The sequence below is a fragment of the Vitis vinifera genome, chromosome 14 (assembly GCF_030704535.1).
Source record: "Vitis vinifera cultivar Pinot Noir 40024 chromosome 14, ASM3070453v1".
Taxonomy (NCBI): domain Eukaryota; kingdom Viridiplantae; phylum Streptophyta; class Magnoliopsida; order Vitales; family Vitaceae; genus Vitis; species Vitis vinifera.
The window spans coordinates 14,705,667-14,765,417 of record NC_081818.1 but is presented as its reverse complement, the minus strand read 5'-3'; the positions used below and the strand labels follow the sequence as shown (position 1 = coordinate 14,765,417).

Below are 59,751 nucleotides of genomic sequence, written 5' to 3'. Positions count from 1 at the left end.
CCCAACATATAATGCGTAGCTGTTTGTGTCCTCCCCCACCCCAAGCTTGGCCTCCATATGTACCATGTCCCTGATCCAGGCCACCGTATAAGCAGTCTGAGATATCTAGCAAGCTTGGCCTACTTATGTCCCATGTCCCTGATCCAGGCCTCAGCATGAGCAGTCTCAGATATCTAGCACATGCGGCTGGGCTATTGGAGAACATTATCTTCGACTTATGCACCCCTTCTACTAAGATCCTATGTTCAGGACTCTGGCTGAGTTTGATTCTGCCATGAGGATTTTAGACAACATGGCGTCCACTCCCTTGGTACATCTTGCAGCGTGAAGCACCATAACACACACTTTGCCATCCCCAAATTCAAACATGCCCAATGGTACCTGAGATTGATTCCACTATTTGATGCAAGTTTTCAAGGAAACCATAGTACCTGAAACCACTTTTCTAAAATTCCCAAACCATGGACAAGCTCTTTAAGCAACTCAACTAGTATGCAATGCTTGAGGAAGATCCCGAGAAACTTCTCAATGAATTATTGCTCTATCACAAGTTGCCTCCAAACCTAACAATCAGCCCAAAGGTAGTCTTTGATTCTATTAGACTAGGTGTTCTATTTTTTTCTTTTTTAAAGAATTATTTAATCAATTAGACATTTTAATTAATATATCAAGAAATTTAATAGCAACACATACACAATAGAAATTATAAAGTTACAATTCACTAGCTATGAAGAATTAAATACACAGATTTGTTGGAATTTTTGGATTACTACATTCCAAATCTTGGATCATTGGGGTGCATGCAAGATTGTCCTAGGGGATCTCTAGATTTATACAATGGAAGCATGAAAAAATTTGAACCTTAAATCTAGGTCCTTAAAAAACTTTACTTTTGATATGGATGTTCCCAAATCAATTCTAAATGGTGAAGAGTTAGTGTAGATCTCAAATGCCTCCCAATCTTCCCCTTGATGACTCTCTTCCCTAGATTGTGATACGTGAGAATAATGGAATCCTCCTCTTCGTGGGGATGGAGATTAGGGTTCCTTTCTCTAGAAAACTGAATGACAAAAGCTTGCAAGCCCTAAACCTTGTAGAGAGTTTATATAGGCCTTATGGGCTTAAGTGACTTGAGCCTATCAGGTTTGGGTCGCTTAATCTAGTCTACTAAGTCATAATTAAATAATTAGCTCTAATAGGTTCCAATTAATTAATTAGCCTAATTCAAAAAAATTATTCATAAACTCTTATGTAATCTTATGTATTTACTAAAACATCATTATGCACACGTGAATAAATAACCAAACTATCTCTCAAATAATGTGGCACCAAGGAATATGAGCTCGAGTGGGGACCATTAGGACTTATACGAAAGTACTAACTCTCTTATAGTCTAATTTTAAAGTTGACTCAACATTCTACTATAGAGAGTTAACTACATTCCAAAGTTGACTACATGCAAGCTCTCTATGAGCTGGTGTTTGTAATATAACAAGATGAATACTATTAACTTTTTAAGATTACCTACATAATCCTTTAGTCTCAAATCTATTATTATGTGATTAATTAATATGCTCTAGCTCTCCAAGGGCATATGTCAAATTCCATTTAAGGAATTACTGTGGTTATAGTTTTCATGATCACATGTCCTTAAAATTACCTAAGGGGACACATTGTCTCAAACATATGAGATATCATGGTGTTTATCTTAAGAATATATGTTGCCACATGCCTTGATCAATAGTAATCCAATTCATAAGGAATATATGTGTTGACTCTCTATTTTGTCTTCGTAGCACACGATTTTGATCATATTTGGTGTCCCTTGCTTCATTCCCTTGCAAAGTATGCACATAGGATCATCTTTGGCTTTTTTGTTCTTCACACTCCTTGGTGGTCTGCTTATTATTCAACTTTGGCATTGATTTTTGAGCCACTTTTGAAAACCTTATGGAGGGGTTTTTGGATCCATTGTGTGACTTTTGTGGCATCTTAGATTTCCCTAAATTTTTGGCATGGTTGGAGCTTCTTTTGGTAGGCTTTTAAAGTGCTAGCGGTACCGACTTTTAAAGTTTAATCGATTGAGTTGAGTTTTTTCCATTTTGCCTCATTTTGAAGCTCATCCCCCTCTCCCCCTTCCATTTTTTTTTGGGGTTCCTAGGGCTGGTTTAAGAGGGTTTTGTGACCTTTAACCCTAGGTTAATGTCTCTTTGGGTTTGGGTTTAGTTTAAGAGGATTGTAGATGTCTTTGAGCTTTATATGAGATGAGGAAAAGTGTTAAAATCTCTACCATTATAAAAAGAGGCCTTAGGAGCTCGATGTGGAAGGATTTTTCTTAGTGTTTTGGAGATGGGATACTCTACCAAAATCAAGAGAGGAGAAAGAAGAGCATTCTTAGAAAGATTCTTGCTTGGAAGCTTACTTGAAGAACAAGTTTTGTCACTTGTGAGGAGAAACTTTGTAAGTATGATTTATTTTCATTTATATTCTCTTCTTCTTCTCTTTTGATTCTTTGAGGATATATATTTGTTAGGTGTGGACATTAGAGGCCACACATTTTATTGTTGGTTATTCTATTCTTCATATATGAAATTTCTTCCTCTTTTCTTCATTTGATTCATGTTGACTATTTGATATGATGATTATTCTATTAGTTTTATTCTTAATCATTTGAAGTTTCTTTTCATTTGGTTTTTATTCTATTTTGGAAAATTTTACTCTTTTTGAGGCCCATTGATCAAATCATAAAATGAGGCTTATATGGATACTAAATCCTTGATATCTTTTTTTTCTCTTTTGGGGATTTCAATTTTTTTGTTACACTTTATGGATTTTTGAAAGCCTTTTTGATTGATTTTGGAATAAATTTTGAGAGCCACAAGTATTTATTTATTTGTCAAAGTGATTTTCTATAGAAAATCCCTTTTGAGGTCTCTTTTAGCCCTTTTGATTTTTGATTTTTTATTTTTCAAATATGATTGCAAAATCTATTTTCAAATCCTCTTTGGTTGAGATTTCAAGTACATTTAATAACCTTTTTTTTTTGTGGCCAAGGATCAAGTCTCTCATCATAGGCCTTGATCTTATCTTTATGCTTGATAGAATTGATGGTTTCTCTCATGATTTTTGTGGTTTTTGAAAAGTTTTTTTCAAACTGAGTTTTAGAGAACCATACTTAGCCCTTTTGAACCTCTCTTTATGGTCATTTGGGGTTTGAGATCATGGTCATTTTGTGGTCATTAATGATTATCATATTATTGATACATTTGCATGATTTCACATAGGAACATCCTTGTTTATAGGTGTTTCTTTGTATATTCAAAACTTTTTTTTTTTCTAAACTCAAGTGCTAATTTGGCCCTCTATGCCTCTTTTAAACTCAATTTCATACTCATTTGAGAGTTGAGAAGGATTGAGTGTCATGTGGATTGGTCAATGGCTCTTACCTTTAGCCTACATCACTCACTTTTCAAAGCTATGATTTTTAGATTTTCTTGATTTTAGAAACATGGAGAAATTTCACAAATCTTAATTTAATGAGATTATCTCCAACCTTCATAAGCTTCCTTTCATGATCATTAAAGGGTTGAGAATGCAAATTAGTCCATGGAAATTAATTTGGGCAATAACAAAGCCCACATTCTTAGATTGTCATAATTCACTCACTCGTTGACTTGTTTTTTACCCTTGAAATGTTTTTCTAAATTTTTTTAGGCTTAGATGATGTTTTGGACTTCTTAAATGTATCAAAGAATTTTTATTTTGTTGAATTCTCCAAGCTTGATGAATAAATTGGTTTTTTCAAGTGTCCAGATTCTGCCTTGTTTTTTATCCCTAAAATATTTTTTCAAATCAGTCATAGTGTGGACCCCGTACTTTGGCTCATGCGTTTCCCACTCGATGGCGAGCTCACTTTTTATTCGAAAAATGATTTTATTGATTAAGAAAATGATTTGGAGTCGCCACTTATTTTTGTTTTATTTTTAAAAGGGTAAACAAAATAAGAAAGAAAACCCTAAGCGTGACTCCTTATTTTGGAAAAGGTGGTCTGTGAAAAATCAGATCGGGCTCGAGGGTCAGGTTACTTATCAGGAAGGTACGGTATAAATCGTAGCACCCTCTAGGCTGCATCCATAACTTCATCTTTTCATTTTTGGCCTGAGGTAGAGCTTCCAGCTTGCATCACTTCAAACTAGTCTCCGCGAAATGACCATTACCATCCTCGGACATCGTCGGAATAGATGTCGCACGCTTGATTTCCTTGATGAGGCTTAGGTCACTTATCTGAGCGACTCCACCTTGGGCACGGATGCCAGCGGGAAACCCGACCAAGAGCCACGATGGCACAGTCCCGACTTCCCTTCAAAGGATTCGACCGACATAAAAAAGAGGAACCGAAAATGCAGGCGCCGTTACGGTGGTGGGGGATGGGTGATAGTCATGGAATTACGCTTGAGGTGTAGTGGTGAGTAGGCTTAAAGGATGGTTGATAAGACTGGTATTTGAAATGTAGTAAGGAAATGTGTTTTAATGGGTATGAGGTGTGGAGAGGCAGTGGGGTGATGGGTATGCCGGGTAAGGTGTTGAGATAGCGGGCACGACACGGGTTTGATATGGCCATGTATGGGTGGAAACGACTACGGGTTGATGGGACGAGCAGGGTGGCTTATTCCAATGATGGTGAGCATGAATGTGGGTATGAAGGGTGGTGAGGAGAGAGAAAAGGTGGCGAGAAGATGGGTATATCGCATGGATATGAGACATGGTCTTTGAAGTGAAAGTGAGATCCAATCCACTGTAATAGCATCAAATCCCAACTTAAAAGCAACCACCAGAAGCTGTTGCTTAGAAACGCGCGTAAAACCCACCAAATTCGCTAATCTCGGGCTTTAAATTTTCAACAGAAACTCAATTTGTCCTCAACCTCGGTGGTTAGAAAGGAAGATGAACCCCTATGGACCTCGCTTTGCGTACTCCATCCATGAACTCAGACATAAGAGTGGGTCTTAGTAGATTTTAGGTGAGTTTTAAAACAAAAATCAGGACGTGCATGCCGATCTTTCATACAAAATAACAAAACAGAGGGCACACAACGGGCTAGAAATCAAATACGAGTGGTAAAAGCGAACTTGAATTCGATGTTAAACAAACGAGAGATTTCAATGAACATATCCAAACATCCAAAGCAGAATCACATGATACTCAGGAAAACTTAATGGAAATGGCATGAACATGGAAAAACCGAAAGCTTATAGAAACAAATACCTGTATCTACTCCCCCCCCAACGTGATTGTTCTGTGCGTTATCTCCTATCCCAGAAAACCATTCCCCCCTTGCTCACCCTTCCTCCCAGATAAAAATATCTCCTTCTGGTTCCCCTCTGCTCCGCGGAAAATCAGCACCTGTTCCATTGTGCGTCCTCGGAGGATGGTGTCACCATGCAGCCAACCAGCATGGCTACAATCAACTGCCCCTCTCCACGTGCTCCATGCAGCTGCTCCTCCAAGAAGCCCGATCCCCCCACTCTTTCAAGGCACCAACACCTCTTCTGGGTGTTTCCAAAGTGGCGGGAAAAATTCTTAATGGCTAAAACAAACATAACATATGTAGGGGGAAAAAAGAAACGAGACCAAAAGAGGGGTCTACACATAGCTTGTGGGTTTTTATTTTTATTGTATTATAGACTTCTTAAATAAGGTTTTCATCTTTGGTTTCATTCAAAAATCATTTTCCAAGATTGAGAATTAATTCCATCTTTTTGTGTGTTGTTGTGTTAGCCTGAATATGGAGTTGTGAGATGTTCTTTGAAATCTAGGATAGTGGGTGCATGTTTAGGCCCCTTACAAAATTTTCATGTGTTCCAGACACTTTAAATATGTTGTAGAATTTTATTGTTTATTTTTTGGGTAATTTTATCTTACCTCTATGCTTGTCAAATAATTTAATCTTTGCATGACTAATTGTTGTTTTGTCATGTTATTGAGCAATGATATGTATGTTCAAATTTAGGATAGTTTGTGCTTGTTTAGGCACTTTGGGCTTTTGGATTGTACTCTAGACACTTTGAATATGTTGTACAATTTATTTATTTTTTTAATTTTTTTTAATTTTATCTCATCTCTAACTATTTTATTTGAATTTATTTTGTAAGGACTTCAGTTCTATCTTGTTTTTGTATCATGTGAATAAACTTGCTAATTCCCCATTTTGTATACTTTTGACCTTCTTAGACCCTTGATTTGTATTATATACATGTTGTACATATTGTATGAGTGTTTCCCTATAGCATGATCTTCTTTTTGTTATGTTATTTGGATTTGTTTTGTAATTGCATACTTATAGTCCTATTTTGACTCCATACGCATGATTAGTGTATATTATAGCTTAGTTTGCTCTTAGATTAACCATATTTGCTTTATTAATTTTATTTTTATATATATTGGGAGGCCTTTGTTTTGATACCAAACCTCTTATCTTGCTTGTGAACTAACCCTCCTTTCCTTATGTAAGCGTGTTGCCCTTACTTTGGGCATCATTGAGATATGCTTCCTTTCATATTTTTTTATTTGATTATTTTAATCTACATACTTTGAATGTTCTTTCTTTCTTGCTCTCCATCTGCTGGAAACCATGAATCTCTCTATTCCCTTACCTTTGATCGTATAGGTGCATGTAAAACTACCCTAGGCCTCTAAATCTTATGCAACGGAAGCAAAAAAAAACATATTTTTAACATTCTAAGATCAAGAATAAAAACATTAGAAAATTTTCCTTTGATTTGGATGATCCCAAATTAATTCCACTTGTTGATGATGAAAGCTGGGCAGTCTAGAGGTCTCATACACCCAAGATCTTTCGTCCAATGACTTAAACCATAATATAGACACTTTAAAGTGTGGGCTTTGGAAAGGAGGATTCCTAGGCTCACTCTTTTTCTCTTTCTGAAGGTGCAAGACAAATATCTCTCAAAAAGTGATGCAAACCCTAACCCTTAAGGGGGTATTTATAAGGTTCCTTTATTGGGCTTTAGTGACTTAAGCCCACCAAGGCTTAGGTCACTTAATCTAGTTGAAAGTGGGTCTTAATTAGTCCTAATTGATTAATTAGTCACATAAGACCATTTATTTAATCAATTATATTATTTCAAAGAACTTGTTCACAATCCCCTGTGTAACTTTGCATAATTACGAAAATGCATTTATGCATAAGAGTGAACTTAGAACCGGTCCAACCATAAAAAATTGTGTCATCATGGTATATGAACTTAGAGCAGGGACCATTGGGACTCATAGGAGTATTGGCTTTCTTAGAATCAACTTTGAAGTTAATTCAACATTCCACTAAAGAAAATCAACTGCACTCCAATACCTTATGTAAATTAACAACAAGATGAAGTTTGAGTCCATGACTTACTATCCACTACATGCAGAATCTCCATGAACTGGTGTTCGTAATCTAACAAGGTAATTGTTAGCCCAAGGGTTCTCCTAGTCGGGTTTTGATGATAACAAACCATGGTTAAGTGTTTAAGAATCTCAGGTATAAACTCGAAAATTCATCAAATGACCAAATGGATAAAAGATCGAGACGCTTGGAAGACTTGTGATCATAGGAAACTAATGTAAGATGAATGCATGAGTGCACTTAGGATTTTCACACGTTTCATGCATCTTTGAAAACTCGGTTTATTCTTTAAAACGTCAATTGCATTAAAACCTGAGTTTTTAACTAATGTACCTTAGCCAAAATGTTTTATAATTGGATTAATAATTTACCTAAAGACCTTGCCTAAGTGTTAGTAAAGAAAGGAATAAAAAAAAAAGGTTTTCGGGGCCAAAAAGGCTCAATCAGTCAAGGCTATGCCCAACCGGTTGAGGAACCGGTCGACCGGTTGTGGTTGTTCGATCAAGGATCGGTCGAGGAAGGTAAAAAACCTTCTCTCTCTCCCAGTAGCATTCTCTTCCTAGTCGAGGTGTTTCGCTTACCGGTCGAGGTCCGGTTGAGGCAACGGTAACCTGTCATGCATTAAATGCTCCAACGGCTAGTGAACCAGTCGACCCCTAGCTCGATCGAACGAGGTTACCTTTTGCTGTTTTTGACTCCCGAGCTTAGAAACCTATAAATTGAGAGCTCCACTTCATTTATTGAAAAGAGAACACTTGCATTCAAAGCCTACCTACCTGTTCTTGATCTAAAAGCTCTCATTTCCTTCATAGTGCATTAAAATCTCCACTTGCATATCCTTTAGTGCACTCTTGTATGTCATCCTGGCTTTGTCTTGTATTTAAGCCATCCTTAAGCTAGGTTGAGTGATTATATCTTGTAACAATCTGAGTGTTAAAGCCTTCAAGATGGTTGAATCTTGAAGGGGTTGTGTAAGAGCCCATTGGAGCTGGAATCCAAGTGTAAGAAGATTAAAAGCTTGGTTGAAGCTTTAAGTTAGTGGAACCCTCACTCGGTTAGGAGGTTGAGGAGAGTGGACGTAGGCAAGGAAGTGCCGAACCACTATAAACCCGAGTTTGAATTCTCTAAACTCTATCTCTTTACTTTGCTTATATTGTGTTTGAATTTGTTGTGATTGAAAAGATTTTAAAAACCCAATTCACCCCCCCTTTTGGGTGTTTTTCTAACTAAGCATAACATTTGTTTTCTCAATTGGTATAAGAGCTAGACCTCTTTTTTAAGACTTAATCATCTAAGAGGAAATGGCTATTCCATCAAGCTCATCCCAACCTGAAATTTTTTCAAAACATAGAGCTCCATTCTTTACAGGAACCGACTATGCCTATTGGAAAACTAGAATGACTTGGTATTTGCAATCTACTATTTAGATGTATGGGATGTCATTGAAGATGACCCAACTTTTCCCACTAAACTAGTGGATGGAGTTTTGGTTCCAAAACTCAAGCAAGAATGGAATGAGCTTGATAGAAGAAACTTTCAATTAAATGCTAAAGCCGTTTTTACTTTGCAATGTGTTATGGATAGAAATGAATATAATAGAATATGCCGATGCAAATCGGCTAAAGAAATTTGGAGGTTGCTTGAAATAACTCATAAAGGAACTAATCAAGTGAAAGAGTCAAAAATCAATTTACTTGTTCATAACTATGAATTTTTTTCAATGAAACAAACTGAGACCATTGTTGAGATGATTACTAGGTTCATCGACATTGTCAATGGTCTTGAAGCTTTGGGAAAAACCTACAAGGAATCCGAGAAGGTGATGAAGATATTGAGGTCTCTCCCATCAAAATGGCATACCAAGGTCACCGCAATTCAAGAAGCAAAAGACTTGACTAAGCTACCTATGGAAGAGCTCATAGGGTCATTAATGACATATGAGATCAATTTGACAAAGAAACTATAAGAGGGTGAAGACAAAAAGAAGAAGAGCATAGCCCTCAAAGCTATAACCAAGGAAGAAGAAGATGTTGAAGAAGAAAAGTCAAGTGATGAAGATGATGATCTAGCCCTCATCACAAGAAAGCTCAACAAATACATGAGAGGTGAAAGGTTTAAAGGAAGGAAATTCACTTCTAGAAGGGATCCTTCTAAAAAGGAATCTTCATCCCATGGTGACAAGGAGAAATGGGAAGAGAAAAGAGACTTGACATGCTTCAAGTGCAAAAAACCGGGACACATCAAATATGATTGTCCTCTCTACAAGAGTGAAGCCAAGAGAAGAATGAAGAAGGCAATGATGGCCACTTGGAGTGAAAGTGAAGAATCCTCCGAAGAAGAAAATGAGAAGGAAGTGGCAAACATGTGCTTCATGGAAATAGATGATCTAGATGAGGTAAACTCTAACTTTAGTGATGAAGATATGCATGATGTTTTTGAAGAATTATATGAGGATTTTGAAAAACTTAGTTTGAAAAATAATTCTCTTAAAAATAAAATTCAAGAACTTGAAAAGGAACTTGAAGAAGTGAAAGAAAAATTTTCAATTGTTGAAATATCTAAAACTCATCTTGAAAAAGAAAATGAGATTTTGAGAAGTGAAAATGAGATTTTGAAAAAGAAAAATGAATGGTTAACCTCTTCTCTTTCAATTTTCTCTTGTGGACAAAAATCTTTTGAAATGATCTTAGCTAGCCAAAAATGTGTCTTTGACAAACAAGGGTTAGGATTCAAATCATCAAAAAATCAGAAGTATTTTAAAAACTACTTTGTAAAATAATCCGCAAGTGCAAGTCCTTCCACCACTTACAACTTTTGTGGAAGAGGAGGGGACATTAGTAGTACATGTCCCTTAAGAAATGGTACTCAAAAGACTTCCAATGCTAAAGCTAAAAAGGTTTGGGTTGAGAAATCCAAGGTCACTAACCCTCAAGGACCCAAAAAGATATGAGTACCTAAATCAACTTAAATTTTATTTTGTAGGGATCAAAGAAGGATAAGTAGTTCTTGGATAGTGGATGCTCAAGACACATGACCGGGAATGAATCCAAGTTTGCTTTCCTTACAAAGAGAAATGGAGGATATGTTACCTTTGGAAACAATTCAAGAGGAAGGATCATTGGTTAAGGCAACATTGGTAATGGCACATCCTCTCTTATTGAAAGTGTTTTATTAGTTGATGGTTTACAACATAATCTTTTGAGCATAAGTCAACTTTGTGACAAAGGTTTTAAAGTGATTTTTGAAGCATCTCATTGCATCATCAAAGATATTCAAAATGATAAACCATCTTCATGGGCCATAGATGTGATAATGTTTATGCAATAAATATTTCAAAATATGATGGCCATGATAGATGCTTTTCAAGCATGCATGATCAAAGTTGGTTGTGGCATAGGAGGTTGGGATATGCTAACATGGACCTCATTTCCCAACTCAACAAAGATGAACTTGTTAGAGGCCTTCCCAAAATAAATTTTCAAAAAGACAAAGTTTGTGAAGCTTGTCAAATGGGAAAGCAAATAAAAAACTCTTTTAAAAACAAAAATTTCATTTCAAAAACTAGGCCTCTTGAATTGTTGCATATGGATTTATTTGGTCCCTCTAGGACACCAAGCCTTGGAGGAAAATCCTATGATTTTGTTATTGTAGATGACTTCTCTAAATACACTTGGGTCTTATTTTTAAGTCAAAAGAATGAAGCCTTTTATGAGTTTTCAAAGTTTTGTAACAAAGTTCAAAATGAAAAAGGTTTTACAATTACTTGTATAAGAAGTGATCATGTGAGAGAATTTGAAAATATTGATTTTGAAGACTATTGCAATGAGCATGTTATTAACCACAACTTTTCGGCTCCTAGAACTCCTCAACAAAATGGGGTAGTTGAAAGGAAAAATAGAACTCTTCAAGAAATGGCTAGAACCATGCTAAATGAAAACAATTTACCAAAATACTTTTAGGCCGAAGCGGTTAACACTTCTTGTTATGTTTTAAATAGAATTTTATTAAGGCCTATTATTAAGAAAACTCCCTATGAGCTTTGGAAAAACAAGAAACCCAACATTAGCTATTTTAAAGTCTTTAGGTGCAAATGCTTTATATTAAACACCAAAGACAATCTTGGAAAATTTGATGCAAAATCGAATGTTGGAATTTTTCTTGGTTACTCAACTTCAAGTAAAACCTTTAGAGTTTTTAACAAAAGAACCATGGTTGTTGAGGACTCCATCCATGTTATTTTTTATGAATCTAACAATTCTCTCCAAGAAAGAGAGCTTTGATGATGATTTAGGCTTGGAGACCTCCATGGGAAAATTACAAATTGAAGATAGAAGGCAAAAAGAAGAAGTTGTAGACGATCCCAAGAAAGAAGAATCATCTTTGGCACTACCTCCTCCTCAACAAGTGCAAGGTGAATCAAGTCAAAATCTCCTTAAAGATTGGAAGTTTGTCATCAACCACCCACGAGATCAAATTATAGGTAATCCATCTAGTGGGTAAGAACTAGATCATCCCTTAGAAATATTTGCAATAATCTTGCTTTTATCTCTCAAATTGAACCTAAAAATATAAAAGATGCTCTAGTTGATGAAAATTGGATGATTGCCATGCAAGAAGAGTTAAACCAATTTGAAAGAAGTGAAGTATGGGAATTAGTGCCAAGACCTTAAAATCAAAGTGTTATTGGAACTAGATGGGTCTTTAGAAAAAAAATGGATGAAAATGACATTATTATAAGGAACAAAGCAAGATTGGTAGCCCAAGGTTTTAATCAAGAAGAAGGGATAGATTATGAAGAAACCTTTGCTCCCGTAGCTAGATTGGAAGCCATTAGGATGCTACTTGCCTTTGCATGTTTTAAAGACTTTGTTTTATATCAAATGGATGTGAAAAGTGCCTTCTTAAATGGTTTTATAAATGAAGAGGTATATGTTGAACAACCACACGGTTTTCAAAGTTTTAACTTTCCTAATCATGTTTTTAGACTTAAAAAGGCACTTTATGGTTTAAAACAAGCACCTAGAGCATGGTATGAAAAATTGAGTAAATTTCTTTTGAAAAAGGGTTTTAAAATGGGAAAAATTGACACAACTCTTTTCATAAAAACCAAAGAAAATGACATGCTCTTAGTACAAATATACGTTGATAATATCATTTTTGTAGCTACTAATGTCTCTCTTTGTGAAGAATTCTCTAAATGCATGCATAGTGAGTTCGAAATGAGCATGATGGGAGAACTCAACTTCTTCCTTGGACTTCAAATCAAGCAACTAAAGAAAGGAACCTTCATCAATCAAGCAAAGTATATAAGAGATCTCCTCAAAAGGTTCAATATGGAGGAAGCCAAAACAATGAACACTCCAATGAGTTCATCCATCAAGCTTGACATGGATGAGAAAGGTAAGCCCGTCAACTCAACTATGTATAGAGGCATGATAGGTTCTTTGCTATATTTGACCGCTAGTAGACCCGATATCATGTATAGTGTATGCTTATGTGCTAGATTTCAATCTTGTCCTAAGGAATCTCATTTAAGTGCTGTAAAACGAATTCTTATATATTTAAAAGGGACTATGGACATAGGCCTATGGTATCCTAAGGGTGATAACTTTGAATTAATTGGATACTCGGATGCCGACTTTGCCGGTTGTAAAGTTGAAAGGAAAAGCACTAGTGGCACTTATCATTTCCTAGGACACTCACTTGTTTCATGGCATAGTAAGAAGCAAAATTCGGTAGCTTTGTCTACGGCGAAAGCCGAATACATAGCAGCCGATTTGTGTTTTGCACAAATCCTTTGGATGAAACAAACACTTAGTGATTTCAATTTGATTTTTTAGCATGTTCCTATAAAATGTGATAACACTAGTGCCATAAACATTTCAAAAAATCCGGTACAACACTCCAGGACTAAGCATATAGATATAAGACATCATTTTCTTAGAGACCATGCACAAAAGGGTGACATTACACTTGAATTTGTAAGCACAAAAGATTAACTTGCCGACATTTTTACAAAACCCCTAAGTGAAGAGCAATTTGTTGATATTAGAAGACAACTAGGGGTGATTTCTTTATGATCAAATGATTGCTTGATGAATTCTTTTTGATATTACTCTTGGATATATCTTATGATTGCGTGAAATTCATATCATATGCATCATGTAGAAATAATCCTAGGAAAGAGGTCAAATTTTGACCAAAAATCAAAATTCTCGTGGCATTGGACATCAAGAATTGGGGATTTCAGCTAAAAAGGGCAGGGGGAGGATCACGAGACAAGAAAATGTAACAAAATTTGGAAAAATTGATTGTTGACCATGAACGTTGACCGTTGACCAGGTGGTTGACTGGTTGAGGAGCCGGTCGATCGGTTCGTCGGGGCTGAGAATTTAAAAAGCCCCCTAGCGATTCATTTCTCACATTTTCTCCTCCATAGCTTGCCACCCCTTCACATACCTGCTTTTAGAGGCCATTTTGGGTTGGATTTTGGACTGATTGAAGGCTTGGACTTGTTTTTGGGACGGATTTGAGCTAGGGCTTTGATTTGAAACCCAAAGTTTCAGCTTTTGGGAGTGTCTTCTCTCTGTACCGCGCGCCTCAGGGTCTATTAAGCTTTATCTCCATGCGTCTAGGGCTTCGGGTTGGTGGTTGCTCCTTCCTATTTTCTTTCATTCTCGTTTTGGGCTTCTCCTTCTTCTTTCTGTTCCATTGGATGGCCCCAAGGTGAGAGACGGGCACTTTCAAGGCTCAAGGCAAGCGCCCTACTGAGCCATCTCAGCTTGAGCAGATGGAGGCTCACCGAAAGGCGAGGTATGACACGGCCCTCTTCAGTTCGGTTGAAGACTATCAGCGCTACAAGAAAAAATTTGCCCAGAGGAAAGTCGTCCCAAAGAGAAGTGTCAATTTTTCCCAACTTTAGCACTTCGGGTTTGAGGGGCTATTCGGACGGATGGGATGGCTGCCAGTTGTGATGATTTTTGAGTCGATTTTTTCGACTCTGGTGCGGGCTTTTTATTCCCGGGCGACCTACGGGCTTGGAGGACTCGTATTGTCCATTGTGAGGGGAGTTGAGATCAGATTGAGTCCTAAGAGTATCTTCCGCATTCTCGACATCCCTTCGGTTGGACTCTGGGTGTATGAGGCCAAGGCATGGCCCACTGTGCCAGGATTCGAGCCTAGAGAGGCTGTTCAGAGGTTGTGCAGACTTGCAAATGCCCAGGGGATGGGCAAACCATCGACACACAGCCTGACCGTGACCAGCCGAATTCTTCACCACATGACATGCTCCATTCTATTGCCACGTGGAGGACATCGAGATGAGGTCTCCTACCTTGAGGCATTCATTGTGGACTCGATCCTCATTGGGAGACGGATTCACGTGGGATATCTGATGATGATGCATATGATCTCCTGCATTGAGAGCACGACACGAGTACTCCCCTACGGTCGCTTCCTTACCCGAGTATTCAAGGATGCCGGCTTCGACTTGAGTAGAGAGACGGATTTTGAGGCTCCCACCAGCTATGACACGTATGATGAGCAGTCTTTGGGGCGCATGAAGTTCGAGAAGGCACCCGATGGCTCCTAGGTTAGGAAAGTCGAGCGACAGGACCGAGGATAGGATTAGATACATCCCGGAGTAAAAGAGGAGGCCGAGATCAGAGAGATGGAGGATGGGTTGGACCCTCAGAGGGACTTTGAGCAGAGAGGGCCCGAGCTTGACATTCCGCCTTCACCTCAGTCAAAGGGCATTCATGTTGAGGCTACCTTCTCAGAGCCTATGATGACTGAGTTGTCTTTCATAGTAGGCCCTTCATCTCAACCATCATTTACCGAGCTACCATGTTAGGCACCTCACGTTCCTGATCATGTGCCTTGAATGGATGTCTCCGCTCAGATCAGCTCTCTTGAGACTCGTATGGAGGAGCTTGCCTTAGTCCATGACTCTCGCTTCTACTCTATGGAGGAGCACCTAGATCAGTATTAGACTAAAGTCACTTATCGGTTTGATCACTTCCAGCAGCGATTTGAGCGCATAGAGGAGCGTATGGATTAGCAGCAGGCTACATTCGAGCATCTCCAGCAGCGCATTGATCATATTGAGAGTCGTCAGGCGAGTCAACATGAGGAGATGATGGCTTATCTTCGCTCTGTGTTTCCTCCTCCACCCCCTCAGCCTTGAGACTATCTAGACATCCCCCTTCGTTTATTTTTTATGTTGCCAAAGGGAGAGAAATTTATAGGATCTAGGAGACTCTCATGCATGTCATTGTCATCATAGTCATATCTATCTTGTTTGTACATATGAGGTTTCGTTTCCATATATATATGATATGATATTTTTATGATCCATTGTTCATTTTCGTGTTTTTACATTGCTTCCTATTAAAAATCTTTTGATTGATCCATGATTGGTTTGAGGGGGAGATTTTTTTCTCTCCTAGATAACCAAGGTTTGTCATCATAAAAAAGGGGGAGATTGTTAGCCCAAGGGTTCTCCTAATCGGGTTTTGATGATAACAAACCATGGTTAAGTGACTAATTGGTTTAAATGTTTAAGAATCTCAAGTATAAACTCGAAAATTCTTCAAATGACCAAATGGATAAAAGATCGAGACGCTTGGAAGACTTGTGATCATAGGAAACTAATGTAAGATGAATGTATGAGTGCACTTAGGATTTTCACACGTTTCATGCATCTTTGAAAACTCGGTTTATTCTTTAAAACATCGATTTTATTAAAACCCGAGTTTTTAACTAATGTACCTTAGGCAAAATGTTTTATAATTGGCTTAATAATTTACCTAAAGACCTTGCCTAAGTGTTAGAAAAGAAAGGAATAAAAAAATAGGTTTTCGGGGCCAAAAAGGCTCAACCGGTTGAGGCTATACCTAACCGGCTCAACCGGTTGAGGAACCGGTCGACCGGTTGTGGTCGTTCGGTCGAGGAAGGTAAAAAACCTTCTCTCTCTCCCAGTAGCCTTCTCTTCCCGGTTGAGGTGTTTCTCTTACCGGTCAAGGTCCGATCGAGGACCGGTCGAGGCAACGGTAACCTGTCATGCATTAAATGCTCTAACGGCTAGTGAACCGGTCGACCCCTAGCTCGACCGGACGAGGTTACCTTTTGTTGTTTTTGACTCCCGAGCTTAGAAACCTATAAATTGAGAGCTCCACTTCATTTATTGAAAAGAGAACACTTGCATTCAAAGCCTACCTACCTGTTCTTGATCTAAAAGCTCTCATTTCCTTCATAGTGCATTAAAATCTCCACTTGCATATCCTTTAATTCACTTTTGTGTGTCATCCTAGCTTTGTCTTGTATTTGAGCCATCCTTAAGCTAAGTTGAGTGATTATATCTTGTAACAATCTGAGTGTTAAAGCCTTCAAGAGGGTTGAATCTTGAAGGGGTTGTGTAAGAGCCCATTGGAGCCAGAATCTAAGTGTAAGAAGATTGAAAGCTTGGTTGAAGCTTCAAGTTAGTGGAACCCTCACTCGGTTAGGAGGTTGAGGAGAGTGGACGTAGGCAAGGAAGTGCCGAACCACTATAAACCCGAGTTTGAATTCTCTAAACTCTATCTCTTTACTTTGCTTATATTGTGTTTGAATTTGTTGAGATTGAAAAGATTTTAAAAACCCAATTCACCCCCCCTTTTGGGTGTTTTTCTTAACCAAGCATAGCATTTATTTTCTCAGTAATGTTATCACCTATCAAGATTACATCTTCAATCTTTGAGTAACAAATCTCACTTTTTGTGTGATCAATTGACATACTCTAACTCTAAAGAGCATATGTTAAATTTCCACAAGAGGAAATGTTATGACCATAGTCTTCTAGATCACTTTTTTTTTTTAATCACCTAAGGGGACACATTTTCTCAATCCCATGAGATATCATGGTGTCTCTATTGAGAATACATGTTGTCACCAACCTTCATCAATAGTGACCCAATCCATAGAGATATATGACCACCTTAGGATCTCAACCATAGGCTAAAGCCTCTTGTTGACGTTGACACAAGTTCAATATCTTCTTAAAATTGAGAGTCCATGTAGTATAGTAATTTGGTAAATCATAACAATTGATAACTTTACATCATGATTCACCGTAGGTCTTATCTAGTGTGTATCACATGCACTAGTGCACTCACCATGAGAAAATAATCTCAATGACCATGACAAGTCATCCCTCCAATTAGGAGGTAGTGCACTATAGTCTTAGATGGATTGCCCAAATCCATGAACCAATTGTAGACAACTCATCACTCTGTAAGAAACCCATGACTTGGATTTTCTATGCAACTCTTAATGTACCTAAGTCATGTACAATGCAAGTGATGTGAGACGTTTATGCTTAAATAACCAATTAATGCAAAAAGGGATAATGAGAAACCAAGAAACATAAATAAATAAATTCACAAATGAATCTCAATATGTTACATTATGTCATGCTTTTTAGGGATTAATCCCAACAAACTCCCACTAGCCTTAAAGCATGTTGGGAACACATCTCACATTTAAACTACCCATATGACCATCAAAGACTTTAGTAGACAAAGTCTTCATGAAGGGATGCATCGGGTTCTCTATAGAAGCAATCTTCTCCATAACCACATCTTCTCTCATTACTATCTCATGTATCAAGTGATACTTCCTCTCAATGTGCTTACCATTTAAGTGGTTTCTTGCTTTTTTAAATTATACCATTACCCCATTGTTATCACAAAACAGTACCAGGGGCGATATAGCCAAGAGCACAACCACAAGTCTTAACAAGAACTTCCAAAGCCAAACAACTTCCTTTGCTACTTCAAAAATAAGAAAATACTCAACTTCCATAGTGGAGTCACAAAAATACAAGATTGCTTCAAACTTCTTCATTTAATAGCCCCACCACCTAGAGTGAACACAAATTAGGAGGTAGACTTGCAAGAGTCTCTATTAAACTTAAAGTCCAAATTCATATACCCAAGGGGTAAACTAATCGCAATGATACACCAACCCTATAATCTTTTATTCTCTAAATATACTTGAGTATATGCTTGACCATCATCCAATGCTCCATGCCTGGATTAGACTGATCTACTCACTATCCATATAACAAAGCAAATATCTAGTCTAGTACATAACATCACATACATAAGGCTACCCACTATAGAAGTATAGGGTATTGCCTTCATGCAATCTTTCTCCCCGGTCGTCTTAGGACACTGATTCTAAGAAAAATGCACTCTATACTTGAAGAATAGCAAACGCCTCTTGGAGTCCTATATCGCATACTTGACCAAAAGCTTATCACTGTAGGTGACTTGAGACAACAATCTTCTTATTCTTACGATCTCGAAGGACCTTAATCCTAAGAATATATTACATCTCACCCAAATCTTTCATCAGGAATTAAGTAGATAACTAAATCTTGAGTGATAACAATAACTCTACATCATTCCAATGAGTAGAATGTCAACAATGTACAAGACTAAAAACACCACCATGCTTCTTTGTGTCTTCTTGTACACACAAGACTCATCTTCATTTTGATCGAAATTAGGAGTCTTGATAGCCCGATCAAAACACTTATTCCATGATTGAGATGTTTTCTTTAATCCATAAATGGATTAATGCAACTTGCACACAAGGTGCTCTTGGCCTTTTGCTATGAATTTGTCTGGTTGCATCACATAGATGCTCTCTTCAAGATCACCATTCAAGAATGTTGTCTTGACATCCATTTACCATATCTCATAATCAAGATGTGCCACACTGAACAGGAGTATTCTGATGGATTTGAGTATGACTACTGGTGAGAAGGTCTTTTTATAGTTGAAAGTAGGTTTCTGACTATAATCTTTCACTACCAACCTAGATTTATACGTCTCAACCGTTCCATCTACCCCCATTTTCCTCTTGTAAACCCACTTACACCTTATGAGTTTTATTCCTTCAAGTGCTTCTACAAGATCTTAGATTCTGTTAGAATACATAGATTCTAACTTTGCCTCTATAAATCCTTGCCAAAGAAGAGCTTCATCATTGCTCATTGTTTCATTGTAATATGTGAGATCGGTCTCATGTTCCTCTAGAATTACCTCGAAAGACTCTCCCAAATACATGAATTTGTTTGATTGTATAACAACCTTTCCACTACGACGAGGCACTAGGGTACTAGAACTAACTAGAATGGTAGGTGTAAGAACTTTTGGACCCATAGTCATCCAATTTATATCGTGTTTTGCTCTATTACTCATCATATAGTCATTTTCCAAAAATTTGGCATTTGTATTAAAAAAAATACCTTTTAGTCGATCTAACTTTAAAAGTAATGCCCTCTCATTCTTTTTGGATAGCCTACAAATTGACATATCTCATACCTTGTTTCAAATTTGTCAACCTTTGATTGTAGCACATGTGCAAACTAGATTGAGACCTTTCCACATTTATGTGGGAGTCAAATGTACTGAATTAAAAGGTACTATGTTGAGAAGGTAAGCTACGATATCTAAGGCATATCCCTAAAAGGATACATGAAGTGACAAGAAACTCATCATAGATCTCACCATGCCCATCAACGTTTGATTTCTTCTTTCCGCTACTCCATTTTTCTATGGAGTTCCACGTGTAATAAACTAGGATATAATCCCATGCTCCTTAAGGAAAAAATTGAAGTGAGTAGAGATGTACTCACCATCTCGATTAGATTGAAGTGCCTTGATACATTTACCCAATTGGTTTTCTTATTTCGCCTTAAATTCAATGAATTTGTCAAAAGCATCAAACTTTCTATGCATTAAGTAAACATATCCAAACTTGGAGTAATCATTTATGCCCTTAAACTTTCCCTTCTATTTGTTAGATTTTGTTGCGTTCTTCTTCTGGCTAGAAGAACTTGAAGTCATTGTCATATGAATACCTTTTTAGTCCTTGAGAATCCCCTCAATCGTCTAAAGTTCCCTCATTAGTTTAGTTAAGCCCATCACCATTTTATTCGTATTATAGTTGAGCTTGAATTGTTTGAAAGAATTTAATACGGTCTCTAAAACCAAATCAACTTGGGTTTCCCCATCGATCTCAGCTCCAAGAATCTTCATCTCATTAAAGAGTTCAATCATACAAATCATATAATCTTTAATGGGAGTTCATTTTGAAATTTTAGTATCCATAATAGCCTTAAAAGCAACTTGCTTAGCTGGCATGACCTTGCCACCAAATATCTCATGAAGATTGACAAAAATATCATAAGTTGTTGGCATAGACACGTGTTGATGTTAAAGCACGTTATCCAAAGTCCTAGTATGATAATTTTGGTCTTCTGATCCACCATTTGCTAATTATGATAATTGTCTTTCTTTTCTTGAGTTGAATGCTCATTAGGGGTAGAAGGAGCAATTTCCTGAGTCACTCTTTTTTACTTCTCTGAAGTGAGTAATATGCCCAGATTCCTTTTCCAGTCCACATAGTTTGGTTTAGTCAATTTATTAGTAGTGAGAATGAGATTAAACCATATAAGGCCATTTAATTAATCAATTAGCCCAAACTAAAGACCTTGTTCACTATCCCTTATGCAATCTTATGTAATTACCAAAGCACACTTATGCACAAGAATGAACCTACAGCCAATCCAATGCTCATAAATCGTGTCATCATGGTATATGAGCTTAGAGCGGGAACTATTAGGACCCATAAGAGTATTGTCTCCCTTAGAATCCAATTCTAAAGTTGATTCAACACTTCATTAAAGAAAATCAATTGCACTCCAATACTCTATATAAATAACAACGAGATGAAGCTTGAGTCCGTGACCTACTATCCATTGCATGCAGACTCCCCATGAACTAGTGTCTGTAATCTAACAAGGTATTGCTATCACCTATCAAGATTACCTCTCAAATCCTTGAGTTACAAATCCCACTTATTATGTGATCAGTTGACATATTCTAACTCTAAAGAACATATGTTAAATTCCACTAAAGGAATTATTGTGGCCATAGATTTTATGATTACATGTCCTTTGAATCACCCAATGGGACACACTATCTTAGTCCCATGAGATATCATAGTGCCCATATTGAGAATACATATTGCCACCAATTTCTATAAATAATGACCCAATATATAGGGATATATGATCACTTTAGGGTCTCACCCATAGGTCAAAGCTTCTTCTTGATTTTGACATAAACTCAATATCCTCTCAAGGTTGAGAGTCCATGTAATATAGTAGTTGGTGAATTATGACAATTGATAGCCTTGTGTCATAATTCACCGTGGGTCTTGCCTAATATGCATCACATACACTAGTGCACTCACCCATCCTGATGACCAGAACAAGTCATCCCTCAAATTAGGAGGTGGTGCACTACAGTCTCTATTGGATTGTCCAAATCCATGAACCAATTGTGGACAACTTATCTACTTATAAGGAACCAATGACTTGTGTCTTCTATCTAACTCCTAATGCACCAAGTTATATACAATGTAAGATAAATGAGTTAAATGCTCAAATCAATATCAATACATCAAAAAGATAGCAAGAGAACAGTTAAGTCTAATTTTATTACATCATGTCTTGCTTTTAGGGACTCAATCTCAACAATTAGCTAACACTAAACTTATGACTTGGATTTTTTGTGTGATTCTTAATGCACTCAAGTCATGTACAATGTAAGTGATGCAAACCTGAATAAATAAATAATGCATAAATGAGATAGTGAAAGGGTAAGCAAAATCATAATATAATTATTAATGAAATCTATTTATTGTTATATTATGTCATGCATTTAAGGGCTCCCAATAAGATTTACTTAACCATTAATATGTTTTGAGACTTACATCTCACTACCTACACTTAACCCCATGTCTGCAACATAGCACTATCATGCACTTTAGTGGACTCCTTAACACTTTGAGGTGATACGATTCTCTCTCATAAACTTAAGAATGAAAGCAAACACCTTTGAGAGTTTTGAGTAACGGAAAGTGTAATAACTTTTAGGCTTTTGCATAAATAGGAAATTAAAATTTTAAGGCACATATATAGAAGTAATACCCTTATGGACTCGAACTATTTCCAAACTCCCATTTTTCCAAAACGGGCTTGCCAAAATATGGCAAAATAATAATAATAATAATAATAATAATAATAATAATAATAATAATAATAATAATAATAATAATAATAATAATAATAGTAATAATAATAATAAAATTTACAAAGTGAAATTTGGCAAATTTGGTCTCACCATTTGATCTCCTATGGACAATGCTTGAGTACTCTCAAGTTGTGCTTGAGCACTTTAGTGCTTGAGTAATTAAAAGTATGCTTGGGTGCTCAATCTCAAAATCCTTTTTACTAAAAAATATAAATTGCTTAATTTTCTAAATTTTCTAAAATTTATAAAATCCACTTTATGCCACTAATAAAAGTTGTTGCACTTTTTGAAGATCTTTATTATTATCTATGCTATCCTTATTGATGTTGTAGCAATCTTGGGTCTTCAATGGAGTGTATGTCACAAGAAAATATAAAAAATCCTAAAATAGGATGAATAGAGCAAAATTGTCAACTTAATCTAATTATACTAATGCATTAATCTCTAACAATTTTGTGACAAAAAATTGATCACATAAACCCCTAATACTCTTAAATGGAGTTTACAAATAACTTAATATCACTTGTCAACCAAACATCCTAAATACCGATATTCGATGTCAACACCATATTAGAAAAAGTCGAATGGAAGGAACTAGTGATTTGCAAACACTAAAACAATAAAACCCATGAAACACAATCATATCCTCAATGATCACAGTCCAACAAATGATAATCATTCAATCATATTATCAATAATCTATCATGTCATCAATACTCAATCGCATCCTGAACATCATCTCACCTTTTTTGTCATAAAATAGACAAAGTAGATATAAATCAATTAACACAAAATGGAGAACGAAACAACATATATAGATAAACAAGGTTTAGGATTCAATCATAGACTAAAAGAACATAAACAAATAAGATTTCAACATATTGAAAATACTGCAAACTCAACTCAATACATCTAAAACAAGTAAGAAATATATCAAGAAAAAAAAACATAGTTGGAGTAATACACAAAAAAAAAAAAAAACCCTTAAAAATCTAGCTATCATGATTTAGAGGAGGCAGTGGAACATGGCATGACCTCAAGATAGGTTGTGATGTACCCAAGTAGAAATGGAGCCTAAGACTCAGTCCATAAAAGCAAGATGACCATCTATATGCTGAGAACAATCATACAACTCATCAACCCGACCATCTAGATGTGTTTGCAAACCATCGATATGTGCATCCATGAGAAGGTGCAATTGATCCATAGATGCCAACAGACAATTGATAGAAGACATTAGAGGGCCATGAAGATCTATAGTTGTGCGAAAAAAGCTTGCATGATGTCCTTGAGTGTCTCAACCTTGAGTACAAGGACCTCGACACTATGCCTCTTACTCAATAGCTCTAGTCTCATCCTCATTATCAATAAGAAGGCCAATGATTGATTGCTCCACAAGTTGGGTAGACATGCTTAGACCATGAGCTTGCATGACTTGTATAATACAATACTTTCCATTCTTTAAAATACTCAAGGGCTTATTCTTTTGATGTTTCTAATCTCATTATCAAGCTTGATTAATGAAAAAGTGTCTTAAGTTGTATAAGTGACATATAGGTGCTTGGACATATTCCAATTCAATGACATTAAGGTCCACCTATACAATTAATGAACTTTAATAAATAGATATTTAGCAGTAGTAAAGGAATCCTTAAACCATTTGAACAAAATTTTAAGATGGCCAACTAAAGGACCATAAACTATATTAAAACATTAGTCATGTTCATTAATCGGGTTGCAATTAAAAGATTTTTAAACAGAAAAATAGGTAAAATATCCTTGGTCATGACCAACTAAACAGACACCAACTAGTCATGATGAGAGACATGGTCACAACATTGTAGGAAAACCTTACAAAAAATGTGGTATGTATTGAAACATACAGTGATGCTCTGTTGCTGCCACAATCAAAAGCCTGTTATAGTAGCGGCCACCATAAAAAGTTGTTCACCAAAAATCTTTTTTCTTATAATGGTTGTTTGACTTATCATCTAAAGCTTTACGTAGACTATGAGGTCAATTTGTTTTACAGTTTCCTAGTGTTTTAATGGACTTGATCATTTTTATTTGTCTTGTCATTGTTTGATTGTTGAGAGAAGGTATAGATTTCATGTCAAAGTTAGGCCTTGGTGAACCCATGACTTGAGTAGTAGCTTAGAGTTGGTGTCGCTTAAAATAACATCCTTTCTGGACAAACAAATTGTAGGTATAAAAAGAAAGAGCACAATCAAGCAGGGATTTAGTATACAGAATGCACATCAAAAGGTATATACTCAATAATGGGCAAAGAAAGAAATATTAGGAAACCTGAAGGAATTCCTAGACTATTTGGAACCAAGTGCTTCTAAACATTACCAAAAACCCTTTGTGCCGACCAACCAACATAGAGGCATATGTAGAATTAAAACTTATATAAGCAAACAATAAAAGATGTCACAAGGGATGAAATTTTTTTTGTATGACTTGTTTCTCATACCTTTAGAGGAGCTTCCAACTTTCGAGGCCAGGGAATGAATAAGAATTAAGAAACATCAATATAGCCTCCTTCAACAATTGGCTTTCTTCAAACTTTGCCTCAACCAACAACCATTGACCCTCCCAGGGTCCTATCACTTTCAGGGGAGTGATGCGAAATTATTGCAAACATGAACCCAACCCCTCACCTGACACTCTAGTACAAGATTAGACTTGAGAGTTATCCCATTGGAGAACCGTCCTAAAGCAATCTATGCCAAGTCACGCTTCTTCTTCAAAATGGCAGGCCCTGCATCCTCCACACCATGAACTTGCATGCATGACCTGGTCACTTAATTTTCAGATAATAAAAAAATTTGCAAGAAGCTTAGTAATGATAGTATAATCATTCTATAGAGTAGAGAATTCCAGAGGAAGAAATTGGAACATCTACCGTCTCCCGTCTCCCATCTCCGCTCTCCGCCAGAGAAGTGAGAACTGAGACTACCTTACCTTTTTATTAAAAAGTGAGAAATATAATAATAGCTAGATACACAATCCATCGGTCCACCCTGATATGATAATTAAAGGAAAAATATCTAAGCAAATAGATTACAATCTAGCAAGAAGAGAGAAAAATCAGGAATGGAGAGTCAAGTCAGAGAGACTCAGGAGGGAAAGAAAGAGTAGTAAAAGGGCGTTGCCATCCAGACCCAATGTCACTGAGAATGAGCAGAGGTGGAGGCAGAGGTGGAGGTGGGGTTGAAGTTGGAGTTGAGTTGCCATGCGGAGGTGGCGATGAGGGGACGAGTGTGCCAGCCAAGCATCAGACACCCATTATTTTCTTCCACTCTGTACCCGTCCCCACCCGCGAATAAAGCCAACAGCATGCTCGCCTGCTTGAAGGCGTTGGAGCCCAGGTGAACCGGGTCGAACCCTGCTGACCCCATCCGACTCCTCCACTGACTCAGTGTCTCGTGCCTCTCAACCCGCTCCGCTCCTTCACACGCCACCACGTTGCATATCTGCCGCCCCAGGTATATCTCCGACATCATCAGGTCTTGGCTACTCGGTGGCGAAACCCCGCACCCTTCCAGTGAGTCGAACAGGTTCGAGTAGTAGTGCAGCGCCTCCGTGAATCTGTCCAGAAACACCGGCCCGTTGTGGCTCGCCTCTTGCTCCACCACCGTCACGATTTTCGGCTTCATGGCTTTGATAGACGACAACACCTTCTCGATGGCCCCCGGTCGAGCCAGCAGGCGATGCAGCTCCAGCACGGAGTTCACCGCCACGGCCTCCACCTCTGGCGGCCGGATTTGGAGCATGGATGGCTCCAGATCCGCCAAGCTGTTCGCCACGAATCCCCTGAATTCGAACTCAACGCCTATGGTCTCAGCCAATTGGGCCAGCTTCCATCCCACTTGCTGCAACGCGTCGGTATTGTCCGGCTGCGGAGGGCCAATTCCAGTGAGTCGAAATGACGGTGGGCCACCAGGGCGCAATGCTAGGGCCTGCATAAGAGCCGGCCATTGCATCCCCTGTTTCAGGCCGAAATCGATGACATGAACTCTGTTGGCGCCGGCGAAGGCCTCGAGGATGGCTTGATTGGCTGTGAAGTGGGCGAATTTGAGGTAGGGGCAGGCCTCATAGAAGTGCATCTGGAGAATATCCGAGTAAGACGATTCCAGAGAGTCTTGAGGGTAGATTCTGTAGATTCGACGAGCCAGAGCTTCTGCGAAGTAGGTGGCGACCTTTCTCATAGCGCCAGCTTGGGACGCCGCCAGCAGGCCTATGTGCTTCACCAGTGCATCTGCCAACTTCATATTGTCCTGTTGAACCGCGTCTGCACAAGCCATCAAGGTGTGAACCAGTCGCACACCCGTTTCCTGCGAGTCCACCACTACAACCGGCCGAGTCGACTCGGCGACACTCGCCAACCCATTCTCCTGTACTTGTTGCGTCGATGACGAAGACGACGACGACGCCGTTTTCATCCGCTTGCTGCTCTTCTCCCCATCCCCCTGTTGGTCCGGTCGCCGATACACGGCAACGCCCGGAATCGCACTGAGATCGTAGTCGGAGTTGTCGTTATAGATGCGAGACTGGTGCTCCGACTGCTGCCGCGAGCCGGAGAAATCAAGGGTGGTGATAGTAGAGGACTCGGAGGGAGCAAGGAGAGGATCGTCGATGGGGGTTTGCTGTGAGGAGGAAGCGAAAGCAGAGGAGGGAGGATTGAGCTCAGTAAGCATGGACTGAACCCAACCGGAAAGATCGGAGGGGTTATAATGAACAGTCCCAGAGGAGAGATGAGAAATCCCATCCTCCTGAGCGTTACCCATAACCATCTCAAGCTGCTCCAGCTTCTGAGCCACGTCCACCATGTCCGACGACCGAACATTGTAACCCAAAACAGCCAAGAGCTCGTCCATGCCTGCATCTTGCTGCTGCCCATCGTCCCACATCTTCCCCTTTGCAGAGACCATAGACGACCCCTCTTCACCTTTGCCGCCGCCGCCGCCGCCGCCCCCTCCCCCACAACCATCTAGGAGGTCTCTCTTCATCTCTCTCGCAGAATCAAAACACCAGGGATTGGATCATTAGTTTTCACAGGTGGGATTGGTTCATCTCAGAAACCGATACGAAACGCACGTGACTGGCACGAGCTCCTATGGGGTGATATGAGCTGGAAGTCTGGACCCTGGAAGAGATAAGGAAGGAGGAAAGCTTCCCAGGTCATAATAATATGGGGATATATCATTTTAATTTTTAATTTTTAAAAAAATGATTTTATGTGTATATATATTTTTCGGCCATGCAACCACCTTAAAAAAAAAAAAAAAAGCATCAAGAGCCGTAGCGGCACCGCAATGCTAAAAAGATGCCTTTTCTGTGATAGCATACAGCTCATGTGTACCCAAGAACATACACTGGAAACTTGGTGGCCGTAGGCGCAATGGAGATGGGGGATGGGGATATTGGGACAGTGGTGGGGACCAGCTTCGAATGCTCATCTAGTTGAATTCGGGATGCTACTCCACGCTCTTTTAGGGCTTGTGTTGCGCACGCTCTTAAGAATAAATAAAATAACACCCATCCTTATTCCTTATCTTGGGTTGGGGTTGGGTAATTTGGCAGTTGGAGAGCTGGTGTTTTCCTTTTGTGAGTAATTGATAGGGTCTTGTACCAAATCTTGAACGCCAGGACAGCACTAAAATAGAATTTTTATGGCTATAGTTGTACCTCTTTCAACATTGACCTCTACATGAAACCGCACTTGTCATTCTCAAAATCATTCTACAGTGCCCAGTGCCGTAAGCGACTTCGATAGCGCGATATTAGACGCCTAAGGATAGGGGTGAAGTTGAGGGGAGGGGAGGAGGTGATTTGACAAGTTTTTGCGAGCAATAGACTCCAACACAGTGCTTTAAGGACATGGTGGACAGTGGGCATGCGCCGGCCTAATTGCATTTTTTGTTTAGGGCAGTGCCCTTACTCCTTATCCGTTGGAATTTGCATGTGAACTAAGTCGGTTGTGGAGTTTTATCTAAATCTTAAACGTAAACGTAAACGGTGGTTTAATAAAGGGAAAAGCATTTGTTTTTGCGCACAATGATTGGACTTAAGGCTGGATGTAAGTGGTACGCACCAAAATGATGCACAAGGCAGAAATTGAGGAAGGGCATTTGAGGGCACACGCGTCCTGTATCGGGGAAGAAGAGGGGATAGCCGACTGGGACAGGACTTGTGAATACGGGGATTCAGACGTCAACATCAGTTAAGTGAGCGTCAGGTGGGACCCACTGAATATGACCCCAATCCCCCCTCCCCTTTCTTTTCTTTTCTTTTTTTTCAAAAAAAAAATTATAAATAAATAAAGTTAACGGAGTTAGAAACGGGGTTGCCTCCCATTCAATCATTCATTGCCTTTCCAGGGGATGCCGCACTCACACACCATGGTCCAATGTCCATGAGTCCATCACACATGGCACGACTTTATCATTTCCTCCTCTCTCGCCATGGGATTCCGCCACCTCTCCCATCTCTTCCTCGTCATGGTCCCCTCCAGCCACCACCCCTTCTCTCTCTCTCTCTCTCTCTCTCTCATCTCTCTTTTTCATCTTATTTTACGATAACATTACTCTATTTGGTCTCTTGCAAGGAAAAGAATTTGTGCTCTAAAAATTCCCTTATGTTTGCTTTTTCGAGATATCTAAGCACTTAATCACCTCGATCGAGAATTCATATTGATTGCTTGGGGGGGAGAAAAGTTCCTTGGTAGAAACGGGTTCGCCTGTCACCACACTGTTGGCTGCTTCCTCTTCTCTGCTCACCTTTCCCAACGGACGCTCATCAACCCCCCAAGAACTTGTTTCAATGCAATGACCCTTTATCAGTTTTCAGTCTTTTAAATTAAATCATCCCATAACAATACTCTCAAACTCCAAAACTTTTTGAAGAGATCAATCGATAGCCCCTAAATGCTATAAAAAAAAGTTTTGGATAACCAAAACCTCAATCTATGTTTGGTTATTGGAAAAGTAACCGAAAAAATTGTAAAAGAAAATAATTTTCTTATGATTAACTTACCATAAAAATTAATTAAAAAAAATACATTACATAATTAAAATTAATTAAAAACTTGTATAATTTTAAATTATTTACTCTGAGATAAATTTGAAGATATATATTTCCTCAAAATTTTCAAGAAGGAAACATATTGTAAAAGAATGTATAATTTAAGGAAAGTAATTACAAAATCAAGATATATATATTTTTTATATTTGATTTACAATAAATAAATAAATTTTATGTATTTTGAAAAATGTTTAATTTTTATATAATTGAGAAAAAAAAAGTCAACTTTAAATTTATTTTTATTTTTCTTTATTTTTTATTTTAACTAGTCTCATTTCTAATAAAGGATTCAAATATAGCAATAATAGAAGAATCTAATAAATTATCCCTTCTCATTTCCTATTTCAATAATTTAAACACATTCTAAATGTTATGTTGCATTAAAATTTATAAATCCATTATCAATCACAAAAAGTGTTAATTCAAGGTTCAATATTCCAAAAATCATGTATATTAAGAAGAGGAGCCAATATTTACCCAAAATTTAAAACCAAATGAAATGGATTCATATCCAAATAATCAAATAAGGAAATTTAAATTGTACCCTAAACTTTCTAGCAAACCAAGTTCTGATACCTATATTAAATTATCAATTTTCCTAAAAGTTCAAGATTTAAGCTCAATATACAAATCATATTCCTTAATAATATATATATAAAAAAAGTGAGGTTTTTCATACTCATATAAAAGTAATTAAAAAATTGAATTTTTTAAAAAATAATTCAAATTTCATACGCTGGTGAATAATGATATCTAAGATAGTTAAATGTAATACATATATCATTAAAAAATAATATGAAATATAAATTATTTTTAGATAACGGTTGAAAATTAGTATTTTATAAACTTAGATTCATATTTTTTTTGTTTTTTTTTTTTATAGATGAGGGTATGAAAATGCACTTTTCCGCCTCATAATTGTGTTAATAAATAAATATAATAATTTGAGATGAAGAATTGAAGATGGCATATTCGAAAGAGGATGTGAAAAGCATAATGAAATGGGATGGGTGTCACAGTCATGCATGCACATTAGGTACTTCACCTTGATTGATGACTAAATGGTTAATGATTATCTTCCATTTGTCATCCCATGTTGATTCAGGCATTCCCCCATTCAAAACCAAGTCAAAAAGATTCCCTTTTAAGTGCCGCATACAGATCCCATTGGATGACTCCCACGCTTAGACCATTATTATATCCCCAATCCCTTTAATTTTACGTTGTCGATAGGAGACATAAATTCATTTCTTAAATTAATGATGATCAATGCCGGCTCAGCGATACAAACCAAGCAGTTGAAAGGGAAAATAATTGATACTCTAATACCCCTTGCTATGCTACCCTCCAAATAATCAAGGCATGATCATATATACATAGAAAAATATATTAGTTGCTTTCCTTGACTCCCGACTCCTGAGAAAGGTCAGATTGGGGCATGGACATGGTCACGCCCCTCATTTTCACAACTACTCCATTTACCAACAACCGTTATCAGCTTTATGCCTCTTGCCGGCCTATCCGTCTAAACTGCACATGTGCCTAACTATGCTACACCATCGTTTTTTCTTTTTATTTCAAAACGCTTCTTCTTTTCCGTCATAATTTACTCTATTTTAAAATCAACGTAACCTTTCCTGCATACCAGACTTCTTGTTCACGTTGTTTTGTCAGATTTTTCTAATGTGTAACTTTTTTTTTTCTTTTTTTTCCGTTTTCAGATCCTCCCACTACTAGCTTTTTGCCACTTTGTCAAACTTTTGATAATTTATTGTCGGCCAGCTTTTGATGTGGTACGTTGTTTTTTTCAATGGCTTTCAAATGCACGAGGACTACTACTTAATGTCTTATGCATGCTTTCTCATATACCAACTCTCGGAGTTTCCTTTCCTCAATGACGTTTCTTTCACAATTGCAATTGCTTTTACGAAAAATTAATTAGGATAAATTTGAGAGGTCTTCTTTCATTCCACTTCTAGACCTTGGCGTCTTTCAAATATATCTCTTTCCTTTGGTTTGTAAAAGTAAGTTCAGGGGAGATAAAGTACCGGTTAGGCCAACCTCTCTTCAATAGTCAAGTTAACTATGATTCTAGGTAAGAAATTTAAAGTGTGTTTGGGAGTTACTCTAGAAAGTCTTTCTAATATTTTTAACAGTTGAATGGTAAAATTTTTTAAGTATTATAAATATTAAAAGTGTTTTTTAGAATCAATATCAAATGAATTCTTAAAATGCGTTTGACAGTACTTATAAGAAGTGTTTCTACCATTTCTAATACTTAAAAAATAAAAAAGTATTAAAAAGATTAAAAATATTTTTTAAAATTACTACCAAACGTACTTTTAACCGATATAGAGTGATTGTTTTAATTATCTTGTTTTGGGAAATAGCTTCATTTTTGTACTTTATTGGAGATGAGATTAGTACATTTTCCAAATAGTCAAGTGGAGTAATAATGGGGTTGTCAATTAAATAGAAACCGTGAAGTAATCTATTAAGTCTTAGCAATGATTGTTGTGCAAATGAATTTGGTTATTTCTACTATAAAAGGGATTATACATTGAAGTTATTAATATGTGATAGCCATTAGAAGGGATGAACTTGTCTTCATTTGAATGAGAGGTAATTAAATTTTACGGATATATAAAAAATATGAGTAAAATATCAATAAATATTTTGACAAAAATATTAGTGAAACGAAAATTATTCCAAATTCATGGGAATACTTAAAAAGACTTCAAAAAATGATAAAATAAATAAAATTACATTGCTAAAGTTATTTTGTAAGTGTAATTGATACAAGTAAAGTTAAGAATAATATTTATCAACTATTTAAAAAAAAATTTAAGTTCTTTTAATATATTTATTTTTAAATCAGGTTTTGATGATAACAAATCATGGCTAAATTACTAATTAGTTGAATTATAAAGAATTGCATGTGTTAATTTGGAAATTCATCAAAGAACCAAATGGATGCAAGATCAAGACCTTTGGAAGACTTTCAATCATAGGAAACATTTGTAAGGTGAATGCATGAGTGCACTTAGGATTTACATATCATTTCATGTATCTTTGAAAAACTTTGTTTATTCTTTAAAGTTACAGTTTCATCAAATCCCGAGTTTTATCAAATGAACCTTAGGCAAATCACTTCAAAATTGGCATATTAATTTACCTAAAGACCTTTCCTAAGTGTTAGAAGAGAAAATACCATAAGAAAATAGGTTTTTGGGCCAAAAATGGTGAATCGATCAAGACACTGTCCAAACCGGCTCAACCGACCAGGGTATTGATCAATCGGTTTCCTCTTTCCGATCGAGGAGTGTAAAAAACACACTCTCTCTTCCAACAGCTTTTCCTTCCCGGTCGAGGGTAACGGTCATCTACCAAGCATTAAATACTTAAACGGCTAGTGAACCAGTCGACCCCAATTCGAACGGTTAAGGCTGTTTTTTTAGTTTTCTTGGCTCCCGAAGTTAGAAACCTATAAATAGAGAGCTCCACTTCATTTATAAGCAAGAGAACACCTGCATTTATTTGTTTACCCACTTGTTCTTGCCTTAAAAGCTCTCATTTATGTTCTTGGTGCATTAAATCCCATTTGCATATCCTTTAGTGCATCTTTGTGATTCATCCTAGTCTTGAGTTGTATTTGAGCCTTTGTTGAGGTAGGTTGAGAGATTCATATTTGTTAATTGAGTGTTAAAGCCTTCAAGTGAGTTAAAACTTAAAGAGATTGTGTAAGAGCCCATTGGAGTTGGAATCCAAGTGTAAAGGTGATTAGAAGCTTGGTTAAAGTTTCAAGTTAGTGGAACTCTCATTCGATTAGGAGTTTGAGAAGAGTGGACGTAGGTAAGGAAGTGTTGAACCACTATAAAATCTGAGTTTAATTTCTCTAACTCGATCTCTTTATATTTGCTTCTCTTATGCTTAAGTTTGTTGTGTTTAAAAAGAATTTTTTAAAAACTCAATTCACCCCTCTCTTGGGTGTTTTTCTCATTTAAGATTAGCCTTTATTTTCTCAATATGCTATGATACTGAGGAGCCTGTTAGGATGATGTGGTAAGTGGGCATCTTCCAATTATGTAGTGTCCTATATTATTCTTTGATCATTCCATGTATCAATAGATGATCTCGTCCCTACATCTCCTTCCTTTTTGTTTAGCAAATTTTAAATAAATGAGTGAAAATATCTAAATGCTAAAGGTACATTTTTTTTCCTTAGGCCAGGGGAATACTCAATCTATATAAAGCATTTGGAGGTTGGTCTTTTTCTTCTCTTACTATTGTTCTTTCAATGTTTCTTTTCTTTTGTTAAGGTGTTTCTACCCCATTTCAATCATAACATTGTTTTTTGAAAACCAAACAGGACCAATTAGATCGACTTGGTGAAATGGACCAAATAGAGGTTAGACTATTGTTGGACCACTTGAGTTAGTAGTTGGACCATATGACAGACGAACTGTCCTGTTTCAAAACCTATATGCCTCCTATTCTTCTTACCCAGTTTCCTTCCCTCTAAGCCCATTTGGTTTTTCCTAATGTGTGCGCATATAAATACTACATAAATGGTTTATAGATTTCTAATGTAGGAATGAGCTTTGCATGGTGGGGAATTGAATTGAGACTTGTGGTTAACAACATGAGTAACAAACCAATGAGTTGCACAACCATTTAATTAATAATAGAATAACTATCTATACATCTTTCTTTTAAATTTTTATAATATAAAACATTTAAATGATAAATATGAAATTAATATAAATGAATTAATATAGTAATTTTTAGAATTTTAAAATAACAAAATATATAGATATATTATTTAATTAAATATTATAATTTATTTTTATATTTATCATTTAATTTGGTATATCGAATATAGACGATAAAATATTATTAAAATTTTAATTATATATATATATATATATATATATATATATATATATATATATATATATATATATATATATATATATATATAAAATAAAATATAAATGATATATTTATGATGTCCTGGTTTAACTATGGTTCAACCACTGGTCTGACCAATAAACCGTGAATTGATAACTTTTCTATTTTAATGTTCGATTTAATTCTAAAAAACATTGTACATCATACTCCTAAAATAAGATAGGTGTGGGGAGTTAACTTTTTTTTATTTTTTATTGTTACTAGGTGAAGCGTCACACATTTATACATGTTTTTTTTTTTTTTTAGAATTCAAGACTCTAGAAAAAAGTGATGGATCAAGGCTTCATTATGGTCAGTGGAGAATGGGAGGAGACTTAATATGTTTTTTTTTTTTTTAGAATTCAAGACTCTAGAAAAAAGTGATGGATCAAGGCTTCATTATGGTCAGTGGAGAATGGGAGGAGACTTAATATGTTAGGGGATGTTCTTGCAATGCCCATTATAGAGAGGGTGGAGTTAGTATAATGACCTTTCCTCTTCTTATATTTTATTCGTGAAAAACCATTGTCTAGTAGGGTAATATCCAAAGAAGGGGGGTGGGGAAGGTGAATGGGTGTATTTTTTAAGATTATAAATTATGAATTGCATTAATAACCCAATTAAATACCAAGAGATATCAGTGATAAATAAAATAACCAAAATCAAACAAATAATCAAGGGACACAAGAATTTTTATATGGAAAACCCCCCACATTGAGTATGTAGATAAAAAATCATATGGTCTAAGACCTCTAATATAAAATCTACTATTTGAGATCAAGTTACATAGAATTACTTGTTTGCTTACTCCTAAGACTTACTCTCCAAAACCTATAACTTGATCCACATCTGCAATGCAACAATCTTCAATTGTTCTAGTGAATTCTCTTTAGCTTCGTTGAAGGAATGCAGGTCTTCCAACAACCCAAGATCCAAGCTTTGAATTTTTTTTTTTTTAGAGAGTGAGAATGATAAGCCAAGTTTGGCTTAGCTTCTTTATGAGTGTCCTTCCTTAAAGAGGTTTAAGAAAGGTTTGTATAGGCATGTAAGCCCTAGGAGATTGATATCCCAAATTTTTCAAATATAATATTTTTGAATTTCCAAAAATATTCTGCCATATTATGGAAGATTCGAGATGAGCGCTTCAGCATTGGACAATTGCTTGAGTGATTTTAGCACTTGAGCGTTGCTTCCACCACTTGAGCATTCCATGTTTTTCCAAAATAAAAATTTAAACATTTTAAATTTATTTAAAATATACTAATCCACTTTTAACCCTTTAGTTACCTAAGTTGTCACCAATCATACCTTTTAGATTTACTTGTAACTTTTCAGTTGAACCAACAACAACCTTAGACCTTTAATGGAGAGTAAGTCACTATCTAAAAAGTTTCCTAAGCAAAACAAATTGAAACAAAATTGCCAACAAACAATGTACTAGACTCATTGTCATAATAATTTATGTTCATCATTTTAGGTTTTCTACTAATTTTCTTTGTTTTTGAGGCAGAATCCAAAGGGTAGTGGGTAACTCACTTGTCACAGGATCGATACCATAGAAGGCTCAAGGCGATAATTTTTGGAGCCCCTTGATACATGACAATTTTGAAGTTGCACTCGCTTAACAACATTAGTTTGTCACCGTGTTTAGTTGACTGTAGAACCTTTTCCCAAATTCCATCATCTTCCTATTAATTTGAGGATTTTATGGTTTTTCTTTAATAGGAATGCATTGTTCAAAGATATGGACACCCTTATTCCAAAACTATTAAAGGCCTTAAGCATTCATGTGTCTTTTCTAAGAAAGAGTGTATCCATTAGTGACAGTTTGACTTAGCCTAAAAAGAAACTCAAGAGGGGATCATTTTCATTGCAATCACTATCTAACCAAAAGAAAGGTAGTAATCAAGCTTCGACTCTTGAGGATCATGGGCATTGAATTGAATGGGTATTTGAGCTTTTCCTTATGATTGTTGATTCCTCCCCCTTAGTCAATGCTACATTTCAAGTCGAATCATGACCTTTACTTGATGTTCCTCCTTGAAGAACAAGGGAATAATTATAAGAATCTCTCAAAGGCAACTATTCCAAGAGTGTTCCTATTGGGTAATGGCTTATCCCTATAGCTTAATCTTTACGTTTCCATTCTTTAACTCCTAGATGGGGCTTGTTAGACCTCTCTCTTAAGTCTTTGCCTTCTTCAACTTTTTCTAAGAAAGAGACTAAGGTTGTCTCCTAAACTCTTGTTGCTTTTCAAGTTTTACAATATTTTCAGAACCGGATCGGTCATTGAACCAAAAAAATTACCAGTTCATGGTTCACTAGTCGGATCGACGGTCGAACCGCGGTTGAACCGGTGATGTAATAAATAATTAAATATATAATTTATATATTATATAAAATTAAAAATAATTATAAAATTAAAAATATATAAAATTACAAATTTTAATAATGTTTGATTTTTACATTTGGTATATTAAATTAAATGATAAAGTTTAATATTTTAAATTTTATTAAATAGAAATATGTAATATTTAAGAATGAAGATATATTTAAGATGAAAAAATTTATAATATTTAATTTTATCTTTTTGTCTTTATATTTTATTGTTTTAAAATTATTCTATTAATTAATTTATATTATTTTTTTATAATTATTATTATATTATTATTATAAAAATAAACAAGAATTTAAATATTTGCATTTTTTAAAGATTTTATATGATAAAAATTTGAAATAAAAACATTAATATTAGATTATTATTATATATATACTTTAACAACATTATGGTGTAATGCTCATGGTTCAAAGTTCAAAGACTTCAAAGTTCTGTGCGTCAAGAGGCAATGTTTTCCTCTAATCAGTCTCATTCCCAATCCCACATCGGAAGCACATGAATTTTATGTACTCCATGTGCTCTATAAATACCTTCCAACATGCCTTTAACCCAAACAAGCCAACAAATTGGGCTTGGAAGCATGGCCCAAATAAAAGTGTTATATTTAAGCCAAACATGTTATAAGCTTTCTTGTCATTTGACTGGGCCTAGCGGCTTGGACCTAAGATGGACTTATAATTAGTTTTAGTTTTGTAAGTGTTGGGCGTGGAATGGGCCTGGTGGATAATGGGCTTCTTAAATAGTAAACAAATATTTGTAAGATTAAGGAGTGGCCGGTTTGCAAAAAATCAAACGGTTTATCCGGTTCGACGGTTCAACCGTTGGTTTGAACGGTTCAATGTTGGTTTGATCACAAAAAGGTTCATTGAGATGGATCAAACCGAAAAGTTCATTGGTCGACGGTTCGACAGGCCGGTCCTGTTCAGTTTTTAAAACCATGAGTTTTGCATAAGATAATCGAGCATGAGATTAAGCTCATATTTGATGACAAGGAGCACCACATGGGGAATAAGTTGGTCATTTTCAACATCAAGGCTTTTATGTCATTCCTTGCCCTTGAAGACAACACATTCCACTGTCATATTACTCTAAAGATGGGGTTATTATGGAATTCAAGATGGCTAATAAGATTTTCCAATTTTTGGACAATCTTCTTCCATTTTTATAGCTAAAATTGTATGTACTATTTAAGGTTTTTTTTTTTCTCTTAAACTCTTGAAACTAATCGTTACTTTATTAGGTCGTCTTGCATGATCACCTTCAGAAAATTGTGGGTCAAGCTAATTAGGGTAAGGAAATTGCTACCAACAACAAGGAGAAGGCTAAGTAATTGTGGCACACTTTAAACAAGCAGTCACTTATTTAAGCTCATGTTAATAAGATGATCTTAATGCTGAAAAGGGAACTAAAGAGTAAGGAGGCACTCTTAAAGGAAAGGGAAGAGAAATTGGCTACTATTGAGGTTATTCTTTCCATTGTCTAAAAAGATATTCAAGCTCTTCAGGATGAGATTAGATCACTATTGAATCCAACTAGTACCCTCAAGGTTGAGCTTGTTTTGTCCTAGTCACTAAGGTTGGTGACTTGCCATGTTCCTTGAGAAGAAATCTTAAGAAGTGATTTACCATGCCAATACCATAGAGTTTTTGGTTGTTGATGTGGTTATTGCTTGTTTAAAGACCTTCAAGATGAGGATAGAGTTTAATTAAAGCCTTTTTTGCTTAAGTGCAATCAATATTTGAGTTTGGGAAGTACGAAGGTCGATACAAGGTTGATCTCAACAACATTGAGGAGGTCAAGGAGGAGGTTGAAGATTAAGAGAGAGAGGATGGAAATAATGGAGAATGATCCTCCCTTTTCTCACTTTTTAGGTTTTTTTTTTCTTTTTAAAGGTTGCATTTGAAAAAAAAAGGCATTTCTTGGAATACCGCCAATAATAACCGAAAGTCTAATAGGGAACACCCAAAGAGGGGGTGAATGGGTGATTTAAAACAATATTTTTAAATTATAAGCACTTTTCTTATCCCAAGATATTATAGGGATAACCTGAATATTCAAATAGGATTTCACTCAAATTAAAAATCTTATTTTTATGGTTAATTGATATCCAAAAATTAACAATACATGTTAACTATGTTAAAGATAGTAATAATCACTACTAGAATGACCAACCTAACAAACTCAACAATAATCCCAACAAATCAATAATTGGTTATAGGTATAACCACCATAAGATAACCAATTCAACAAACTCAATAACCAATTAACCAATCAATCCAATATATTTAATATCTTGAACCATAATAGATGCAGGAATAGATATAAACCTTTTAGAATAACTCTGCAAAATATTAAGTTAAAACAAATTAACTTATTTTAGGCAATTCAAACATAATATCGAATATAAAAAGATAGATAATGAGATAAAAAGTTTTTATGTGGAAAACCACCATAAACTGTGGAGATAAAAAAACCATGAGGTCTAAGATCTATCAATCAAAATCCACTATTCAAAATCAAGTCACACGAATTTGTCTGGTTGTTATACCCTAAAGACTTACTTTCTAGTACCTACAACTTTATTCACATCTGCAACGCAACAACTACTTGTTGCTCCTTAGTAGATCCTTCAGTCCTTCCGAAAGGATTACGATTTCAACCAACAATTCAAAGAATTGAATCGTTGAATGAGAGAACGAGGATGGTGTGGCAATAAGGCTTTTATCACAAGGAGTACCTCTAAAGGATAAAAACCCCAACAATCTCTAAGATCTTTATGATTTTTCTAATCTTTGATCTCTAACCCACAAAGAGTTACAAAGGAGGTATTTGTAAGTAAATTCCATAAGGATTTCAGTATTTTAAGTTTCCAAATTAGTGTTTGATTGAAATTCATTCAAGATATGTTTCTAAACATGATAGGACTGTCATGATTGCTTGAGTGCTCTAATCGCTTGAGCACTCTAACTGCTTAAGTGGGATTAATCTCTTGAGTGTTCCAATCACTTGAGTGAGATTAACTGCTTGAACGATCCTTGCTTTTTGAAAAAATATTTTAAAAACATTTTAAGCTTAAAAATGGTACCAAACCTTTTATACCTCAAATAAGCCTTATATGCCACAAGACAAACCTTTTTAGATGTGCCTATGACTTCCCAATTGGACGAACAACAACCCTTGATCTTCAATGGAGAGCAAGTCACTATCTAAAACAACTTCTATGATCAAACATAAATTGAAACAAAATTACCAACAAATAAACAAGACTCAATGTCCTAACAACATTCATAGGGAGTTGCTTAGCCAAGGTATTTAGGTCCCTTAAGCTAATGTTCTTCAAGGATTTGGCCTTAACGGGCCACCAAGAGAGGATCATTTTAGGAAGGTGCTCAACTTAGACAAATAAGGTTCCTTAGGCAAATGCCCTTGAGGGATTTGTCTATAAGGGGGTCATCAATAGACGGTTTTCTTATGGAAATGCTTGACTTGGTCAATAGAGGTCTCTTAGGCAAATACCCATAAGAGAAATTGCCTTAAGGGGTCATTAAGAGAGAGTCATCTTGAGGGGATATGTGACCTAGTTGACTAGGGCCCCTTAAGCAGTTGTCCTTAAGGGGATATGGGCTTAAGGGACCATCAAGAGAGTCCTAGGGAGATGTTTGACTTATTCAATTAAGGTTTCTTTTGTAGATGCCCTTGAGGGAAATGACTTATAGAGGCCATCAAGAGAGGGTTGTCTCATCGATCAAGATCCCTTATGTAGATGCCCTTAAGGAATATGGCTTCAAGTCAAGGGGCCATCAAGAAAGGGTCATCCCAAGTAGATGTTCAACTTGGTCAATTGAGGTCCCTTAGGCAAACTATGTTTGAGGGATTTGCGGAATTGCTAGACTTGAACTAATAAAATCACTTTCAATACGTAGTGCTTTTATCTCAAAACACTTTTGTAAAAATGAGTGAATATTTAAATACATATAAAAGGTATTTTGATAGTATTTTTAGTGATATATTATATAACAAAGAATAATTTTTAAAAAATATTTATCAAATTCTAGAGTAAGAAGTTTAAATGATTATTTGGATTTTTAAAATTGTGTCAAAAGCACCTAATTTTTATAAAGAAACAACTTTCAAATGGATATTTAATATTTTTATATAAATTAAAAAAATAATTTTTTTGAAAAATATATTAAATAATAAAAACTTCTACCAAATACTACTTCAAAAATCAGTTCAAATAATTTTATAGATTGTTAAAGAAGACTTTTAAAACTTTATTAAACAATTAAATTAGGAGACCTTCTTATCTTCTCAAATTTACTCTGAAATGCGCTTAGCTCGGTAACATGTCTCTTCAAATATGATCACCAAAATTTCAAAGAAATATATTAATTTTAAGGACATTAATAAAGTAAGATGCTGGGCTACGGCAAAAATGACCTAAGACATTGAGTGGGTGGAATGAGAGAGCTGCTGAACATGGGCCATGGAGAGTGAAGAATCACCGTCGTCAACTAAACGGAAAAACCTTTACTTATCCACAAAAATGGTATTCAAATAAATTTAGTGTTGAAGTAGAATAAACAACATGATTTCAGGTATCTCTGATCATAAACTTACTACCATTTTTTAATGAGATTTTTTCTTAGAATAAGCTAATGAAGCAACACTCCCCACATGATTAAGAAATTGACCACAGCTTAATCTATTTCAGCCATTCCAAACCTGCTATTTACTTCTCTTAGAAAATTCTCTTGTTATGATGAAATCTAATAGCACTTTGAAAATTTTCTTCATTCCCAATCTGAATCATCATTATTGCCTGTTGGTATTTACTTAATTCAACTTTGGAAGCCAACAAAGGAGGTTTGAAATTATGTAATGGAGTTATTGGTAGAGATGTATAAGTCAGATATGGGATTTATTTTGTGGGTTTAGCATATGATAATGTTTTAAGATGTCGGTAATGGATGAAATTGTTAAGCTAAGAGTCATATGATTAGATTGTGGGAGAGAAAAGGAGGCTGAGATTTATATTCATGCATCTAGTCTCTCTTGGCATGATTATGATGGATAGAATTATTAAGCTATGATTGATGATTGATAATTGATAAGACAATCTCAATTTAGCCATTTAAGTGAAAGTGAATTGGTTAATTAGAAAATGGAGAGAGAGAGAGAGAGAGAGAGAGAGAGAGAGAGAGAGAGAGAGGGAGAGAGAGATGAGAAATCCCATTTGAAATTCGCTTCAAAATATTAATGTATTGCTGATGGGAGAGAGAGAGAGAGAGAGAGAGAGAGAGAGAGAAATCCCATTTGAAATTGGCTTCAAAATATTGATGTATTGCTGAGGGGAGAATTTTCAACTCCAGTTGGACTATTTTACCAGCTTTCATGATTTATAAATGGAATGTTAGTCTTTATCAACCGCAGCAATAATATTAGATCTTCAATTATTATTCAAATCTTATATTTATTAATACTATTAATAAGCATACAAGAAAATTGATATTCAGCATTGCTGTTCAATAAAATCAGTTCAATAAGTCTAATCTATTATTTACTTTTTACTTTAAAAAGAAAAAAATTCTTTAAAGTTTATATACTTGTTTGGTTGTTGTTTTGAAGTTGTTTTTAAAAGTGAATAAAAAATAATTTTTAGAGAATAAATAGTTTGTTTTATGTTATTTATAAGAATAAAATGAAAATAAAAACAAAAACAAATAAATAATTAAAAAAATTGCAAAGAGATTCTTACGACAGAGAAAGGATGCAATTGTGATGCAAAGAGATACCTTCTTTGGTGGAATTGTTGGAAATGGATTTGGGTACCAAGTGGGCTTACTAGATCCAACTTCACCCCAATATTCTTAACCATGGAGCGACCAGAATGTTTGAGTTTTTTAACTACTCAGAAACTACTATGAATAATAATAATAATAAATCTTTTATTTTATTTTATTTTAATAATAGAAGAGAGTTTTCTATTAAAAGGTTTTTTTATTTATTTATTTAGCTTTTTAGTTTTCTATATGAAAATAAAAGTTTAGGCTTTTATGCTATGAAAATTTTGAGTGATTCTCATATTTGTAATTCCATTTATGACATAGGATTCAAAATGATGGGAACTTTGGATTTTTCCATTTCTTTACCTTAGATCAAATAAAGAGCATGTAATTTATCTTAGGTTTCTCTAGAAACTATTCTAGCGAAAACGACAACAATAAAAACCATATAGAATAATAATCTAGAGAAAACAAAACTATACCTAGAATTGGATGTTCCTAAATCAAATCCATGTGGTGTAGAACAAGTCCAAAAATGTTGAGGATTATCATCTACCCACTGGCCTTCCACCCAATCTCTCCTCATAAGGCTTTAGACACGAGAAAAGAACAAACTTTTCTGTCTTAGAGGAAAACTAGGGTTCACCCTCTGGAGGCTCTCTAGAAGAAGATAGTAAAAAAAAGTATAGAAAACCCTAACCCTAAGGAGTATATATAGGGCTCTTAGTGGGCTTACATGACTAGAGCCCAATTAGGCTTGGGTCACCTAATCTAGCCCACATGAATTAATTAGCCTTTTTAGGCTTCAATTAATTAATTAATTAATTAGTCCATGATAGAAAGCTAATTCATAAAATCTAATGCAACTATGCATTTTTACCAAAATGCCCTTATGCACACTTATTAACCTAAAATCTAATATCCTAAAAAAAATTGTGCCTCCTATTGGGATTGAGCCTAAAAAATAAAGATATGATGCAACAAAGTTACACTTAACTATCCCCTTGTTTGGTATATTGATATTGAATTGAGCATTCAACTCACATCTCTTACATTGTACATAACTTAGATGCATTAGGAGTTGCATAGAAGATACAAGTCATGGGTTCCTTGTAAATAGATAAGTTGTCCATAGTTGGTTCATGAATTTGTACAATTCAGTAGAAACTGTAGTGCACCACCTCCTAATTGGAGGAAGACTTGTCTTGGTTGTCGAGATAGGTTTCTCATGGTGAGTGTACTAGTGTATGTGATACACATGGGATAGGACCTACAGTGAATCATGACACAAGGCTATCAATTGTCATGATTCACTAAACTACTATACTACATGGACTTTCAACCTTGAGAGGATATTGAGTCTGTACCAAAATCAACAAGAGGCTTTGAATATGGGTGACCCTAAAGTGGTCATATATCCCTATGGATTGGGTTACTGTTGATGGAGGCTAGTGATAATAGGTATTCTCAATAAAGGCACCATGATATCTAATGGGATTGAGACAGTGTGTCCTAAGTGATCCAAAGGACATGTGATCATGAAATCTATGGCCATAGTAATTCCTTTACTAGAATTTGACATATGCTCAATGGAGTTAGAATATGTCATTTGATCACATTATAAGTGGGATTTGTAATTGAAGGATTTGAGAGGTAATCTTGATAGGTGATAGTACTACCTTATTAGATTATGGACACCAGTTCATGGGTTATCTGTATGTAGTGTAGGTCACGAACTTGAGCACTTGGTGTCCCATTATAACATACATAGGGTATTAGAGTGCAATTGACTCTTTGTAGTGAGATGTTTAAGTCAATTTTAAAATTTGATTATGAGGGAGCTAGTACTCATATGGGTCCCAACAGTCCCTCCTTTGAGCTTATATTCCTTGTTAGCATAACTTAAGACAATTAGATGAGTTTTTAGTTCACTTTTGTGCATAAGGGTGTTTTGGTAATTATGCAAGATTGAATAGGGATAAGTGAGCGGTATCTTTGGACCAAACTAATTGATTAATTAGGCCTTGTATGGTTAATTAATCAATCAATAACTTTTTTGCACTAAATTAAGTAACCCAAGCCCATTGTGGGTTTAAGTCACTTAAGCCTAGTAGGAAGCCTATAAATATCCCTTTAAGGGTTAGAGTTTCCAGGTCTTGCCATCCTCCTTTTTAGTTTATAGAGAGAATCCTAGCCTACATCCTTGAGATCTCCACCATCTCAGTGCTTAGACACAAGGAAGAGTCATCGGGCGGAAGGTCATGGTGTTTATGAGATCCATTACGACTTTAGAGTTATCTACATCGCTTGTAATCAATTCGAGAATATTCAGATCAAAGATATGTGACTTTATTCCTTAGATTTATGTTTTCTATGGTATCCTTATTGTTTTTTAATATTTGTTTATTTATTGCAATAGATCTAGAGAGCCCTAAGGATAATTGTATTCACCCTACGCGATCTAAGGCATGGGAACACAGTAATCCGGGGTTCCCAACAATTGGTATCAAAACCCTAAAGTAGGTTCTAGCATATTAGATCTGTTTTAAGGTGTGTTAATTGTATTTTGTAGGATTGTTTTATTCATCCCATGACCCTAAGAGATGAATGAATGAAATATTTTTATTCATTCAATTAAATATATCAATATATTTGGATTGATTGATTATAATTGTGATATGATATTTGATTATTGTTCTCTAGATTGGGTTGTACAACCCATAAGAGGTATATGATTTTTATTTGATTGTAAAAAATCTTTGCTTTCAATAGATGGGTTGTAAGCTCCATTAAAGGAGTATTGAAATTTTTATTGTTGTAAAAAATTCAGTTCTTTGTATCCATTTATGGTGACCCAAGAGAAAAGAAGGAATCTTGAAAGTTCTTTTTGAGATTCTATTTGAAGATTCTATGGTGGTTAAAGAAAGAAGAAGCAATCTTGGAAGTTTTTGGTTTGAGATCCATGGCAGCATAGTGACGTTGACTTGAACTCAAACTTGGGACTACTTCCTAATAGTTTCTTGGGACAAGCCACATATAGATTTAAAGCTTAGGAAGTTACAAATCCAATGGTTTAAACATATTGAAATTCGGAGTTGAAATGAGAGAGATATGATTGATTGAAATAAGGTTGTACAAAGTGCATGGTAGCATAGTGACGTCAATTTTGAGACAAAATCGCAGCTACTTACAGTAAGTTTTCTGAGTCAAGTAACCTATAGTTTTGAATTTTAGGAAGTCAGAAATCCAATGCTTTAAACAGGTCACAATTCGGAGTTGAAACAATTGAGATATGACTAATCGAAGTAATGTTGCACAAGGAGCATGTTGTTATTGGATTACATATGGATCCAATTCCTTTTAGTTGTTTGGGCTTCTCCTTTTGGGCTCATTTTGGTAGCAATCAGGCCTTTTGGGTTTTTTGTTTTCACTAACCCTATATTTTATTGTATAGCTATTTTTGATAGTTTAGATTTTATCCAAACTTTGATTATCGAATATGCAATAGGATCCCTAAAGACCATGAAATTTTTTTTATTTAATTATTCCCTTGTTTTTATTACATGCTCTTGATTAATTGTATATGTGACCTTGAGATATTTTGGTATTCTTAATTGGAAATAAATTTTCATGTTTTTTTTTAAATTGAAAAACTTATTTAAATTGGAATGTGTATGGTTAGGAATTTTTATTTTTTTAAAAAGAAAAGATAAGTTGGAAAAATGATTAAGAGCTTTCTTACATTTTTTAAATTAATTCTTAGAGATTTTAATTTTATTTAAAATCTTCTCAAATCTTTGAGATCTCTAAGAATAAAATATTTCTTTTAAGGAAAAACTCTTGTTTTTCCAAATCTTTATAAAATAATATTTTTCCTATTTTGCATAGGATTCCGATTGAAAGAAAATAAATTAATTTTGAAAATTCATGATAGATAATTTATAATTAAGAATGGTTACCAAAATAAGTATTAGAACCCAAAGATTTTTTTATTTATTTTTTATTTTTTTATTCTTAGTAAATTTTCATGAGAATATATTTTCCAAGATTATTTTTTAAAATTGGTTGTTGCTAAGAAAATTTTTATTTCTTTATAACAATATGTTTATTAAACTTTAGGAGATTTTCCCGTTCTTTCTTGGTGAGAGAAGGAAAACTATACCTATTGTTGATTCTCCGGGCTCTTCCCCCAAAGAGAAAGAAACCATTTTGTTTAGATAGTTCAATTATAAGGAATAAGAGAACAATTCTTTTAGCATAAGAGTCCCGATTTAAAAGATAAATAATGGATTTGAAAACTCTCATGATAGAAAATTTATGATAAGCAGACAAAATAACTTTGGAAATTTTTAGTAATTTAATAGAGATACAAATATTTTGAAAATATTTTTCAAAATAGATTGTTTAATTCTTTTTTGGAAATAAACATTTTTGGGAGTTTTTCATAAAGAATATTTTATCTATTAAGGAATTACTAAAAAGTTCAATTTTTGGTAGTATTTAATGGAATAAATTATTATGGAATTTCCATGAAAATATTTATTAAGTTGGAAAAGTGTAAGTAATAAGGAAAGTAAATCTTATGAGAATTTTTTTAATATGGGAAGCAAAAGTTCCTTTCTTGGATATGGTGCTCTCAAGATGATTCAAAATCTCATAAATTGGTAATTTCCTTATTACACAAGAGTTCCAATTTGGAAAATAAATATTTTGAAAATTTTCATTAGAGATAATTTATCATTAAAAGATTATTACCAAAAGGTTTAGTAATTTGATGGAAATAAATTTATTTGAAACAGTTCCTAGATAAAATATTTATTAATTGGAATTGTGTATAAAAGGAGAATTTTATGAAAATCTATTTTAAAATTTTGAGAGTAGATATTTTATCAAAATTCTTTTTGAAAATTACTCTCATGGAAAATTTAAAATTTCCATATTGGTATTCTTCTATTACACTAGGTTTCCTATTAGAAAATAAATATTTTTGGAAATTTTCAAAGTAAATAATTTATTTATTAAGGAAATTACTAATAGTTTTAAAATGTTTTTTTTATCTCAAAATATTAAGTGGGAAAGGGTCTTAGGCAAACCCACAACCTCCATTGTTAAGCCCATCTTGATTTGGGTTCGTCACCACCCCCACAGTGGGTTAGCCCTAAGAATCAAGAGATATGGACTCTCCACATGGACGAGATTAGATATGTCTGTACTGAGAGCAACCACTCTCACGGTGGGGTTCTTTACTTGGTGACATTGATAGTTCAAGGAAAATGGTTATACACTTAACATTGGATATGAAGTCCTAAAATCACCCCACATGGTCCCACTTGCATAGTCCATGGGCCAAATAAAAGGTATGTTGATCTTACCTTTAGATACCTTTATGGAGAATCAAAAGGCAATTAAATCATTAAAACCATTTCATTCAATTGAACAAATAACAACTGGTCACAATTATAATCATCGTATTGACATACATTCTTCTTTTTGGTTCATGTGATAAATAAAACAGCCTTGAAAAATAGAGTTAACACACCTTAGAACATATCTAACATGTTAGAACCTACCCTAGGGCTTTGATACCAGTTGTTAGGAACCTCGGATCACTTCGTTCCCATCCCCTAGATCTCGTAGGGTGCATGCATCTATTCCTAGGCATCTCTAAATCTATCATAACGCAAACATATGGTTATAAAAACCATTATTGATACCATAAAAATCATAAATCTAGATAATAAAGTCACATACCTCTAATCTAAATGTTCTCCAATCGATTCCAAATGATGTAGATAACTCCAAAGTCATAATGGATCTCATAAACACCATGATCTTCAGCCCAATGACTCTTCCTTGTGTCTAGGCATTGAGATAGTGGAGATCTCAAGGGTGGAGGCTAGGGTTCTTTCTTTAGACTATAGGGAGAAAATAACAACACATGAAAACCTTAACCTCTAAAGGGGTATTTATAGGCTTCCTATTGGGCTTAAGTAACTTAAGCCCACCATGGGCTTGGGTCACTTAATCTAGCCTAAAAAGGTTGATAATTGATTAATTAAACCATACAAGATCTTAAATAATCAATTAGTCTAGTCTAGAGATACCATTCACTTATCCCTATGCAACCTTACATAATTACCAAAATGCCCTTATGCACAAAAGTAAACTAAAAACTGATCAAACCTCTATAATCTATGCCATCAAGAAATATGAGCTCACAACAGGGAACATTAGGACCCATAAAAGTACTAGTTCCCTCAAAATCAAATTCTAAAATTGACTCAATATCCCACTATAACGAGTCAACTACACTTTAATAGCTTATGTATATTACAACAAGACACCAAGTGTTTGGGTCTATGACCTATTATCCACTGCATGTAGACTTCCCATGAATTTATGTCTGTAATATAACAAGGTAGTGCTATCACCAATTAAGATTACCTTTCAAATCCTTGAGTTACAGATCTTACTTATTATCTGATCAACTGACATACTCTAACTCCAAGGAGCATATGTCAAATTCCACAAAAAGAATTAGTGTGGCCACAGATTTCATAATCACATGTCCTTTGGATCACCTAAGGGGATACATTATCTTAATCCCATGAGATATCATGGTATCTCTATTGAGAATACTTGTTGTCACCAACCTCCATCAATAGTGACCCAATCCATAGGGATACATGACCACTTTAAGGTCTCACCCATAGGTCAAAGTCTTTTTTTTTTTTTTTTTGGGCACAAACTCAATATCCTGTCAAGGTTAAGAACATTATTGTATAAATCGAACCGGATCGGGTAGTCCAACCAATTAGTTGAGGTAATTGGCCCGCCTTTGATTTGGACTGTTGTCGAACTAGTCAAACCATCCAGTTTTCACATAACTGATCAACTAGCATTTTGACCAAAATAGATTGGGCTTAGCCGCTTTCCCATGACCTAGAGTTGGGTTGATTGCCTAGGCCCATTACCACTGTTTTGCTTACTTTAAGACTACACCTACCTATATATATACTATAGTTATAAGCCATAAGTTTCTGACGTGGGATTCTCTCAAATAATGAAAATAAACACAGTCCTTAGAAGGGCTCAGACCAAGGACTTGTCATTCACAAAAAAAAGTAGGAAGCCACTATAGTGGGTGACTCTTTTAATATATATAATGTTGGAATTTTTTATATTAACTCTCTTTTTAAAATTTTATCATATAAAATATTTAAACAAATATAAATATTAGTTATTTATATTCAATTTTATTTTTATAATAAGTATGAAAATACTATAATTAATTAATATAATAAATTTCAAATTTTAAAATAATAAAATACATAGAAAAATTAAATATTCTATTTTTTTTTCATTTTAAATATATTTTCATATTTAAATATTTACATGTTTTATTCAATATATTAATATATTCATACTTATCTTTATAATTTAATTTGGTATATCAAATTTTAAAAATAAAATATTATTAAAAACATTAATGATATATTTTTAAATTTTTTCAAATTTAATAAAATATAAATTTTATATTTATGACATCACCGGTTCAACCACGGTTCGACCATTGGTCCGATTGCTAAACCGTAAATTGATAACTTTTCTGGTTCAATGATCGATTCAATTCTAAAAACATTGGTTAAGAGTTCATGCAATATAATAACTTGGTGAATCATGACAACTAATAGCATTACTTCATGATTCATTGTAGGTCCTATCTAGTGTGCATCACATACACTAGTGCACTCACATGGGAAACCCATCCCAACGGCTAAGACAAGTCATCCCACCAATTACGAGGTGGTGCACTACAATCTCCACTGGATTGCCCAATCCATAAACCGATTGTGGACAATTTATATACTTACAAGGAATCCATGAATTATATCTTTTTTGCAACTCCTAATGCACCCAAGTCATGTACAATGTAAAAGGCATGGACTAAATGCTCAAATGAATGTCAATACACCAAAAGGATAGTAAGAGGATAGTTAAGTTTAATTAGTACATTTTTTAAATCTTGAATGAATTAGTAGATTTTCATAGAATTAATTTAGTTTAGTTAATTTATTAACTTAATTAACAATATTAGTAGCTTCCCAATTTTTTCAAATTTTTTTTATATTTTCATTCGTAATTAATTAGTACATTTGCAATAAGTTTGATTGACATGATTACTATATTTGCAATAAGTTTATTTTTAATTACTTGTTTAATTTAAATTTTTATTCAATTGTAATGAAATAGTATATTTTCAATAGAGTTGCAATGGCTAGTGGAAGTGGAGGTGGAGGTAGAGGTGGAGGTGGAGGTAGAGGTACAGGTGGAGATGGAGGTGGTGGGAGTGGCACATTCGACCGAGATTTAGCTTGGAAGTATTGTTCACCATTAGAGGGAAACCGAAATGGGACAATTTGTAATTTTTATGGGCTGGTGATGAAGAGTGGAGGCATTAGTCAATTCAAGTATCATTTAGCGCATAGAGACCCGAATAACAATACCAAAAAGTATCTTTCAGTGCCACCCGAAGTGAAAGAAGAGATACGAGAGATGTTGCATGAAAAAAGTAAAGCAAAACAAAAGAAAGCTATAGATATTGAAGAGATCAGAGATCAATTACGTGGCACTATGGGGGCTAGGCATACACATGACATGGATGAGGATGATGATGATGATGAAGATGAAGAAGTGTACATGTATCCAGCAAACATGGACCTGGATGAGCGGGATGCTTATCAAGAAGCGGTTCGTGCATCGAAGGCAACAGAATGGGAGCAACAACAACATGAAAATCTTGTAGGAAGCAAGCGTAAAACAGGGGAGTCATCACGACGTAGTGGTGCACCGATAATGCGGAAATCTCAAAGTATGCGACATTTAGACCCATCACCGCCTATTGCACCCTCACTCTACAAGTCTTCTAAGGTAAAACAAAAAAATATTAAAGATATGTTAAAGGGTGGTTCAATTAAAGAAACGATGGGACGCTTAATAAGCAAATTCTTCATTTATGATAGTGTCGCGCCTAATAAAGCAAACTCTCACCACTTCAAGAATATGATTATTGGTGCACAACAAGCAGGTAATTTTTAAGTTCTCAAATTTTATATTGTTTTATACCTTCAGTAGGTGTGGTCTTTTGTGTCATGTTTTAAATATTTCTTACATATGATTTGTAGGAATGGGAATCGAACCTCCATCTCCATATGAAATAAAGAATAAGTACTTGGAAATGGAGTACAAATATATGGAAGCTTATGTGAACCAACAAAGAGAAAAATGGAAGACATATGGTTGTGCCATAATGTCAGATGGATGGACAGGGCCCACGAGATTAAGCATAATTAATTTCATGGTTTATTCAAAAGGGAGTACGGTGTTCCTCAAGTCAGTTGATGCATCCAACAGTATCAAAGACCACAAATACATATACAAGCTATTGAAGAATGTTATCAAAGAAGTCAGGGTAGATAATGTGGTCCAAATTGTCACAGATAACGTGTCAGCATTTGTGAAAGCAGGGAAGTTGTTGATGAAAAAGTTTAACTTATATTAGACCCAATGTGCGACACACTGCATCGACTTAATGTTTGAAGACATTGGGAAAAGACCTAGTACTGCCGAGGTAATACGCAATGCTCGCAAGATAACTAACTTCATTTACAATCATTGTTGGTTACTTGCAGAAATGAGAAAGTACTGTGGTGGAGACATTGTTCGACCAGGAGCTACAAGGTTTGCTACAAACTATATTGCTCTTGAAAGTCTTCTTAAAAAAAGGGCTGATTTGAAGAAATTTTTTATGAGTGATGAATGGACACTATACAAGCTTAGTCGGACAAACATTGGACGAGATATAGAGAAACTAATGTTTGATCATCCGTATTAGGATAGAATGAAACATGTTGTTTCATACTTTGAACCACTATACGTGGTGCTTCGAATCATTGATTCAGAAGTTGTTCCAACAATGTCGTTTGTGTACAAGCTTATGCAAGTGATGAAAGAAAATCTCAATCGTCAACAAGTTGGCGATTGGATCTTCAAAATACTTAAAGATCGTTGGGAGAAAACACTAAAACATCCACTTCATGCAGCAGGTACTTAATTTTCATCAATTGTTACTTTGATTTTATTTCATTTTCTCTTACACAATACTAAATCTACATAATTTTATTGTAGCATACTTCTTGAATCCAAGGTTTCAATATAGGCGTAGAGTTGGTAGTGATCCATATTTAATTCAATCAGTCCATGAAGTATTTGCTAAATTAGACCTACATGCTGAATCGGTTGGTCAATTTGGAAATGAGGTAAATAAGAAACTCTTATTTTACTAAAATCTCTTATTTCATTCATCATTTTATTTGAACATTTACTAACAAATATTATTAACAATTTAAGTTATGAATACATAGCTTGTGCTTTTTCGAGATGCAAAGAGAGGACTCAGTGATCGAGCGGCGATTGCATCAAGGTCAACCATGGTGCCCGGTAAGTACTATTTCTTAATAGAAAAAAAAAATTGATTATCATTATTGTAATTTCATCACATAAGTATTTATATAATTATGAATTCCCTTGCAGCTGAATGGTGGTTGATGTATGGGAACCAAACACCTACATTGAGAAATTTGGCCATTAAAGTTCTCTCACAAACTGCGTCATCTTCTGCTTGTGAAAGAAATTGGAGCACATTTGCTTTAATCCACACAAAGCAACGCAATCGTTTGGCTTACTCCAGACTACAACAATTAGTTTTCTGTTACTACAATATGAAGCTAAAGTTACGCGATATGGAGGCAGAAAATGATCGAGTTGCTGAGAAAGATTACCTTGATCTTCTTGACATTTCAGCCGAGGTGGGTGAAGAAAAAGAGAATCAGTTATTCCAACGGGTCAGACCTATACACTTAGATGATGAAGTTGGTAATCCTGATCCACGAATTGCTGCTCATGCTCGAGAATTTGGAGTTGATGTTGAACGTGTGTTGTCCGAAGAAGTTCACAGTGAAAGTTTTAGCAAAGATACTGAGGATTCATTTCAAGGGGCATTGAATTCCCACCAAGAGGTTTACTCCACAAGTATTGGCCAAAGTAGTAGACCTAGTGCTGCTGGTACTTCTGCTTCTGGTTACGATGGTTCAAGAGGTGGAACTGATGATGGAAGTGATCACGCAGGAGGAGATATTGGGGAACGCCAACAAAGTCAATATCCAATGAGTCAATTCACTTATGAAAATGATTTCACGCATTGCACACAAGATGAAGACCATGGCTCTAGAAGAGCTGGTCCAGGTATAGGATCTATTGGGAAGCCATACAAAGGAAGAGAACGGACGATGACTTCATATAACGAGGAGTTACTTTCAAGGAGTTTTGAATCTATGAGTATAGGAACTCAATTTAGTGACTCCTCAAATGAGGCTAACGTTTACCCTCCTTATGTGATGGGTTATGGTCAACCTTCAAGTTCAACTGATGAAGAGTATGGTATCCCGACCTACCCCTCTGCTGCACAAATGTCTTACCAAGTTCCATATCAAATGCAAGGAGGATTTGACATGAACACATGGGTCAATCTTGAGTATCCTATCCATGTAGAGGCAGTGGGTAGGACTCAAGAGATATATGCATGGCATGTTAGAATTTTTAACCAATATTATCGAGGCTCAATGAGTTGGTACCAATATTGTCTCCAACAGCAAGACGGGGTTCCTTCATCTACCAATTCCATTGAACCACATCGATCCTCATTTTGGTACTAAAGGGTCATTGCAATATAATATGTACAAATTATTGATATTTAATGAAATCAAGTCTTTCATGAAGCTTCATAATGATTGTACAATTACAAAATTCACATTTCTTATCCACCGACATGATATAATTACATTTAATATTGCAAATTATATCATACATATATCAAATTTTTCAACAAGACAACTTTAAATTGTCTATTATATTTCTAATTACATTACTATGAGGTTTTTCTTACATTTACATGAGTTTTGATCACATTTTGGCATACCGAAATTTTTTTCCAAAATATCCACCGATATTTCTCCGATATATCCGATATATCTGTAAAATCAAGTTACCGATATATCCGTGATTACCGATATTTTCATCCTTGGGTGGAAAAAGAAAAAAGAGATGAGAAATAATCATAATTAAGATATCAAGAAAGTTAAAGAGAGCATACCTTTCTTCCAAAAAATCTAGTTTGCTTTTTTTCTCTTATCTCTAAGACCATAGATGAAAATTTCTCCTTTTTTTTTTGTCGAAATTTCAGGTTTCGATGCCCAGTGATATGAAATAAGGGGGTGAAATGTCGATGAGAGAAATTTATGTTAAAATCGACGAAAAATCTCCGAAAATCAGTTTCAAGCGAAAAATCAATGAAATCTTCAAAAAATCGTTGGCCACTGCAATTAATCAACAAAATTTTAGTTTGTATTGCCGATTTTTTGACGAAAATCGGCACCTTCATCTACTTCCATGGTCCTCTAATGCGACAGCTCCTAGCTTCCGAGCTGGGTGCCTTCATCTGCTTCTCTAGTCCTCTAATCCGATGACTCCCAACTTCCCCACGTTGATCTTATGATCCAGATCTGGTCCGAGCTCCAACGGTCAATTTCATGCACATTTGATGGTCAAAATTGAATTTGGATGTGATCCAACAGCCAAAATTGAACCCCAACAGCTATATGATGATCTAATGGTCAGATTTTGCCTAAATGTTAATCAAATAGCCAATTTTGTTTTGCAACGGTAAAATGAGATTTTAATAGCTATTTTGGCCCAACTTTTTTTCCAAAAATAGCTCATTTTTCACCAATTTCATCCACATTTCATCTTTGATCTCTCATTGCTCCCAAGGTTACTCACTTATTTTTAAGGTATGTTTGTTTTAAATTTTAATTATTTTTGTATTGAAGTGTAATTGATTAGTGTATTCTTTAATTCTTCAATTTTTTTTTTCTTTTCAATTGTCATTAATTAGTACATCAATTTTTTTTTCTTTTCAATTGTAATTAATTAGTACATTTCAATTAATTAGTATATTTTTTAACTCTTGAATGAATTAGTAGATTTTCATAGAATTAATTTAGCTTAGTTAATTTATTAAGTTAATTAACAATATAAATAGCTTCCCAATTTCTTCAATTTTTTTTTCTATTTTCAATTGTAATTAATTAGTACATATCAATTAATTAGTGCATTTTTAACTCTTGAATGAATTAGTAGATTTTCATAGAATTAATTTAGCTTAGTTAATTTATTAAGTTAATTAACAATATTAGTAGTTTCCTAATTTCTTCATTTTTTTTTTCTTTTTAATCGTAATTAATTAATACATTTCAATTAATTAATACACTTTTTAACTCTTGAATGAATTAGTAGAATTTCATAGAATTAATTTAGTTTAGTTAATTTATTAAGTTAATTAACAATATTAGTAGTTTCCCAATTTCTTCTTTTTTTTTCTTTCAATCGTAATTAATTAATACATTTCAATTAATTAATACACTTTTTTACTCTTGAATGAATTAGTAGATTTTCATAGAATTAATTTAGCTTAGTTAATTTATTAAGTTAATTAACAATATTAGTCCCAATTTCTTCAATATTTTTTTTTCTTTCAATCATAATTAATTAGTACATTTTTTAACTCTTGAATGAATTAGTAGATTTTTATAGAATTAATTTAGCTTCATTAATTTATTAAGTTAATTAACAATATTAGTAGCTTCCCAATTTATTCAATTTTTTTTTCTTTTCAACCATAATTAATTAGTACATTTGAATTAATTAGTACATTTTTTAACTCTTGAAGGAATTAGTAAATTTTCATAGAATTAATTTAGCTTAGTTAATTTATTAAGTTAATTAACAATGTTAGTAGCTTCCCAATTTCTTCAATTTTTTTTTCTTTTCAATCATAATTAATTAGTACCTTTGAATTAATTAGTATTTTTTTTAACTCTTGAATGAATTAGTATATTTTCCTAGAATTAATTTAGCTTAGTTAATTTATTAGGTTAATTAACAATACTAGTAACTTCCCAATTTCTTCAATTTTTTTCTTTTCAATCGTAATTAATTAGTGCATTTGCAATAAGTTTGATTGACATGATTACTAGATTTGCAATAAGTTTTTTTTTTAATTACTTGTTTAATTTAAATTTTATTCAATTGTAATTAAATAGTATATGTTTAATAGATTTGCAATGGCTAGTGCAAGTGGAAGTGGAGGTGGAGGTGGAGGCGGAGGCGGAGGTGGTGGGAGTGGCATGTTCTGTCAAGATGTAACTTGGAAGTATTGTTCACCAGTAGAGGGGAATTGAAATGGGACAATTTGTAATTTTTTGTGGACTGTTGATGAAGAGCGGAGGCATTAGTCAATTCATAACGCATAGAGACCTGAATAAAAACACCAAAAAGTGTCCTACAATGCCACCCTAATTGAAAAAAAAGATACGAGAGATGTTACATGAAAAAAGTAAAGCAAAAACAAAAGCAAATAAAACTACACATATTGAAGAAATCCGAGCCCAATTACATGGCACTATAGGGGCCAGGCATACACATGTCATGGACAAGGATGATGATAAAGATGAAAAAGTGTACATGTGTAGATATGCACCCGGATGAACGGGATGCTTATCAAGAAGCGCTTCGTGCATCGAATGCAATAGAATGGGAGTGACAACAATATGAAACTGTTGTGGGAAGCAAGTGTAAAACAGGGGAGTCGTCATGCCCTAGTGGTGCACCGACAATGTGGAAATCTCAAATTACGTGACCTTCAAACCCATCACTACCTATTGCACCCTCCTTCTACAAGTCTTCAGCAACAAGAATTTTTTTTTTTTAAATATATTAAAGGGTGGTTCAAGTAAAGAAACGATGAGACACTTAATAAGAAAATTCTATTAGCGTCGCGCCCAATAAAGAAAACTCTCACCACTTCAAGAATATGATTATTGGTGCACAACAAGTAGGTAATTTCTAAGTTCTCAAATTTTATATTGTTTCATACCTTGAGTAGGTGTAGTCTTTTGTGTCATGTTTCAAATATTTCTTACATATGATTTGTAGGAATGGGAATCAAACCTCCATCTCCATATGAAATAAAGAATAAGTATTTGGAATGGAGTACAAAGATATGGAAGCTTAAGTGAACTAGCAAAGAAAGAAATGGAAGACATATGGCTAGACCATAATGTTAGATGGATGGACAGGGCCCACGAGATTAAGTATAATTAATTTCATGGTCTATTCAAAAGGAAGTACGGTGTTCCTTAAGTTAGTCGATGCATCAAACAATATCAAAGACCACAAATACATATACAAGCTATTGAAGAATGTTATTAAAGAAGTCGGGGTAGATAATGTGGTCCAAATTGTCACAAATAATAGGTCAATGTTTGTGAAAACATGGAAGGTGTTAATGAAGAAGTTTAACTTATATTGGACCCCATGTGTGGCACACTGCATTGACTTAATGTTTGAAGACATCGGGAAAAAACCTAGTATTGCAAATGTGATATGCAGTGACCACAAGATAACCAACTTCATTTATAATCATGGTTGGTTACTTTCAAAAATGAGAAAGTACTGTGCTGGAGACACTGTTCGATTGAAAGCTACAAATTATATTGTTCTTGAAAGTCATCATAAAAAAGGGGTTGATTTGAAGAAATTGTTTATGAGTGATGAATGAGCACTACACAAGCTCAGTCAGACAAACATTGGATGAGATATGGAGAAACTAATGTTTGACCATCAGTATTGGGATAGAGTGGCCCATGTTGTTTCATACTTTGAGCCACTATATGTGTGCTTCGAATTATGGATTCAGAAGTTGTTTCCACAATGTCATTTGTGTACGAGCTTATGCAAGTGATGAAAGAGAATCTCATTCGTCAACAAGTAGGCGATTGGATCTTCAAAATAATCAAAGATCATTGGAAGAAAACATTAAAACATCCACTTCATGCAGTAGGTACTTTAATTTTCATCAATTGTTACTTTGATTTTATTTCATTTTCTCTTACACAATATTAAATCTACATAATTTTATTATAGCATACTTCTTGAATCCAAGGTTTCAATATAGGCTTGGAGTTGGTAGTGATCCAGATTTAATTCAAGCAGTCCATAATGTATTTGCTAAATTAGACCCAAATGTTGAATCGATTGGTCAATTTGGAAATGAGGTAAATATGAAACTCTTATTTTACTCAATCTAATCAAAGAATAATTTCATTCATCATTTTATTTGAACGTTTACTAACAAATATGATATTAACAAATTAAATATTGAATACATAACTTGTGTTTTTTTTAGATGGAAATAGAGAATTCGGTGATCGAGCGACGGTTGCATCAAGGTCAACCATGGTGCTTGGTGAGTAGTATTTTTTAATAGAAAAAAATTTGACTATCATTATTGTAAATTCATCACATTAGTATTTATATAATTATGAATTCCCTTGCAGTTGAATGGTGGTTCATGTATGGGAACCAAACACTTACATTAGGAAGTTGGTCATTAAAGTTCTCTCATAAACTGCGTCATCTTCTACTTGTGAGAGAAATTGAAACACGTTTGCTCTAATCCACACAAAGTAACGAAATTGTTTGGCTTACTGACCGAAATTCTTTGTTGTACCAAAATACTTAGCCTTTTTTACATAGCAATTCTGGTCAAGAAAAAGTAGATAAAGAGTCACTACAACTTTTGTAGTACTCCGGGTATCGTCCTCAAGGACTGGCTTATGAAAATCGTCAATACTAGAATAAATGAATTGCTTCTGTTTAAATCCTAAAGTGAAAGACAATATGTGAATAATGTGAAACTAAGTAAAAGAAATTAAATTAATAAAAAATGAATATTGATTTTAAATTCGATTGATTTAAGTTTGGGGCTTTCCACAATCCAACCTAGGGTATATAAATTAA

At 34.9% G+C, this 59,751-nt stretch overlaps 2 protein-coding genes and 1 pseudogene across 2 annotated transcripts; 2 read left to right on the top strand and 1 right to left on the bottom strand.

Annotated features, from left to right (window-relative positions):
* Positions 1-8,948: 8,948 nt before the first annotated feature.
* LOC132255071 (uncharacterized) lies at positions 8,949-10,607 on the top strand (annotated as a pseudogene).
* A 14,839-nt stretch (positions 10,608-25,446) lies between these two features.
* On the bottom strand, positions 25,447-27,946 carry LOC100253268 (DELLA protein GAI). Its single transcript, XM_002266231.5, has one exon. It carries the CDS (start codon positions 27,564-27,566, stop codon positions 25,725-25,727), a length of 1,842 nt encoding a protein of 613 aa, XP_002266267.1. The 5' UTR covers positions 27,567-27,946; the 3' UTR covers positions 25,447-25,724.
* A 23,997-nt stretch (positions 27,947-51,943) lies between these two features.
* LOC132255049 (uncharacterized) lies at positions 51,944-54,617 on the top strand. Its single transcript, XM_059742673.1, has 4 exons — positions 51,944-52,880; positions 52,963-53,093; positions 53,199-53,274; positions 53,368-54,617. The coding sequence occupies exons 1-4, from the start codon at positions 52,676-52,678 to the stop codon at positions 54,546-54,548; spliced, it is 1,593 nt and encodes a 530-aa protein (XP_059598656.1). The 5' UTR covers positions 51,944-52,675; the 3' UTR covers positions 54,549-54,617.
* The last annotated feature ends 5,134 nt before the right edge of the window (positions 54,618-59,751 follow it).

Excerpts from the sequence above, each read along its gene's own strand:
- LOC100253268 (XM_002266231.5), bottom strand. The coding sequence starts at position 27,566 with ATGAAGAGAGACCTCCTAGATGGTTGTGGGGGAGGGGGCGGCGGCGGC.
- LOC132255049 (XM_059742673.1), top strand. The coding sequence starts at position 52,676 with ATGAAACATGTTGTTTCATACTTTGAACCACTATACGTGGTGCTTCGA. Across the intron at positions 53,094-53,198 it reads TTGGTCAATTTGGAAATGAG|CTTGTGCTTTTTCGAGATGC; the intron begins GTAAATAAGAAA and ends ATGAATACATAG. Across the intron at positions 53,275-53,367 it reads AAGGTCAACCATGGTGCCCG|CTGAATGGTGGTTGATGTAT; the intron begins GTAAGTACTATT and ends ATTCCCTTGCAG.